At 44.9% G+C, this 72089-nt stretch overlaps 1 protein-coding gene across 2 annotated transcripts; it reads left to right on the forward strand.

The window, feature by feature from the left end:
• Positions 1–14355: 14355 nt before the first annotated feature.
• On the forward strand, positions 14356–32525 carry LOC133918851 (vacuolar protein sorting-associated protein 45 homolog). Of its 2 annotated transcripts, none has more exons than XR_009909852.1 (13): positions 14356–14659; positions 14744–14945; positions 15035–15114; positions 15209–15436; positions 16303–16428; positions 16513–16593; positions 16687–16828; positions 16930–17108; positions 19072–19227; positions 31245–31352; positions 31427–31548; positions 31790–31931; positions 32116–32525. XR_009909852.1 is itself a non-coding variant. In XM_062362932.1 (13 exons), the coding sequence occupies exons 1-13, from the start codon at positions 14570–14572 to the stop codon at positions 32171–32173; spliced, it is 1704 nt and encodes a 567-aa protein (XP_062218916.1). In that variant the 5' UTR covers positions 14356–14569; the 3' UTR covers positions 32174–32525. The 2 variants fall into 2 exon arrangements, 1 of the variants encoding a protein (XP_062218916.1); XM_062362932.1 differs by having other exon boundaries at positions 31800–31931.
• Positions 32526–72089: the final 39564 nt, after the last annotated feature.

The following is a 72089-nucleotide window of genomic DNA, read 5'->3' on the forward strand; positions in this document are numbered from 1 at the left end:
CTAGTTCGTGTAAAACATGTAATTCGGCCTTCTATTGTCTCTTGGTTAGACTCTCTTGTTTAAGTTTGTTTTTCAAGTAAGGTCTTCTTACCTCATGTAATCTGTACCTCTAACCCGATCTAAGCCTTAATAGAAATTTTGCACTGTGGGGATTTTCCCTACAGTTTTGTGTAAAAATAATTCTAGATCTCTTCTACGGTGATCAACATAACTTTTCTGTCTATTTTTTGCTATATGCATTCGATTTCTTATAACCTTAATCTTCTCCTTTGTTTCTTGTACTAAGTCTGACCCAAGAAATTTTTGCTCTCCAACTTCATTCCAACAAATTGGTGTTCGGCATTTTCTTCCATACAATACCTTGTATGGTGCCATCTGAATAGTTGACTAGTAGCTATTATTGTAGGTAAATTCTACCAAAGGTATATGTTTATCCCATGATCCTCCAAAATCTATTACACATGCCCTTAGCATGTCTTCTAAAATTTCATTGACTCTTTATGTTTGTCCATCTATCTACAGGTGGTATATTGTACTCAAGTTTAGTTTTGTTCCTATAGTTTTATGTAGACTTTTCCAAAATTTAGATACAAAACAAGGATCTCTGTCAGAAATAATAGCTAACGGCACACCCTGTAGCGTTACTATTTCCTTGATATATATTTCAGCTAGTCTCTTAAGTGGGTAGCTTTGCTTCATAGGAATAAAGTGTGCTATTTTTATCAATCTATCCACAATTACCCAAATGGAATCATGTTTAGTTGATGTACAAGGAAGTCTGATGATAAATATACCAATTTATTCCCATTTCCAAACTGGTACTTCTAAAGGATGTAAATAACCACCTGGTTTCTAGTGCTCAGCTTTTACGTGTTGACATACATCACATTGAATTTGACAATATCTCTTTTCATGTTATCCCACCAAAATATCCCCTTTAAATCTCTGTACATTTTTCATACTTCAGGGTGAATAGTATAAAGGGTAGAGTGTGCCCATGTTACAATTGTTGGCGCGTCAGCCACTTTGCATGGGATTGCCCTTATCTGAAGCTAGGAGCCATGGTGACTGCTCCATGGCCACTGCCCGCTCAACCCACTCCTCAAGCCTCCCAGGCTACGCACGTCCCCAAACGTGGCCAAGTGCATCACATCACCAACGAAGAGGCTCGAGAGGACGACAGCGTGCTCGTTTGTACGCTACTTGTGAACTCTTATCATGCAGTTGTTCTTTTCGATTTGGGAGCATCTCATTCTTTTATCAAGGGTAGTTATGTTTTGAATCACAATTTGGTCACCAAGACCCTGCCCTCTGCTTATCACATTGATGTACCCGGTACTAAGTTGATAACAAACCGAGTTGGTCCTAAGGCTAAGATCCTAATTGAGGGAGTTCAGTTTTCCGCAAATTTGATCCTGCTAGATACTAAAGGAATGGATATCATATTAGGAATGAATTGGTTGGCCAAGTATGAGGTTCACCTTGATTGTGCCAGGAGAGTCGTTTCTCTCAAGAATCCCAAGGGTGATCGAGTTTCTCTTCATCTTGAGGAGGGTGGCCTCCACTTGTACACTCTGAAGGTTGTCACAACCATGGATATCCCGGATATTCCTGTGGTCTATGAATTTTCTGGTGTCTTCCCAGAAGAATTACTAGGAATGCTACCCGATCGAGTAGTGGAATTCTTTATTGATCTTTTACCTAGTACAGCCCCAATTTTGAAGAAGTCTTATAAGATGCCACTAAATGAGTTGGCAGAGTTGAAGAAGCAGATTCAGGAGTTGCTATCAAAGGGTTTCATTCGTCTGAGTTCCTCACCTTGGGGATGCCCAACGCTCTTTGTGAAGAAGAAGGATGGTACTCTGTGGATGTGTGTTGATTATCGTCCGCTGAATGAGGTCACGGTAAAGAATAAGTATCCGCTTCCTAGAGATTGATATTCTGTTTGATCAATTGATCGGTACCCGTGTTTTCTCAAAGATTGACTTAAGATTGGGCTACCACCAAATAAAAGTCCGACCGGAGGATATTCCAAGGACAGCTTTCTCCACCCGCTACGAACTTTATGAGTTCACCATCATGTCCTTTGGCTTGACAAATGCTTCGGTGTTCTTCATGTATTTGATGAACACGATGTTCATGGAGGAACTCGAAAAGTTTGTCGTGGTTTTCATCAATGACATTCTTATATACTCCAAAACTGAAGAAGAACATTATGAGCATCTCCGGGTTATTCTTGGCCGACTTCAAGATCACCAACTCAATGCCAAGTTCAGCAAGTGTGAGTTTTGGCTCAAGGAAGTCACTTTTCTAGGTCACGTGTTATCTGAGAACGGAGTTGTCATTGACCTGAGCAAAGTGCAAGAAGTTCTCAATTGGGTTCAGCCTAAGAATGTCACCGACATCCAGAGTTTTCTCGAACTTACGGGTTATTACTACCGGTTCATCGAGAACTTCTTCAAGATTGCTAAGCCTATGATTGAGCTATTGAAGCAAGAAAACGTGTTTGAGTGGTCGTGTGAATGTGAGTCGGCTTTCTAGATTTTGAAGAAACTGCTCACGACCTCTCTCGTTCTCGCTCAGCTTGAGGTAGATAAGGGTTTCGATGTCTATTGTGATGCTTGCTAATAACTCAATGCATAATCCTTAGAGTCGGCATATATAGATTAAGTCTTGCGAGTACCTTCGTACTCACGCTGCTTTTTTCAGGTTCTGTTGGTCAAGAAGAGATGGTGTTTGGCTACTTCATGCCTACCGATATTGGTGGCAGGCCTGAGTAGGTAACTACTCTCGACTGGCAAAGCTTTTAGGGTGAAGCCTAAAGGCATGTGGCCCCACTCTTCTTTTATTGTTTACAGTTTTGTTTCCGCTACGTAGTTGATCTAATCTTTTGTGTAAATTATTGTAAATGGTTGAATACTTAAGAACTTGTAATCTAATGTTTTGTTATGATGTTATATGTTGGAAAGGCATGTGTTTCGATCTTGGGTACAAAACACGTGCCAGGACTACCGGTATGATATTCTGGTTAATCATTCAAGTTGTGATTAAGCAAATGATCAACCTAATGATTAATTAAAATACTATTTGGACGGTTCCTCACAAAAGGTTCTACAGTACGATGTACATCTTTAGTAGAAGAACCACCACATGGTGTCGACCGAAAGTAAATTGAGTTGAGAGGAAGGTCAATGACTGGTGCAAACCATGAAAACATGCCACATCAAATGTAGCCACTTTAACTCGTAATTAAAGTGAAGAGAGGGGGTAATTAGATATTCTTGAACCAACTAAAATTACAAGAGAAACAAAGAAAATCACTCACACAATTCACTAACAAATGTGTGTGTGATTATTAGCAATTCAAGTTAAATAAGAACAACTAGAAATGTACTAATTCCTTTACCTTGCAAGAGAAACGCCTCCCATCATAGTTTACTTTGGGTTGTTCCTCGAGCTGTCAAAGACAACCTTGTTAGCATCAATATCAACATAAGTTACTTCATTTATTTGTTCTACGGCAAAAGCTTTGTCTTGTCTGAAAAATTAGAAAAATAATAATATCAATTCGTTAACAAGGTGCAACATTGTAATTCATAAAGAAAGTTTACATATACTTAATTTTTCTAACCCTTGTGAGCTGTACGTAACTCCTAAACAATGATTGCTAAATGCAGTAAAATGGAACAGAAAAGAAAATCATCGTATATGTCCTAATATGTGGCTTGAAGTACCTAATTCTACTAAGAGTAACCAATAAATTATCTTCTACTTAGGTCAAATGGTCATATAGTACTTCAATAATTGATATTCAGAATGAATGCAAATACAAGATATTGTTCCACATATGAAAACTCAGAATAGCCAATCCATCATTTAGTTTACCTTCCACCAGATTATCAACTTAGGGTTAACTGTCCTAGCCTTTTGTTGATCTATTCTAAAAACTATGTGTAGCATGGGTTAACCACATAATAACCAGCAAAAATTACAAATCTTGGTGGGAAATGGCACATTCTGAATTGCAGGCTACATGTGAGCATGTTACATGCTAAGACTGAGCATGTTACATGTGAGGACAAGCATACAAACAGTGCTGGAAAGAGGAAAAAAAAGAGAGGCCGCTATATCTAATACACTTACAAATGGTATTAATATGGCTTCAATTAGCTAAAAAGTCCAGATAATCTTCACTGAGCTAGGGCATCAATAACAAAATAGTTCGATATTATTACTTCTACATGAAAAATTAGAGTATTGATTTGCAAAATCGACTAAGACCATTGTGAGGCTAGAGAAGGGGAAACGGTCCATAAACAATTTGAAAGATATCGGAGACGTCCTAAGAGATGAGTGAATTAGGACACTTAAAACTGACCGGCTTCAAAAACTTTACAAGATAAACCTATATTAAATTTTATCCTAAAGTGCTATAGGTTTATCTAGCGTGTCTACTCTACCGCTCAAAAGAGTTTGCAACCTATAGCCAAACCTAGCAAACTACTCTAGAAAGGTAAACACGCAAAAGGTACATTGTAAGTATATAAATGCGGAAACGTAAAGAAGGTAGAGAAAGCAAACTTAGCACAAAGATTTTTATCATGTGGTATTGATGGTATAAAACTAACCCTAGTCCACGTTGGAGCAGTCACCTACGTTATTGCTCCCGGTCGGCATCCGGTCACAACCCTTGATGTTCCTAGGCCTCAAATAGGTTGAGCCATCAAGCCACAAAGGCAAGACTCATCACAAGCCTCTCTTCCAGTCATTTGTGGTCATCTTCACTTTGGAGCTTGAGCCTTCAAGGTAAGGGTCTCCGTATCCCCGTGCAAGCTTCTCGCTACCACTCCACAAGAAGTCAGAGGGTTGACAAGCTTGAGCCACCAAGGCTAGCTCACAGTGCCGACGAGTCACCAAGACTCTAAAGCACCGGCATATCACTTGGTACAAGGTGCAATCACTCCTTGATCCCTTCTCTATGTAGCAATACCTAGCAACAACTCTCTCTAGGCCTAATAGCACTAACCACTCCATAATCTTGTGCTAATTGCCTTGGATTGCACGTTTACCAATTTGGTGGCTTGGATGTCTCCTTAAGTGTATGTGAGCTTTTCTAGACTTCCACACACTCAAATGACCGAGTGGGGGGTATATATAGCCTCAACCCCACGCACTAACCGTTGCTCCAACGGTTACAATTTTCCTAAATGCCGGATGATTCGACGTGCACCACCTCCGAACACTAGACCTTCCGGTGTGCATCGTCCACCCAGGACTAGTTGTTACTAGCCATTGTTGTGCAAAATCCTCTGGCAAAGCCTCCAATACAAACATCAGACCATCCGGCATGTATAACTTCATCTTCCATTACGCCGAAGTAAATCTCTAGAAAATACTACGATGAAGCCTCTAGCAAGCACAACTTCAAGCGTCGGACCATCTGACATGTGGAACACTTGAACTTTAACTTCTGGAATGCTCTGGCATGCACAACTTCATGCGTCAGACCATACGACATGTGAAACACTTGAACTTCAACTTCTGAAATGCTCTAGCATGCTCAACTTCTTTAATCACCAGATTATCTGGCGTGTACAAATGCTCAGAGACAAAAGCTCCAACATATACAATTCCTCCATCACCGGATCATTCGGCGTGTATATTTTTCTTGGGACTTGTCTAATTTCATCCAATAATCTCAACTTCAGTGGCTTCTCTCTTGTTGCATCCATAAGACCTACTAAAACATATGCTTGACAAACATGTTAATCACATTAACTATATTGTCATTAATTACCAAAATCACATATATACCCTAAAAGGGCCATATTTGCTACAACCTCTCTTTTTTTGTGATTGATGATAACATAACCATAGCATGTGGTAAATAATAAATGATACAAATTTTAAAGAGCATAAGGCCTTACCATTTTGCTTGAATGCATAGTAAGAACAACCAATGAACAAAATTGTAAGGAAAAGATCCATCTTTGTCATACCTTATTCTTACCTTCACTTTGTCCTCATTTTGTTGTGACTGCCATTGAGACAATTTCTCCCATTTCTCTATTGACACTATCTCATTTGGTTGACCCATGCAAGAACTGCTTGCTTAGCGCGCTTCTTGCCTTGATATTATTTGTAATACTTTTATGTGAGCTTCTTGCATCATGCTTCTTCCTTTGTCAACAATCTCGCATCTTACTTTCGTTGTCAAAATTCATCCCATTTATCAACAATCTAAAAAAGGCTATAAACACATATTGAACTCACAGAAAAATGTTATAGCACTAGGGAGAGAATTTCATAAATTATGATTCATTTAAATAGTACCACTTGTGATGTGAAATGGTTAATGGATGCCATTTGAAAAACTATGGATCACAATTTATGAAATTCACATGATATGACGAAACTCCTCCTATATGTGTGTATACATATGATGAGACCCACTTGTGATTATCACTTGTAGGTGTATAACATATGCACAACTAGACAATATGTTAAAATAGGAAGTTTAAGCCATATATGCAATGAGGTACCTTAAATGAACAAATGAATTGACAAAAATACCAATTGACGAATAAGCATTGCATACCTCTAGGGATTTGTAGATTACTCCATGAGACTACAAAGGATACCACTTGAATCACATGTTAGTCTCAAAATCACAATAAGTGTTGAATACTTGTGAAAGACATGCACATGTTATTGATAACAATGGGAAGGGTTTCCTATAGGTTGGATTCATAACATATAAAGGGTATCGCTTGTAAAAATATGCTATAAAAGAACATATAACTAATAAATCATATAGATTGCTCATTGGTTAGAGAGAAATACAAGCAATCTACCATATCAAAAACAATACCAGCCATTGCAATGAAATGAAATATGTATAGGCAATTCTACATAAGGAAAATATACTAGATGCAAAATAAAAATCATGAACAAAAATCTAGCTACTATTACCTCTTTTACGGGAAAATATACTAGATGCGGGATTTGGGTATATGATGATCAAAGTCATCATCAATGCGTCCAATCTTATATACTTGACTTCTTTGCTTAATCTTCACTTCATCTTATGCGTTAAGTCTCCAAATCCCCGAGCTGACCCGTGAACTTAAGGTCTTCTTTAAAACCCAAACCAATTGAGGCCCTTCATGTTGATAATGAATTCCTTGAGCATCCAAATAGGTTGGTTCCACCTCCTGTCCTTTCGCCTAACTATATGTACAACTACTTTGTCATTGTTCTTCTTCTTGAGCTTGTAGTAGTTGCTCTTAGTCTTGATCTTGTAGTTATGTTTGGTGTAGATATTGGAGGTCTTGTTTGAGAGATCCATTGTCTTCTTCTTCTTGGTCTCCTTATTGACTTGTTTACATTGGAAGGACTGTGGTTTCTTGATGATACTTGAAGCATATCATGGTAGACCCCTCCATAAGCTTGTTCGCCATGTTATCACAGTTATTTTGAGGAGGTTGAATATAATTCTTGCCCTTCAATCTTGCGAAGTTCTTCTTAAGCTTCTCCACTTCTTGTTTAAACTCATCATTTTCTTATGCAATGAAATCATTACATGATTCTAAAACAACAATCTCAACATATGTCTCATTACAAAGGGGTGAGATAGATAGATCAATCAAATCATCATAAAAAGTAAAAGCATCCACCTTAGGATTAAAATTAAAGAGAGAAGTATATTGCTTCAATGGGCTTTAGGTCAAGATTCAATGTCCTAAATTTTTGTCTTAAGCTCTTTATACTCCTTGTTTAATAATTCTAATTTGCTCAATATTTATTTATAATTAGAAACAAAGATAACATGAATGTCATTAAGGCCATTCAATTTCTTAAGTATTTTAGCTTGTTTCTTTAAGGCCCTTTATTGCTCATTTATTAATTCAAGAAATTTATCTTGAGAGGGTGAATCCTCATCAGATTCATTATCACTTATATCAATTTTTATATATTTGACCATAAGGTACTTGTGTAATGATGACTTACATGATGACGACTGTCACACCCGGTTTTAAGATCAAAATCAGATGTAAACTATATGTATGTCAGGATCAGTTTAATCATACATATAGCGAATTCATTAGTGTAACAGACATAGTGCTTCTTATTACAATGCTAATTATTACAAAATAACCACACACGGGTCGAAAGAAAAGAACACCATAGCGAAAAAAGAACGGCGCAGCTCCAAGCCAACAAGCAGCCGACCGGGAGTTCCACAAGCCTAGAACTCGACATCATCTTCAGGGAAGTCGTCCTCAGGAAATTCTTCAAAGGTTTCACCTTCTGAAACAGCAAGCGTGAGAATTTCCAATACTCAACAAGTGGGGGGAAATGAATTTGATATGGTGGCTTGAATCAAGGTTTCCTATTCTAGGGTTTCATTTGTATAAAAGCTGATTTTTATCCCTGAACTATGGAAAACAAATTTTATTATTATTTTATTGGGAAAAGATGTACCAAATATTTTCTTTAACCTCCGAGAATTCAACCCAATTCTCAATCCAAGAAAAACAACCACCCAACTAATCATGTGAGGGTCCACGTTGCTCATAACCGTGAGCACGGCTGAATATTCAGTTTGACACTCTACAGAGTTTGCACACTTTACCCACGAGTCGTGATCTTCTCTGTTGCCGGCACCTGATGGTACCTTACACACTTCCGGGGTGTGCGCCAAGAGATCACTACGAGATTTTTCCAAAGAGTCTCCCAGTATGCATTTACCCACTAAGGTTTCACCACCGTACATAAGTGGAGTAACCCTCCACCCCAGAAGCCCCCTCTTGTGCCGGGTAGAATCGGGAAGTAACCCTTCCTTATCTACACATCCGATTGGCTCATACAACACTGGGAGAACATCTAGTTACTAGGCCAAGCCGTACCATATTGGTCTCGTGGTTGCACTGTTGCTATGGATGGTCACTCCACGAACCAGTCCTTAAAATGGTCTGGGCAAGACCTTCAATAACCCCATAAGGGTATATTACCAAACATTTCCAAACAACCAACCATGCTGGGAAAAGTAGCCCTTTCTTGCCCAAAACCCCAATTATCTCTGTTGTTAACTCCCTTAACAATATCAGTTTCCATGATATTCTTCCTATATCAACTTTTAGTTCATAACTCAAGATTCATCACCTACACGCTACATGTTCATCTAAAGCATGGCTAAGCATAAACATGATGATCTTGTATGGATAAAACATCTATATCTAACACTAGTATTTGCTATACTGCCCATCTTTGTAAAACATCATGCATATTGACAAAGACTAGTTTTATGTAAAAACTGGGTTTGCAACATGGTCAAGACACTTGCCTTCGTCGAAGTGTTGCACAGGTCCTTCAAAATCTTCCTCCTGAAAGTTGCCGAACTCCTAGACTGAATCGTCTACATGAGCACACATTCTAACATAAGAACAATACACCAAATAGACCTAAAACTAGGGAAAACCCCTATAAACAGAATCTACACGTCGCTACGAGAATATGAGCGCAAAGATCGCCTAAATCGGAGCTACGAGCAAAAAGTTATGATCATTTGAAATTCCAGGGGTGTTTTTGCAAAATTTTCTTATTATCAGAGAAAATCCGAATTGTTTTTATACTGGAAATTGGATTTATGATGTCATAAAGCGAAACAGATTTATTTCTCGAAACAAAATCGTATGGAAAAGGTCTACGGGACCATGGACCACGGCCTGGAAGGCCGGTCCATGCCTACGGTGCACCGGATTCAAAAGGGGGTTTGCACCAAATACTCTGGGCCGTTGGATCTTGATCGGGCGGCCGAGGTTGAAGGGGACTTGGCCGGCGGCACAGGGACGCGCGGGCGGCAACCGGCGGCGGCGGGGATCGCCGGACCTTCACCGGAATGGCGCAAACGAGCACGGACCTCGGCGGGGAATGGCGCAAAAGATAGAGGAGGTGAAGGGGAGTCTTACGGAGGGCTTCTTGCCGGCGGAGAGGATCCGAAGGTGGTCGGCGGCGAAGAACGGAGGTCGACGACCTCGGAGCTCGGTGCAGCGGCGTTACGGTGACGGGGAGAAGCCAAGGAACGTCGGGAGACTTCACCGAGGGCCCTGCGACATCCAAGAGCAAGAGCCAGGGTCAAAAGAGGGCTCGGACAAGAAGAACAAGGGTGGCGGTGAGCTCTCACCGGCGCCGGAGAAGAAGACCGGTGTCGGGGTCGATTCTGTGCGGGAGAGAAAGAGGAGAAGGGTGGACGGGGTGCTCGAAAGGATGGAGAACTTGGTGGCACGGATTTTATAGAAGGGAAAGGAGAGAGAGAGAGAGAGCTGCATGGCCGGCCGAACCTTCAATGCCGAAGCTACACCGTGCGACCGGAAATGGCATCGGGCGGCTGTTTCAAAAAATTGATGAGGGGGAAAAGGAGGGGAAGAGCATGCGCATGCGACGGTTTGGCGTTCGGGCGGAGAGATGAGCGGGGCGGCTCCAATTGAAACGGCGGCGGCGGCGGCGTTAATTGGGCAGGCGGGCGGACGGAGGTGGGAGAAGGGGAGCCGATCAGGCGGCGGCTCAGCTCGCGGCTCGGTGGGTCCCACACGGCAGCGAGAGCGGGGGCGACAGGCCGGCTGGAGTGGTCGGCTCGGCGGGCGCTCGGCCGACTTGGGCTGGCGCTGGGAGAGAGGCCGGCCCACGCGGGAGGGGAAAGGAGGGAGGGGAGGAAGGTAAAATGGGCCGGAAGAAAGAAATCGGCCCAAGCGCAATTTCTTAATTTCCAAAACTTTTCCATTAGAATTTTCAACATAATTTCAAATGAGGTTTTAAAGCGGTGAAATCTAGCGAAATTTTGCAAACTTTTTCCACCCAATAAAACCTTATTGCATCTATAACGGCATGAATGCAACCAAACAATTTCTCTAGTCCAGGTTAAATTTAGAAATTAATTTCCTATTGAACTAAGTTGCAACACTAGATTAAATTTCTAGAATTTTTTTTTAAATTATTGCAAAAATTTGAATTTTGGGTGTTACAACGACCGTAAGGAAAAACTTCTCTTTTAGGAGTGGATGATGAAGGTCTCATCACTTGAGCTTGAATCTTTCTCTTCACACACCCATATTCCTATGCTTGTAATACTTTGACTCTTCCCCTTATCTCTCACTTATTCTTGATCTTCTTCTTGATATGATCAATTGTGTTGACTAAGTTTTTAATGGACATTGGATGATCAATTTTAGTATTGATCCTCTTGATGTCCTTCTTCAATCTTGAGATTAGCTTGGTGACCTTGGGGTCAATTTCTTCGTCACTTAAGGTGTTTTGCTTATCTTCTTCATCACTTTCTTCATCTTTATCACCATCATCTTTGCTTAAGCTTGACTTTTACTCTTGCCTGCTCATCTTCTCTTTCATATGTGAGTAAGGAGTTTGCTTACTTGTGAGGGTATGTTCTTGGCACTGGATAAGGAGGAAACTTCGACCCTCATGTTCATGATCTTCTCATGGGCAGTGATCTTGCTGAGTATTTGGTTTAGATTTATCTTGCTAATGTCGTTGTTATCATAGACGATGAAGACAATCAACTTGTACTTTAGAAGGAGAGCTTAAAGTACTCTTCTTAACACTTGATCGTCTCTAATTAGCACCAAACCTAGTCTATTGATCTAATTAACAAGAATATTGAAATGTGAGTACATATCATTAACACTTTTTTGGGCAAGTTGTTCAATGCTATTGAGCACAGTGACTAGCATATGATATTTCTCATTACACATATCCTTTGTATCTTCATGTATTTCAATGAGGTTAGTCCAAATATCATGCGTATTGATAAGATAATATACTCGATTGAATGCATTGATGGATAGAGAAGATAAAAGGATACTCTTTGCCAATGCATCTAATTGTCTCTCTTTGTTTGTGAGACGTTTCTTCATCCCCTCCTCGATAACTCTTCAAACATCTAAACCTTTGGCTCGCAGAAAATAAGTCATTAGAATATTACTAATTGTCTCTCTTTGTTTGTGAGACATTTCTTCATCCCCTCCTCGATAACTCTTCAAACATCTAACCTTTGGCTTGCAGAAAATAAGTCATTAGAATATTACACCAGGAGAAGTGAGTGCCGTCAAAATATAGAGCACTACTGATATCCATCCCTACCTCGGATATCACAACTCACTAGGCGGTGAAGCCTAACTGATAAAAAAGAGACCACATCTCAAGTGTCTCTTAGATTGGCGAATCCTTATGAAAGGCGTGAGCCCCAGCTTTGATACCAATTGAAAGAGATCAGAGACATCCTAAGAGGAGGACGAATTAGGACACTTAAAACTGATCGGCTCCAAAAACTTCACAAGATAAACCTACATTAGATTCTATCTCAAAGTGCTCTAGATTTATGTAGTGTGTCTACTCTACCACTCAAAAGGATTTGCAACCTATAGCTAAACCTAACAAACTACTCTATGAAGGTAAACACGCAAAGGTATATTGCAAGTATGTAAATATGGAAATGTAAAGAATGTAGAGAGAGCATACTCGGGATAAAGGACTTTTATCCCGTGGCATTGATGGTATAAACACCACCACTAGTCCACGTTGAAGCAGCCACCTAGGCTATTGCTCCCGATCGGCACCAGACATGACCCTTAGTCCACCTATTACTCAAGTAGATTGAGCTACCAAGCCACAAATGTAAGGCTCACCACGAGCCTCTCTTATGATCACTTACTGTCATCTTTACTTCAGAGCTTGAGCCTGCAAGGTAGAGGTCTTTACGTCCTCGTACAAGTTTTTTGCCGCCGCTCCACACTTAGCCAGAAGGTTGACAAGCTTGAGCCACCAAGGCACACGGTGCCGATAAGTCACCAAACCTCAAAGACGCCGACATACCACTTGGTAAAGGTATGATCACTCATTGATCCCCTCTCTAGGCAGCAACATCTAGTAATAACTCTCTCTAGGTCTAATAGCGCTAATCACTCCCTAATCTTTGTGCTAATTGCCTTATATGATCACTATTAGCACTTTGACGGCTTAGATGTCTCCTCAAGTGTATGTTGAGCTTCTCTAGATTCCAGAACACTCAAATGACCGAGTGGGGGTATATATAGCATCAACCCCGCGTATTAGCTGTTGCTTCAACGATCACATTTTTCTTGAACGTCGGATGATCCGGCGTGCACTACCTCTGAACACCGGACCTTTCGGTGTGCATCGTCCACCCAAGATTAACCGTTACTATACAAAATCCTTCTATATAAACACCGAGCCATCCGACGTGTATAACTTTATCTTCCATTAACCTGAAGGAAATTTTTGGAAAATACTCCTGCGAAGCCTCTAACGTGCACAACTTTAAGCGCTGAACCATCCGACATGTGGAACACTTGAACTTCAACTTCTGAAACGCTCCAGCGTGCACAACCTTTTAATCACCGGGTTATCCATCGTGTACAAATGCTCAAAGACAAAAGCTCCGACATGTACAATTCTTCTATTGACAGATCATCCAACATGTATATTTTTTCTGAGATTTGTCCAATTCAATCCAATCTTTATCCCAACTTTGATGATTTCTCTCTCTTTACATTCATTGAGACTTACTAAAATATATACTTGATAAACATGTTAGTCTCACTGAATCTGTTATTATTAATCACCAAAATCACATATATACTTAAAAAAACCATATTCACTATACAATTTCAATAGTACTTAAAAGAAAAAGAAGAAGATTGTAGCTTAGTGCAGAGTTTGATAACAAGTTTGATATGTGCTCCAACAGGAGATTTTCTAATTGAATTAATATGCTGCGACCTTTTGGTATCATTTGAAAATTTATTAGGTTGTGATTGTCTTGCTAGAGCATATGGAGCGCTTACAGGTTGAATCCTGTTCTTTGGCTTTGAGGGTGAACCTTGATTTGCAATTGCTAGTTAAAGATGATTTGCACCTCTCCTATTATTACTTAAATCTGGAAAAATTATCTTAAGGAGAGGCTAAGGAAGCGCGCAACAACAACAAGTGGCGTTTGCTTCTTCCCTAGATTGTCTCATCACTGGGTTGAGAAAAGTGAGAGAGAAAGAAAAAAATGATCACAGTAAGACTTAGTGATATGGTAACTATGTCACATGATATGTTTATATGAGATCTTCAGTCTACTCATCTACATATGAAAAACCATTTGAAAAGTAGGAGTGATCAAGTTATATGGTTTTTGAATTTGGGAACTAAAAATTTATGTTATTCCATTTGATGAATCATTTTTAAACCACGTAAATAGTTGAGGTAAGAATAATAGACTTTTTCCGTAGGTTTTCAAAATTCGGTGTGACGTTTTTAAAGCTGGTTATGTAATTCTCCCCGTCCGTCGGTCTAACCGGAGCACTGGAGTCTGAATGTATGAATCGGCTACGGTTTCCTTGTTCCCACTCTCCCCCTGTGAATTCTCGGCCGCTCCCTGCTCCTGCTCCAACTCCGACGAGATCTCGGCGCCGGCGACCGAACCCTAACCCCATCCCTCCACACCAGACCCGAAGAAGGACCAGCCGCCGCGTCTGCAGCATCAGCAATGGTGCTGATCCCCCTCGTCCGCGACTACATCGACCGCATGCTCCACGACATCCCAGGGATGAAGGTCCTCGTCCTCGACCCCCAAACCGTACGTGCGCCCACCCCCAAAAAACCCTAGCTCCGGCTCCTCCCCGATTCCGATCTGACCAGATCCGTGCCCGCTCGCATCCAGGTCGGGATGGTCAGCGTGGTGTACAGCCAGTCGGATCTGCTGCGGAAGGAGGTGTTCCTCGTGGAGACGGTCGACAACGCCTCCAGCTCCAGGGAGTCCATGGCGCACCTCAAGGCCGTCTACTTCCTTCGACCCTCCTCCGACAATGTCCAGAAGCTCCGTAGGCACCTCGCCGCGCCGCGCTTCGCCGAGTACCATCTATGTGCGATTTCCTACGGGATATGGTATATCTATGTTGGTGCGGTGGGACTTTATTGATTTTGCTCTTTTCAATGGTTTGTACCCTTGCAGTCTTCTCCAATATACTGAAGATTCCACAGATTCAGGTGCTCGCCGATTCTGATGAGCAGGAGGTTGTGCAGCAAGTTCAGGTCAGTGTGTTGTACGATTGCATATGCTCATTGGAATATAAAGTGCTTCAAATGGAGCCTGATATTGGCGTATGTGTTTATTCTGTTTTTGCAGGAGTTCTATGCTGATTTTTGTGCCATTGACCCCTACCATTTCACTCTCAACATACAAAATAACCATATGTACATGCTTCCAATGGTGGTCGATCCTCCTGGTATGCAGACCTTCTGTGACCGAGCTGTTGATGGCATTGCTTCTGTCTTCTTGGCCCTCAAGCGCCGCCCTGTTATTAGATATCAAAGGACATCAGATGCTGCAAAAAGGATTGCGCAAGAAACTGCGGTGGGTCAACTGTCACTGTGAAACATTGCTATTAAGCTCATATGAAAATAATTATACTGAAACTATAGGAATTTCAACAGTTTCAATATGTTGTTTTCATAAACCAGAACTCTTTAGATTTTGTTACTCAGCACATATTCAGAGTATAACTCACTTAGGGATAGTTTACGTTTGCTGTGCTGCACTTCAGGATCTAGTTATTATTGGAATATTTATTAATTCTAGTAAGGCTTTTCTACTATGGCTCCACAAAAGATGCGTTCAGATAATATAATCAAAACTAGAGAAACATAACTGGTTTGTAAGAGCAATCTTGGCTTTGCTTCTATGAGCTTACTGACCATCATCAGTGCGATTTGTGAATTGATTGTAATGGTTGAGGTATTATCTCAAAGAATTGCTTGGAACTTGGAAGTAGCTATGATATTAACCGTTTGAACAAGCAATGAGAATGCTGTGTAGACATAAAAGGGTATAGTTATCTTCTGTCATCTAAAAGGGTGGAATAGTATAAACATAAGAGCAGTACGTTGGAGTTACATTGTTATTGATTGGGTGCTTTTGGAGTGGCACCATTAATTTCTATACGTTACTTTCATCAAAGTGAGTACGGTAGAAGTGTTTATTTCTTATGCACTTCACAAGCACCTTTTTCACCATCCACTTGTCCTACAAATGGGAGTAGGAAGAATTGCAGTTTGTAGAAGTAGAGGAAGGTCAAAATACCTTTTGTAGCTTAAACCCTCCACATCATAAGGTTCTTCAATTTTTCTGACAAAAAATAAATAAATCATATTGTGACATCTATTCAGAATAACAATTCATATGGAACTTGTTCTGAAGCACTTATAATTTGGAATATGCAGAGATTGATGTATGAGCAGGAAAGTGGCCTCTTTGGTTTTAGACGATCAGAGAACTCTTCCTTGTTGTTGGTGATTGACAGGAGGGATGATCCTGTTACACCTTTACTTAACCAGTGGACATATCAGGTAACCTAAAAAAAGATTATCAATTTTTCCCTGTCTCAAATGTACTTTTCTATTAATTCACAAGCTATTTTATATGGATCACAGGCAATGGTTCATGAGCTTATTGGAATCGAGAACAATAAAGTGGGTCTTAGGATATTTGCTAATGTCCCTAAAGACCAGCAGGTTTATAAATGTTGAATTTCTTCTTATGTGATACGATAAAACTATAGTTAAATATTTTTTGAATGTTGATCCATGTGAAATATGCTTATACAGGAGGTGGTTTTATCATCGGTCCAAGATGATTTTTTTAGAGCTAACATGTTTGAGAATTTTGGGGACCTTGGTATGAACATCAAACGAATGGTAGATGACTTTCAGCATCTTTCAAAGAGCAGCCTGAATCTCCAGAGTATAGGTAAAGAAATAAAGCATGGAAACAAAATGTAATATGCCAATAACATCGAAAAATCTAATGGTGCGGTTTTGTGTTCTCGTCTTACTTGTTAATTCTTTTAGGTGATATGGCAAAATTCGTGACCAACTATCCTGACTATCGAAAGACACATGGAAATGTAACAAAACATGTTGCTTTGGTGAGCGAGATGAGCAGAATTGTGGAGGAAAGGAAGCTTATGCTAGTTTCACAGACAGAACAAGAGCTAGCATGTACAAGTGGACAAGCAGCCGCTTTTGAGGTATGCATTTCATGCACGGAAAGTATTTCATGTGTGACAACTTGTCCTTAAATTTCATGTGAGTGACAACTTGTCCTTAAAATCCTATGTGCATTTTGTCATCACTTAAAGGTGTTCACCTCAGAAATAGTTATCGAAATTTGAGCTTGCGCTATTTATAATCGATACTTCTCTTTTCTTTTTATATAATATATTGTTCAGTTCCTTTGGTTAAAAAGTGTATTCCATGTTCTTAATCACTCTCAGTAGATTATTTTTGACACAATGTATAAACTATAATTTATTTTTGCAAAAATACACTGCAAGTTGGGTGGTTTGTCAAAAACTCACTTATTATATTTTCGCAGTCAAATACCCACAAGCTTAATGCAATTCTGGTTTCCCACCCTTGGACATTTTGTTTTTTGAAAGGTCGACGTAGTGCTGAATTGACAGTCCAACAAGGCTCGATGGAGTGCTCTATGACTATTTCTAGCAAGGCTTGGGATCCGTCCCTTCCAAGCAAAAGAGAACCAAACGGTCCGCTGTTATAATCCTTATATCAACACAGATAAACAACACAGGGAGAATGGCTGGTTGGAGTTGTCTTCTTGGGGATGAGGAAGGGACTATAGATAAAGAGATGGGAACCTAGATTATTTCATTGCTCTTCCTTCATTCCGGTGCACAGCTGTATGCCCCCTTAAATACATGGATGACTGGCCCCTAACATGGATATCGAATGCAACAAATCAATTATGGATGAGGACATATCCAAACGAACCAAATATAAATATATGCATCTAACCAATCTAATTATGAGGATATATCCAAACGAACCAAATATAAATATATGCATCTAACCAATCTAATTATGAGGATATGTGTGCATCCTAATAAAATGTAACCAAAGGTTGGAGGCTTGATCTTGAGTTGCCTATTCTGCCTCGTGCGCTGCTGATCCTTGGGGCTGTACGGTCCGTCAGCCAGCAGTAACGTCCACTAACATGCACATAACATCCATACTTAACCATGATTCTAGACAGAATTGTTCCTTTTCCACTCAAAATTGTCCTAATCAACCCAAAAAGCCACAAGAAAAACCCCTTGCTATGCATAAACCATTGCACTGAGCCCCGCTAGACTGCCTACTCATCATCACGTCGATTAATCAAAGGGCAAAGTTGCCATGGCTGGAAATCTAGAACCACGTAAAACTGTGTGTTTAATTGCCAAGAAAGAGCTGTGGGTGGGTTGGACTAGGTCTTTTTACTTGATGACTAGTTTATTCCCTCATTCTTTTTGTCTTCTATTTTTGTTGGTTCCACAAACTTAGGAAACTGAGATCCTTTCCCAGTGTTTTGAACCAAATCTACTCTTGTAGCAGTCTATGTTACTAGTCTATGTAGATCCAGATACTATGTGAACACCTTGGATGACATAGGGTCTGGTCAGGTATACTTAAGAAAGCCTAATGGAGTTTTGTAGCTTGTGTTGTGTTGGTCTGCTGATGAGTTTATACCTACGTGTGCAAGGTGGCATCGTAGCATGGAGGGTCTGGGTCCACGTCTGTATAGAAACACCAGTTATAATTGTTCTCGCTTTGTGCCTGTTATATCCAAAATTGTTTAGAACTTGCCTTCATGCTTTTATAATTGGGATCTTATGTAACGTAACCTTGGGCTTTTGAAAATTGGTTGTCAGCTTCTTAAGTTCACTGCTTAAGGAGTTGATTTTTTTCTTTAAAAATGAAAATATACTTTATTTTTGCCTTATTTTCTGCCTCAACATGAGTCAAAACTGTACCTCTTCTTAGAACTGTTGACCTGTCAAGTTGACTTGCTCATTAAAATGGAAGCACATTGTGTATGATTCTAAACTCGTTTGTCTCATCATATTTGATGCGAGTCGAATGAATGCAAGTAGGGCATGCTTAGTATTTTGTTTTTTTAATTACAGACGCTAACCTGTTAATTTTCTGCAGGCTGTCACTTCCTTGCTAAACAATGAAAGCGTATCTGATATTGACCACTTACGACTAGTAATGCTCTATGCTTTGCGATATGAAAAAGAGAGTCCAGTTCAGTTGATGCAGCTTTTCAACAAATTGGCTTCTCGTTCTGCCAAATACAAGTCTGGAGTATGTAAATTCGACTAGTTCTTGTGGCAGATCATGCTTTTATTTAAGTTTTGTTCAATTACACATGGTGTTTTTAGTTGCGTTTGCTATTAATTGCCTTTCTAGTTTTCCCCCCTTCCTTTTAGAGGAAGCTGGTTTTTAATCATAAATGTTTCATGTTTACAGTCTTGACATCATTGAACTATGCTTTTTGTTCATAGTTTTAATGTTGGTTTTGCAATCAATAGACATCTCCACTTGTGGACTATGGAGTCTTCTATAGTTTGGCTTCTGAAATGCATGTTCGATACCTTGTCATATTTGAAAGTAATGATTCATTGTTGGATCTGTCTACAGCCACAGATCGAACATTTTGTGAAATTTTAGGGACCCAAGCTCATTTTGAATTGTAATGCCCTTTTAGAATTTTTTTTTTTACATCCAGGGGCAACAAATATATTTAATTAGCAGGATTACAATCGTAGATAAGAAAAGTTCATAGGAACACTGGTGTCTGGTCTGGGCACATTCGCTGTTGCCTACTCAATAAGGCATGTTTTTGCACACAAGTGTGCAGCTACATTTGAACTTCTATGACAAAAGCAACTCTATACTCATCCTGCTAAGCTCCTGTATGTTTGTGACACTTCAGCTCTACCACTGTTGTGGTTCGTCCAAAGATTGACAAAGCTTTGCGAATCCGTTGCCACAATGGCATGCTAGGGCTTCAACTGAGCATCAGTAGCATGTTGGTAGTCTGATGCCACTTTGCATGAGCTGCATGGAACATACCTGCTTCGTCACAACTTGCTGAACCACAATCACCTTGCTTCTTGTTGGCATAGAAGACACTATCTGCATTAATCTTGATGCAGCCCAAGGTTGGATGAAACCATTGATCAATTGGAGTAGTCACTGTATTTGCTGAGTCTGGTTACTCCTTGCGCAGCAGAGGTTGACATTAGCTTTTCCTCAGACAGGTTCTGAGGTACTTGTAGGTGTTAGTGAATGTTCCAAGCTGACCATATCGACCAGATCCTGCACAATGATCACAATGCAACTTGCTTGGCCTCCTTTCTTTTGTGTTGCATGCCTGAATTTCAATAGTCACCCTGCCCAAAGGAATTTTGATGCAAGTTCAGCATCTGGAGGAAACTAGGTTTATCAACATACCAATTATATTTTACTAGGTTTGGCTCGTAACCAAGAGTCTCACTTAGTCATAACTTGATAACCTTTAGGAACAAGCATAATTGTTACGGCGGCGTGGCGAGGCACGGCGACCCACCACCTTAACAACTTTACATTGGTGTGGCGAATACACACATTATAGTTAGGATATTATGAAATTATATTGGCAAATGGCAATGTAAATGTAGATCCAAAGTTATAGTCTAGGATATTAGAAAATCAATAGCAATGTGGCCTAGTGCTATACTACTGTGCTATGCTAAACTGCTAACAGAACACTAAAGTACTAAACAGAAGTTATGGTCTATGAGACCTATAGTATGAGGTGGCCGAAAATAGTAGGAGATCAATGTGGTGGCTAGAGTCCATAATCGAATCCAGTAGTTTAGGAAGTTTTAGGTAAGAGTCTTGAAGAATAAAGGAAGGAGATTGAGTCTTATTCGGCAGGGAAGAATAATTGGAAGGTTTTAGAATTAGGAGATCCTGTCGGTTAGGAGTTGGATTCAGTTTAGGATTCAAATCAAAGTTGTAATCGACTTTGGCCAAATTAGAGATAGAGTCGGTTGCAGCTCTATATAAAGAGCAATAGGCCTGATTGATAATCAAGGCAATCAATCAATCTATTATCTCATCTCTATTCTCAACTTCTCATCCTCTTTCTGTTCGACTGCTTGTTTTAACCGACGCACTGGCGTTCTACAGCGCCAACCACGGGCAGGAAGCTGGCCAAGGAGAGGTCAGCCACCTCCCACAGTTACCCACTCCGATCACTACCTCAGGGTCGTGACAACTTGGTACCAGAGACCATGGAATTCAGTACGGATTAGGAGCAATTCAAGGGGTTGCTCGTTGCTCAAGAACACATGTGGTGCCAGTAATTTCAGGAGAATTTTAGTGAAGTCAAGACCGTGCTGTCCGATCTTACGTGCGTGGTGACAGGACTTGTGGACCGTATGATAGCTTTGGAGAAATCTAAGGGTGGGATTGATGCTCCGATCGTGGGTGATTCCGTTTCATCAGCAGCAGAACACGCTCAATCCAAGCTGGACAACTCGACATGCCTATCCCAATAGTCGTTCCCCAAACTTGGAGGAGACGACATCCTACAGGGCGGCCGTCGGCTCACTGCTCCATCAACCGATCTCACCCCACCCTTGTCTGTTGGCCGCAGACAAGATACGGGCGGTAACAACTCAGGGGTAGTGCCACAATTCTTCAAGTTGGAATTCCCATGATACGATGACACGGACGACCCCCTGCTGTGGCTTACAAGATGTGAACAATTTTTTCACGAACAAAAGACGGTTGAGCAGCATAAGGTCTGGCTAGCTTCATACCACATGGATTGCAATGTGCACCACTTCCACTTGGAATGCAGCTGCGGTGAGCCGCATGAGTCCAAGACCCTCTGTAATACTCGCTTTGGGCCTCATCTGTAGCAACCCGCTGGGTGAGCTTTGCCATCTTCGCCAAACTGGCACGGTGGAGGACTACCAGAGTCGCTTCTTGGCATTGCTAAGTCGAGCTGACCCTATGACGAAACTATATGAGTGTCAGCTGTTCACGTCCGGCCTCATAGAGGAGCTGCGGATGTAGAGCTTCAAGACCTGACAGACCGGTTGGAGGCCATGACCTTGGCTTGTGCATACGAGAAGAAAAGGCGACTTGGCTACCTCGCTACACTTGCTCAGCATCAGCCGTTGCATTGGCGCTAGGACCCGTGATTGCAACACCTATTGATGCCGCGCCTTACCACCAGATTCGTTGTCTGACGCCGTCTCAGATGGCGGAATGCCGACGATAGGGCCTCTGCTTCAATTGCGATACCGAGGAGGGCCAGGCCGAGCCTCATCTCTTTGTATGCGGTGGTCGAGGTCCAGTAGGCTGACACTGTACGCTTGCGCATTATGGTACATGGTTGACCCCTATTGGCACTGGTGGACTCCAAAGCGTTCGAAGTGCACGTTCGGGGCCCCAATCGTGTCTTGGGCATGTCGTGTCGGCCACGGGAGTCGCTATGGAGTAGCAGAAGGTGCAGGCCGTCGTTGACTGGCCTAAGCCACGCTCAGTTTGAGCGGTCAGTGGCTTCCTCGGCCTCGTAGGCTACTATCGACGCTTCATCGCCAGGTATGGCGCCCTTGTGGCTCCCCTCACCCGCCTACTGAAGAAAGAAGGCTTCGCCTGTACCGAGGAGGCTACCTGTGCATTCCATGCCCTCAAGCAGGCCCTGTCCTTGCACCGGTGCTTCAGTTGCCGGACTTCCACAAAATGTTCATCGTCGAGTGCAACGCCTCCGGGATAGGTATGGGCACAGTTCTTCATCAAGGCCATGGACCATTGGCGTTCTTCAGCCGTGCCATGGCGCCTCGGCACACGTGTCTCATGGCCTACGAGCTAGAGCTCATCGGTTTGGCCCAGGCCATCAAGCACTGGTGGCCATACCTATGGGGTCGGCGGTTCATCGTACGGACGGATCACTATAGTCTGAAGTTCGTATTAGATCAACGTTTGTCCATGATTCCACAGCGCAAGTGGATCAATAAGTTGATGGGGTTCGATTTTGAAGTACAATACAAGCCGGAACATTCCAATGTTACCGCAGATGCCCTGTCCTGTAGAGATGCTGAATCGGCCATCGCCTTTGCTCTGCCCACATGTTTGATGTTTTCAGCACATTGCGCCTTGAAGTTGCTTCAGATTCAGCACTACAGCAGCTGGCCGCTGACATTGCTGCTGGCCGCAAGGGATCACTGTAGGCCGTCGGGTCTTTGTCCCTGCTACGTCGCCAATGGTTCCCCACCTTTTGTCTCAAGCACATGACATGGGACATGAGGGAATTCAGCGCACATTACAACTACGGGCGGATTTTCGCATTCCAAGTGACAGATCGTCAGTCTAGGATTATGCTCAGGATTGTGCTGTCTGCCAATAGAACAAGGTTAGCCACTTGCAGTCGGTAGGATTGTTACAGCCCTTGCAAATTCTTTCATAGATTTGGAGTGATATTTCAATAGATTTTGTGGAAGGCCTTCCACAGGTCAACAATAAATCGGTAATTCTTACGGTGGTAGACCGTCTTTCCAACTTTGCCCATTTTATTCCTCTAGGCCATCCCTACGCTACTAGTTCGGTCGCGAGGGCCTTTTTTGATGAGATGGTTCAACTTCATAGCTTCCTTGAGTCATTGTCATGTGGTCTTTACTAGTAATTTGTGGAAGGAATTATTTCGCTTATCGGGGACAAAATTGCACATGAGTTCAGCTTTCCATCCCCAGAGTGATGGTTAGTCCGAGGATGCTAACAAGGCGATTATTATGTATCTTCGTTGTTTAACGGGGGATCTTCCTAAGCAATTGCTGCGTTGGCTACCATGGGCTGAATACTACTACAACACTGCCTATCATTCAGTCTTACGGGATACACCGTTTCGAGTAGTTTATGGCCAACACCCTCCCTCCTTGCGGGCTTATGAAAAGGGCGAGCTTGGGTGTCGGCTGTGGAGCAATCCCTGGCTGAACGGGATGACTTGCTTCAGGATATGTGGGGACGCGTGCTGCATGCTCAGGAACACGTCAAGATTTATTATGGTGTGAAGCACACAAAAGTTGCTTATGGCATAGGTGAGTGGGTGTGGCTGAAATTGCTCAATAGGTCTGTGGCTTCATTGGCTTCTCATACCAAGGGCAAGCTCTCTCCCAGGTTTTGTGGGCCCTTTCAGATAATAGAATGTATCTGTGATGTCGCATATTGAAAGGCCTACAGCCTCACAGGTAGCTCAGGAACTCACCCAAGACACGCGTACACTAGTAGTGGTATTTTTGGTGCTACAATGGTTTGCTGCCTTTTCTGTTTTCTTCTCTATTTATACACTGCTGACAACTATAATATGGCCTGGTTCAAACAGCTAATAACTACAGCAATTACTGCTTTAATTGGCTATTATTCTCCCTAATTTGCTAGCTGGAAATCTCTGGTTCAAATAGCTAATAACTACAGCAATTACTGCTTTAATTGGCTATTATTGTCCCTAATCTGCTAGTTGAAAATCTGCACACATCAAGGCTTATTGCTAACAATCTCCCCCTAATCCTTGTGTGTGGACTTGGAATTGATGTTGACCATTCCAATCCTAGCATGAAGCTCATATAATCTGACTCGCCCAAGTGCCTTCGTTTGAATGTCAGCGAGCTGGTCCTTAGACCAAACTCAACAGGTTCCCTTCGCGGCCCAGATTCCCGTCGTGAAGGGATTCCTGTTTCCTTCAGCGCTCCCAACGGTTTCCCTTCAGGACGGGATTCCCAGGGTCATTCCCTTCAGGACGGGATTCTCTCTCCGTTCCCTTCGCGATTCCCCTCGAAGAGAAGCTGTTGGAGATGAGAAGAAATAAAGGGAATGGGAACGGGGAAGGGAATCGGGAAGGGAACGAAATGAAGGGAATATGGTTGGGGGTAGTCTTAGTGCCGACGAAATCAGCACTAATCCTCTCATCTTCCCAGCACTCCTTGATGAAGTGGTAGCGCACATCAATGTGTTTGCTACGTTCATGGATGACAGGGTTTTGTATCAGCGCTAAGGCTGACTTGTTGTCAATCTTCAGCTCGACGGTGTCAGCGTCCCTCCCCTTGAAGTTGCCGAGCAGTCGAGCCAACCACACCGCCTGTGTGGCTGCGGTAGTGGCAGCAACATACTCCGCCTCACAGGACGAGAGTGCCACCACCTTTTGCTTGAGAGCGTGCCAACTCACAAGCTGCTGCCGTAGAACAAACCGCCGGATGTACTCCTCCTTGTGTCAACATCGTCGGCGAGGTCGCTGTCGGTGTACCCGACAAGCCGTGCCTCCGCTGTCCTCCCGTAGTGGCAACCGAGACTTAAAGTCCCAGCCATATAGCGCAGGATCCTCTTCACTGCCGCCACGTGTTCCTCCGTAGGCCGCTCCATGAAGCGACTCACGTACCCCACGCTGAAAGCGAGGTTCGGCCGCGTGTGGACAAGATAGCGGAGGCTTTCGATGATCCTTTGGTACTGAGTGACGTCCACCTTCGGCGCTGTGCTATCACGGCTCAACTTGAGCCGCTCCTCCATGGGGGTGTGCGCAGGGTTGCAGTCTTGCATCCCCGCCATCTCTAGGATGCGCTTGGCGTAATGCGCCTGGCACAGCGTGATCCCACTGCTACTCTGCTGCACCTCGATGCCAAGGTAGAAGGAGAGCAACCCAAGGTCGTTCATCCTGAACCTCGCCTTCATCTCCTCCTTGAAGCGGTTGATCTCCGCCTCGGTTGATCCAGTGATGATCAAGTCATCCACATAGACCCCGAGGAGCAACAGCGAGTCTCCATGGCCACGCCTGTACATCGCCGCCTCATGCGGGCTCTGCTCGAACCCGAGAGCTCGCAATGTCGTGTGCAACTTCTCGTTCCAAGCCCTCGACGCTTGCTGCAGTCCGTAGACGCCTTCCGCAGGCGCAACACCTTCTTTTCTGCTCCGGCGACGACGAAGCCCGGCAGCTGCGCGACGTACACCACCTCCCCCAAATCGCTGTTGAGGAAAGCTGACTTCACATCCATGTGATGCACCGGCCAGCCATTTTGCGCAGCAACAGCTAGCAGCAACCAAACGGACTCAAGACGAGCAACGGGTGCGAATACCTCATCGAAGTCAATGCCCGGTTGTTGCACATAGCCCTTGGCGACGAGGCGAGCCTTGTGCTTGATCACTGCTCCTGCCTCGTTCTTCTTGAGCTTGAAGACCCACTTCAGCCCAATAGGTCGATGCCCATGAGGAAGCTCCACCAGCGACCATGTCCCGTTGTACTCGATGGAGTCCATCTCCTCGCGCATGGCCGCCTGCCATGCTGGATTGTGCCCTGTTTCAGCGAAGGAGCGCGTCTCTCCCTCCTCGCTGACCAGTAGCAGCTCCTCGCTGACCAGTAGCAGCTCCTCGCCATCGACGACACGATTGGCAAGGCCTGGTGCCTCTCCCCCTCCAAGCACGTCGTCGATGCGATGGTAACGGAGAGGGGAGGAGTCGTGGTAAGCATCCAGCTTGTCGGAGTCGTTTGGCGGAGGAGCGACGAACTCCAGGAGCGAGGCTGGCGCTGGATCCGTCCCTGCGTATGTGGGGGCTGCCTCTGCGGGGAAGACGGGTGTGGGCGACGAGATCGACCCTGTGGGCACCGGCGTAGCAGGATAAGCGCCTTCTGCGCTGCCTGCGAACGGAGCCAATGCGCTTGGGTGGATGTAGTTGACCACTGCCTCCACATGGAAGTCAGGTGGCTGTTTCACCGTCTTGCAGCACCGCCTCCCAGTCCCATCCGACGTCCTTGTAAAAAATGTCGCGGGAGATGTGGACGTGCCGGGACCGGGGCTCGAGCATGCGGTACGCCTTGGAGCCATCCTCATAGCCGATGAAGACCATCGAGGTGCTGCGGTCGTCGAGCTTCCGCAGGCTTGGTCGTGTATCCTTTACATAACCAAGACACCCGAATGTACGCAAGTAGCTTACTACCGGCTTGCGCCCGTGCCACGCCTCAAATGACGTCTCGCCGTCAAGACTCTTCGTCGGCGCCCAGTTGAGGAGGTAGACAACCGTGGTCACAACCTCCCCCCAAAATTCAGCGGGCATCTTCCGTTGTTTCCGGAGGGCGCGTGCGGTGGCGAGGATGGTCTGGTTCCTCTTCTCCACCACGCCGTTTTGCTGCGGCGTGTACGGCACAGAGAAGTGCCGCTGCACGCTGTGGTCCTCGCAGTGGCGCGCGAATTCAACGGAGGTGAACTCGCTGCCATTGTCCGTGCGTAGAACGCGAAGCTTGTGCCTGCTCTTCACCTCCGCAGCAGCCTGGAACTTCGTGATGGCCGCTGCAGCATCACTTTTTGCTGTGAGAAGCGCCAGCCACATGTAGTGGCTGGCGTCATCTACCAACAACAAAAAATAGCGGCGCCCGCCTGGCGTTGCCGGTGTGATGGGGCCGCAGAGGTCGCTGTGGACGAGGTCTAGGATGCCCTCTACACGGTACTTCGCCTTGGCTGGGAACAGGGCTCGGCGATGCTTCGTCATGACGCAGATGTCGCAGAGCTGCTCCATGTGTTCTAGCCGTGAAAGACCACGCACCATGTCCTGGCGGCCAAGCTGGTGCAGCGCGTCGAAGCTGATGTGGCCGTAGCAGGCGTGCCAGTGCCACGAGTCATCGTTGTGTTGCACCGCGAGACAGATGGGGCGCGCGATGTTGAGGCGTAGGATGTAGAGCTGGTTCCGCCCGCGGTTCACCTTGGCGATGAGATGGCGCCGGCGATCCCAGATGCGCAGCACGCCATCCTCGATCAGCACCTTCGAGTCACTCATCGAGTTGGCCGACGCTGATGATGCTGTTCTTCAAGCGTGGGATGAAGGAGACGTCGAAGAGCACCTTGTGCTCGCCGTTCTTCTCGGTGAACAGCACCATGTTGCAGCTGTGGATCTCGACGAGCGATCCGTCGCCGAACCGTACGGTTCCCTATACCGCGCGATCAAGCTAGGCAAAGATGTCGCTGCGGCCCGTCATGTGGCTGGTGGCGCCGGTGTCGAGGTACCAGCCCTCCTGGAGTTCACCGGCGTCCGCCTCGTCGAGGAACGCCTGTGCTCGTGGTTCGTCGAGGTGGACTGTTGTCGACGCCGGCGTGGTGTCGTCGTTCAGAACGTAGACATGCGCCATCAGTAGCGCAGGCTCGTAGTCGTCCTGCTGCACGAGGTGCGCCTGACCTCGCTTGGGCTGGTGGCAGTCACGATCCCAGTGACCGGTACGCCCGCAATTGCGGCAGGTGTCGCGGTCGTCGTTGCGGGCAGCGTTCTTGCCATCAGCCGCACTCTTGTGCGAGCCACGGGAGCGGCGATTCTTATCGTCGCCTTTTGCAGACCGCGACCCTCCTCGCTAACTCGCCTTTCCTTCTGGCGCGCAAGCCACTACTCCTCCGTGAGCAGCAACTTGCCATCGAATGTCGATGGCATCACCTGGTCCGAGTCGAGGCGGTCCTTCGCCGCCTTGAGCCGTCCCGTGACCTCGATCGTCAGTGTTGAGATGTCAAGGAGCGTCTCGATGGAGAGAGCGATCTGCGCGAACTTGGGCGTGACAACCCGTAGGTACTTGGCCACGACCTTGGCGTCATCGATCGGATCATTGAGTACCTCCAGCTGGTGGACGATCCCAGTGAGGCGCATGGCGAAGTCGTCGATTGACTCGCTGTCGCAGAAGGAGATCGCCTCGTAGTCCTTCCTCACCTTCTAGGCAGTCACCTTGCGAGAGTGCTCGGAGCCGACGCGCATCGTCTTGATGGCGTTCCAGGCCTCTTTCGCCGTCTTCTTCGCAAGGGACTGCGCGAAAGATAGCCTCTATTGCCAACCTGTCGTCGACCCTATCCACGCCGCCCTTGTCCACGGCCTCCCAGAGGCCGCGGGCTTCAAGCATCACCTCCATTATCACCGATCACTCGGCGTAGTTGTGCTTGGTGAGCAGCGGGTACGCGCCTCCGACATCTCACCACGCGCTGTACCACAGGCGTAGGAGCTGCAGAAGGGCCATCTTCACCCGCCATGACACCCTACTTATACCAATTGAAAGGCCTACAGCCTCACAGGTAGCCCAAGAACTTACCCAAGATACGTACACTAGCAGTGGTATTTTTAGTGCTGCAATGGCTTGCTATCTTTTTTGTTTTTTTTTCTATTTATACACTGCTGACCACTACAATATGGCTGGTTCAAACAGCTAATAACTACAGCAATTACTGTTTTAATTGGTTATTATTCTCTCCAATTTGCTAGCTGAAAATCCCTGGTTCAAACAGCTAATAACTACAGCAATTACTGCTTTAATTAGCTATTATTCTCCTTAATCTGTTAGCTGAAAATCTGCACACATCAAGGCTTATTGCTAACACATATCACCTTCGTCTTCCCGCTGGCACCAACATTCATTATGTCTTTTCATGTTGGGGTTCTGAAAATTTTTTATGGTCAACCTCCTGCTGAAGTGCCTCAATTGCCGATGTTGTTGAATGGTCACGCCTTGCCTAAACCAGCTCAAGTGGTGCGCAACAGATTTGCTCGGGGAACTTGGCAGGTGTTGGTGCGTTGGGATGGTATGTCTGCTGCTGATGCAACAGAAGCAATATCCAGCTTTTCAGCTCGAGGATGATCTGTTTCCGAAGGAGGGGAGAGATGTTATGGTTGGTAAGACCTATAGTAGGAGGCGGCCGAAGATAGCAGGAGATCAATGTTGCGGTTAGAGTCAGAATCGAATCCAGTAGTTTAGGAAGTTTTAGATAAGAGTCTTGAAGAATAAAGGAAGGAGATTGAGTCGGCAGGGAAGAATAATTGGTAGGTTTTAGAATTGGAGATCCAGTCGGTTAGGAGTTGGATTCAATTTAGGATTCAAATCAAAGTTGTAATTGGCTATGGATGAATTAGAGATTAGAGATAGAATCGGCTACAACTCTATTCTCCTAATTGTCTCATCTCTATTCTCTACTTCCCATCCTCTTTCTGTTCGACTACTTGTTTCAATCGACGCTGAGGCATCCTGCAGCGCCAACCACGGGCAAGAAGCCAGCCAAGGAGAGGCCACCTCCCATAGTTACCCACTCCGGTCACTACCTCAGGGTCGTGACAGAAGTATAGTGATACTGCTGCTATGCTTCTCTCTAATGCAAGGTGAGCTCGAAAGGCAACCTACTTAGTTGAGCTGAGCACTATTCAGTAGTCTCTAGAGCAAGGTGAGTTGAGCAGTGAGCACCTAGTTGAGAAGAGAGAAGAGATCAGGAAACAACTTAGTTGAGCTCGAGGGCTTGGTGGCTGTGCAGGGGCGGAGGAGATCCGGATGGGACGAGGCGGGCGAAGGAGATCCAGACGGGAGGAGGTGGGTGGAGGGCCAAGGGGGCAGACGATAGAGGTGACGGGTGGGCGGCCGGATCAGCAGCAGGGGCGGACGAGAGATGGCGAGGGGGAGGAGATCCGGATGAGAGACGGCAAGGCGGAGGAGATCCCGTCAGAAGGTGACGGCAGGCGGCGCAGGCTGCAGGGATGACTGATGAGATCTCATTGGGCAGCGGGTGGATAGTGCAGGGGCGACGATGGACGGCGCAGGTGTGGTGGCTCGCGTCATGGTGTTGGTGTGGCGAGAGCCAAAAAACCACCACGCCGATATGGCGTCGCTATACCGACGCCATGACAATTATGGGAACATTGATACTTGTAATGAGCTATATGGCTGGTTTTCGCTGGATATTATCGGAAATGCTCGCAAATCAGCTCATATGAACTGTGGAAGGTTTAGGCTAACAACGATTGAAGAATTTGGATAGAGAAAAAAAAGGTTGACTGGAAACCCACTGGAATCTGGCTGGTTATGCCCTGTTTCTGTCATGCCGGTCAAGGGCCGTTCTACAAAGAACTGGTTACCGAAACCCGTTCTTGACTGACTTATCAACTGACACAGGACACAACTAAAGCGCAGTGTGTCCATGATAAGATGTCATGATAGTTTTTTATGTGTTTGTAAACTTCATTTTACGATGCTAACTCCACTTTACAACAGTTCTTTAGAATTTTAGATAAATATGGTTTCTCAGTTTCTGGAAAATAGAATTTCCGTAGGCCAGACTCTGCAATATCTCTGACTTGAATTAAACCAGGTGTGCTAATTGGGCTTGAATGTTAGAATTCGTCCTTATATTCCTGTTAAAGGAACAGTGGAACACCTGTTACTGGGGTAGTTGGGTCTCGTTCAGTTGATTACCTCTTTGCTTTATATTGGAGATAAAATATGGGACTAGTTATTTTTACTAGTGTTTCACGAGTATTACCATATTTGTATGCAGCTTGTTCAATTCCTCCTTAAGCAGGCTGGTGTTGATAAGAGAACAGGCGACTTGTACGGGAATCGTGACCTATTAAATATTGCTCGCAACATGGCTCGTGGGCTTAAGGTTTGTACAAAAGTTTGTCTACGCAATTTTCTTACATGAACCATAGCTTCTTCTGATGCTTTTGTCGGTTGCAGGGAGTTGAGAATGTGTACACCCAACACCAGCCTCTTCTCTTCCAAACTATGGAAGGAATTGTGAAAGGGCGATTACGAGATGCTGACTATCCACTTGTTGGCAATCACTTCCAGCAGGGCAGGTTAGTCTGACAGCGGTTATGTTGTGTGCAATTAATACAAAAAACTTCTATTGGTGGTATGGACGAGAAACCCCTCATTGAGCACGTCCTGATAAACAAAGCTAAATCATTTCCACGGGCCTTTCATGTCAATACCTTTTAGTTTCTGTTTAGCTGGCAATTTTTTTTTCTTCTAAACAATGGTTATTTATTTTGAAATGTGATGTGCTAATTTTTACTGAAGTGATTGCTGATACTGTAGCTTTCCACAGGCCTCAAGATGTGGTCATATTCATTATTGGAGGGACAACTTACGAGGAAGCAAGATCAGTAGCCCTTTATAATGCAGCAAATCCCGGAGTTCGTTTTTTCCTTGGAGGTTCAGTGGTTCTAAATTCAAAGAGGTATGCACTATGTACCAACGTTTCGTTTGAAATTCTTGGTGTCTCAGATACCTCTATTTGGAGGTTCAGTGTTCTAAATTCGAAGAGGTTATGGAAACCGTTCCTGGTTTTCGGCACATTTTCTGGTCGGGTTTTAGTTTTGGAATTTCAAATTTCAATAGTTTCAAAACTTGATGTGCTGCAGATTTCTTGAAGATTTGGGAGAGGCACAAAGAATATTGAAGTCAAGCACTATAGTATGAGCAGAAAAGTGCCATCTCCTGTTTGAAGCGTTCTAGTGTATGATAATTGACAAGTGTTGACTCCACTTTTGCATAGAATCAAATTTGTGTGGTAATTTTTGTAATATAGCTTTAGGTGCATAGTGCAACACCAAACGAAATAAGCAGATCTGTAGGTGGTCCAGCTTCTGTACATTTCATTGTTATTCTTTTTCTTTCTTTTTACGCAGTTGAAGCAATGATCTGGATTCTGTTGAAACGCGTTCTTTGTTCGTCTTGATATTCTACAATGTTGATAGAGATAGTACAAACTCAAAGACTGTAAAAAATACTCCGTACATTTTTCAGGTTCGGTTCGGCCTATCTTTTGAAATGTGTGAGTTGTGCTGTACACACAGTTGAGTTAGACATTTCTGAGATGCCAAAGAGATTGCCTCGATCGGAAGGGGATCCTGTGTAGCAAATTCATCTTTAATTTGCAGTCCAGATTGCTACGTTTCTTTCGTCTTAGACCGAAACCATATTTTCTCTATCTCCATTATCTTCTAGGAGTAAAAGCTGTAATGATCGTGTCAGGTAAGTATTGCAGGTACAATTATGACTCAACGCCTTCGTTCTTTGTGCCATGTAGCTGACGGCTTATACATAAGTTTCAAGTGCATACCCTACCAAAAGAGTTCTTGCAGTATTCTTGCTCACTTGGTATGTTTTGAACAATGCTTGTTGCCTTTGCCCACATGTTTTGGTGCCATAAAGTGGCATGCTTGTTTATTTATTGCAAGCTCATTTCAGTAATTATTTTAATATTATCTTCCTTGAAATATTATGTTCTTACTGTATCTAAGATCTTCTCAAAAAGTGGGGGCAACAACATGCAGTTTATCTTCAAGAGGTAAGTAGTCAAACGTTTTAAGATTCTTATGCTTCCTACAAAGAGCAAATTTGGTTAAGGTATATGTAAGGATGAGTGTAATAATTGTTCTCTCTTTATTACACAGGTCAGATGAGGTTATTTATAACTATACCTTAACCACTCTATCATCGTTATATTTATGCCCCTTACGTGGCTTCTAGCACTAGAGAATATCCTAGGATATTTCTAGGGCATTAAAGCCATTGTATACCTATGGTGTTTTGTTCTACCTAACCCTGACAAATGTCCTAAAAGGGACCATATTGAGCCCTTGGGGCTACCAACAAGCTCCTTTCGGTTGTCTTCTGGTTAGGTTCTGGTTAACTCGTAGGTCCCTTCTTGGACCCACCTTCGCTCCCTTGTTTAAGATCCTTACGCCACCTTTCTTCGTCCTCAGGACTTTGTTGTACCCTTCGTCTTCAGGGCTTCATTGTACCCATCATCCTCTAGGCTTCGTTGTATCCTTCATACTCTGGGCTTTGTTGCACCTCTTCATCTTCAGGCTTCGCCTCTGGGCTTCATTCTTTGGACTCTGTTACATCTTGTGCCCTTCGGTCCTCATGCCCGAGCTTCACCCTTTGGGCTTCGCCGTCGTTGTCTATCCTTAGGCTTAACTTCTGCAGAGCATAAAGGAATACATCTTTGTCTTAACATTAGCTTCACTACCTTGCCTTTTGGATTGATTGTTATGGATGAAGTCAACGAATAGGGGCCAACATGGTACCATTCCCCAATAGTGGCCCCTTCGCGCTTTTGGTCCTAACTTTGGGGGGCCAAAGCCTCATCTTTAGACACCGGGGTGGTACCCTTCTCTCGGTCCCCCCCATTCCCCTTTGGCTGGTCGAAGTAAATTCCCCCTAAAATGGCAAAATTAACTTGTGTTTAAGAAGAGAAGACATGCGTATATATTGAACAAGGGCATACCCCTCCGCTATCATACGGTGAGAACAAAATACATCATTCGCATGATAATACTAGCTATTCGATTACCAGTTAAAAGTGTTCAAAATATAGCCTTCGTGTGACCTATTCAAAATATCTATACGTGTTGCAAATGATAAACTCTCATCCTTCTCTTGCAAGGCGTCCTACTTCAGGCTTGGCACGAACCAAGTGCCTGGTGCCCACTCCAACACTGCTGGAATAGCCTGAACGATGGCCAGAACATTCGTTGCACTATCCCACTACCACACATGGTACTGGCCGCACCGTGATGGTCGAGCCAGCTGAGGAAGTAGATACAGCCGTTGTGAAGGCTTGCGAGGTCTTTGTCTCCTGAGATGACGTACTATGTGTCGTCCCAGCTCTGCAATATGATTTTGTCATGGAGCTCTAAGGTTTGATGCCAGCCTACATGACCAGTGAGGGTCCAGTACCCATCATTAAACATGTTTTGGTCTGTGAAGCTATAAGGTGCTCACGGAGGTGGGACCCAACGGGTTATCAGGTGGTGGAACCCACAACTTGTCGCTTCGGAGGAGGAGTACATGGCCCCCTACTTGAATGATTTGCATAGCTTCCCCCCTTCAGGTCATATGCTCACCCAGAAGTCCTTGTCGGCTCTGAGACTCAGCCTTTTGTGCTGCCAATCCACCGCCATGATGCGTCCTTGAAGCGCTCCCTCATCCTGAGGTAGCGATCTTGGTACGCGTAGATGATGATGATGGCTTCCCGTTCGGCTCACAGCTTCATGCTTACGAAGAAACCCTTCAAGAACTGTTATCGAGCCCACTTCGGGAGTTGTGGTAGTGCAAAGGGTTCTCCCATCAATGGGTTCATGATCCTTGCGGAGTCATGGTGGTAGTCAAACCCTACAAGGTAGCTTCCCTCAAAAGTGCAAGCCCTCGTTCTACGCCCCGCAAATGCTAGGACATGCATGTTAAGGACTCCTCCGCCAGCAAGTAGAAAGAGCCTCGCCTGACTCATGGACCTCATTGCTCTGGAGCACCTACGGAGCAAACTACGAATGCTCTTCACGACAGATGTTTGTGCGCCATCGGGTGCACACTGCCCTGAAGGTCACGAGGTCCCTTGGCTCGTCGAAACGATTGACAATAACTCGAAGGGTAGGCCACAGGAGTTGTGCCCAGTCCATGACTACCATCAACAAGATTTGGCTGGTTTGGACGTCGTTGTCGAAGGGTGGAAGGGAAAACCGAGTGAGCGTGAATGTTATGGTGGAATTACGATAGTGAGTTCCATATTTATATGTGAGAGATTAGGCCAGTTTCAGTAAGGGAACAATCGCACATCGCTTGGAGTTAAGTGGTGATAGTAGTGATTCTTGAAGGAATCCCAGTCGTCATAGTACTTTCGCCACTCACAATTATGGCACCGTACGGTTGCATTGTGGCTTCCTAGACACCATGTGGGTTCACACTTCTTCATCATGCATCCTCCCCATGTCCCATATTTTTGTTTTTTTACTGTGTGGACATGACATGGACATTACGGGGCCCATGCGGCAAGGCACGTGCCACTTTGCCATCCATCCTACATGCCGTGAGGTGTTCCAGGTTTTTCGTTGGTATGGTTTAGGTGCAGGGTGTATATATATGGATGACCCCCCTCCTTGCGGTAATTCCTTCCTTGCTTCTGGTGCCAGTTCTTTTCTCTTGTTACACTCCTCTTGCCTTTGCCCACTTTTTTGGGCTACTCTTGATCCTTTGGGTGGTTGACCTTTTGCTATGGTCTAGGTGCTGTTTATCCTGTTCGGTGAGATGACGAAGTGCACACTCCAATGCACCAGTGACAAGGTTCCTTTCACCTCAAACTTTGGCCCAGACAGTGCACTGAAGAGCATATCAAGTGCCTAGCGGAGAAGGGTTGGATTCTCAAAGCCAGAGAGGCACGTGTGCCTTTTCCTGAGTAGTCGACCCCTTAGCCATGCGAGGACAAGGTAGTCATCTTCCTTGAATTCTTTTATGCTGGCCTTCATTCCCATTGATTTCTATGCTGGCCGGTGTGCTATACCGATACAAGCTGCATATTCAGCAGCTGATGCCAAATGCCATCGTCTGCCTCTCAGCTTTTGCGTGGTCTTGGCTATCTCAAGGTCAGAAAACCCAGTGCCGTGGCCTTCGCATATCTACACTACACACATTGTTAGCCAAAGAAGGTGCTGGTGAACGGGGAGGAGTGTGCCAATTCATATGGCAGCATCTCTTTTGTTTACCTCATGGGGGTCACGGTGCCTGCGAAGGCCCAATGGAACCGATGGAGCAACGTCTGGATCGAGTTCTAATTCTACCATCGGATTCCTGAAGGGTAGAAGATGTCCTCCTTTGCCAAAGAGATTCTATTTCGAAGATGGCCGATGGTAGACATCAAAGACATTGTTCAGACGAGGATTCAGACCATTTCACTGATTTCCCAACATCTCACCATCCGCGACCTCATCGAGGAGTACTACACGCCTGGAGCTAGTCCGCTCTCTTTCGGCTAGAAATTTGATAAATCGCCATCGGAGTCCTCGAGTGTGCTCCAAGATTTTGAGATTTGTCTCGAAGGAGCATTGGGTAAGCTCGGATCAATACCGCTTTTGGTGAATTATTTGAAGTGTTCGTTCTCTTGTTCAGGGCTCACCAAGGAGGTTGAGACGAAAGCAGAGGTCCTGCTCGGGCCATACACACGCTCCAAGCATGAGGAGTTGATGATAAGGGTGAAGGAGGCATGACTCAATAGTGTTATGGACCACCTAGTTTTGGCCTACAGGCCCCATCATCTGCCTCCAGAGGACACACGAAGGCAGAAGGCGACAGAGGCGGTAGCCGCCGATGTTCTTGCTTCTACAACTACTTCAATTGTTCCCCACCATTGCGCTGGAGCTTCGATTAGGCCTAAATGCAAGAAACAATAGACTATGACAACCGTCGAAGTCCGTGGTGAAAACCATGGCGCTCTGGCAAAGCCCGATGACGGCGGCGATGCAACAGCTACTTCATTTGCCACCAAGACCTCAGCAAACCCTCCCATTGCTGCGATGCCCCTCACTGCTCTACCTCCCTTAGGTGGAGGTGAAAATGTGGCTCGGTGTATCTACAACATTTTTGACTCGGGCTTGGAGGATGATGAGGCTGACGTTGCCGAAGGTTCACCCCTTACAGTTGGATCTGAAGGCTCTTCTAATGTAGACCTCGAGGGCTCTCCTACTACAAACCTCGAGGGTTCTCTTGACAACTATCCCCATACGCACTCGGAGTCAGATGGGGAGGATGCTTCAGGTAACTCTCTCATATTTCTATAATTTTCCTGGTGTTGTTGACCTTATGCTTTTCTCTACATCCGAAAGCACATTGCCGCAAGTATCTTCTCCACTACAGCTCGGTCGAGGGAAAGGCAAATCACTGATGGGGACTCTTAACCCCCTTTAGCCGAGTTGTAGCACCTCAACGTCCGAAGGTTTCGACTGTAACGACTTTTTCGTGAGGGCTTCCTCCACGCATGCTCTCCTCAATTTCGGGGATGCAATCCCGAAAACGCCGGCTGAATCCATGTCCACGAACTTTGACCCTGCTGTCTTGCTGGACCATATCTTCATGACACAAAAAAGGTTAGGCTTCGTGCATCTCTTGTTTTATACTGCTTCATGGTACTAACGTACACGTATGTTCTGTATAAAAGGCGATGGTTCTGACACGGGGTACTCGAATGGTCATCGCCAACTTAAGAACATAGCTTGACAAGGCTATAACAAGTGCCTGCAAGCCGAGGAAGGGGCGAAGGACATTCGAGCCCGCATCGATGAGGAGCATAGGCTGTGGCTTGCTTCAGAGGGTGCCCTCGAGGAGGATAAAAAACGGTCATTCGCTTCTGACGATGCCCTCGAAGGGAAAAGGAAATGGAGGCACACTTCTAAAGCTGCTCTTGAGACAGAGAAAGAGAGACTACACAACTTGGATGCCTCCCTCGAAGAAGTGAAGATAGTTTGAGAACGCGAAGATGAGGAGTTGGCTGCTCTTACCTAGGATGCTCATTCCGCCTCAGCTGTGTTGTCCAAGTTGCTACGTGTACTAAGTGTGGTTGATGCCCCTACCCTTCTGGCTGAAGCCAATCTTCGGGGTGCCTTCAGTTGGATTGACCGTGCCACTGCCTTTCTGAAGGCTGGTGAGGTCACCTCCATAGACTTTAGTGATAGGGCATCCATCAAGGGCACCCTTACCGCTTTGAAGGTTGTTGTCTGTTCTCACTCTAAAGCTCTCGACGCACCAAGTTATGAATTTCCAATGGTATATGCGGTGAAGGTTGCAAGTTGAGGGGTAAAGACGATGCTCATGTCTTCTTCGAGAAGTACTGGTGAACCTGTGGTCGAGCCAAAGCCTTTGCCTATGTCCAAAATGTTGGAGCTAGTCCTCGTCCTTGGTGGTGGCCACGCCTGAAGTGTCACATGGTGGAGACATGATGGAGGGAGGCCAATGCGGAGGAGTCAGCACTGGCGAAGCCTAGGTGTGAATTTTTGACCCTAGCTCCTCCAATGTGTTACTTAGGTCTTAGGGTAGGTCGTAGGCCAAGGATTGCGCTGTGATTTTGTAATGGCTCCTGTTCTCATTAGGTTTCATGTAAGGCATGCTTTTGGTAATGGAGCAGGCTTTTGTTGGTCCTACACCTTATTTTGCTTCTTTGATCTCTTAGCGTTTCAAACGCACCGCCAGCTGGGACCCTCTTCCCATTTGCAGGCAGAAGAACATCCTATCATCAGGCCCCAGCCCGAAGAGGACTGTGCTGGATGCTATGCCTTTGTAGATGGAGTACGAAGGCCTTTATATGCTTTGCTTTACTTGGCAAAGATTTTTACGTTGGCATCCTGACATGGACTTCAAAGATTATTACCATGAGTGAAGGGCTATCTAGGATGCTTGTAACATTGAGGTTTGAGAGTTTTGTGAAACTTTTGATGATTCAATTTCAGAAGCTCAGTGGAAATGTGGGTGGGGGGGGGGGTGCTCAGCCTTTCTAGAAGGCAGAGCTCCTTGTAGAGGAGGGGCCTACTGAGGAAGACAGGTCAACTGCATCCGGTGCTTTAGCTGTGGCTTCGTCACCTGAGTCCCTTTTTAGGCCCCCAGCCTCAAGCTGTTTTCACGATCTGCCCTTTGTAGTCTTAAGGATTGGCTGATTTGGGATTTAGACCCATACACATGCAATGGTCCTTCGTTTATGGGTGAGTCCTTAGAGACCTTTGGAGCCCGTGAACTCGGCCAACTTTAGGAGGAGTCAAGCCCATACTTGGGCGACAACCCTCTGTTAATATGGGTGAGTTCTTGGACATCAGCCCTTCAGAGCCTTGGGCTCGACTAGATTTAGGAGGAGTCAAGCCCATACGTGGGTGATGACACTCTGTTAATATGGGTGAGTCCTTGGACATTAGCTCTTCGGAGCCCTTGGGCTCAGTCGGCAATAGTAGGAGTCAAGCCCATACATGGGTGATGACCCTCTATTAATATGGGCGAGTCCTCAGACATCATCCCTTTGAAGCCCTTGGGCTCAGCCAATAGGAGGAGTCGAGCCCATACGTGGGTGATGACCCTCTATTAATATGGGTGAGTCCTCAGACATCAGCCCTTTGAAGCCCTTGGGCTCGGCCGGCTTTAGGAGGGTTGAGTCCATACGTGGGTGACGACCCTCTGTTAATATGGGAAATTCCTTGGACATCAACTCTTCAGAGCCTTTGGACTCGGTCAGCTTTAGGAGGAGTCGAGCCCATGTGGGTGGTGACCCTCTGTTCATATGGTTGAGTCCTCAGACATCAGGCCTTTGGAGCCCTTAGGTTCAGCCGGCTTTAGGAGCAGTCGAGCCCATACATGGGTGACAACCCTGAATGTACTTGATGTCGCCTAGGGGGGCGGGGTGAATAGGCGTTTCTGAAATTTAAAACTCAGCAACGGATTAACAGAGTCCGGATAATCCGGTGAAGTTCGGATACTCTAGTGTCCGGAGTATTCGGTCTTATCTGGACTATCCGGCTTATACTGGATTGCGAAATTGAAATGAATCTAAGCAAGTCTACTAGAGTCTAAGTGTTACCACAGGTTCTAATAGATGTATGAGGACTTTATCAACAACACCCTGCAGTAAAATACTCACAAGCAATAGGATTTGGGAAAATCCCCTAAAATGACAAGAATAAGTAAAATTTGCAAGAAAGTAAATGAGACAAATGATTTATCCCGAAGTTCAGCTACCTTACTAAGAAGCGACTACGTCTCTGTTGAGGAGCTCACAAAGAGCTAGGTCTCTTTCAACCCTATCCTCTCCTAGCGACCATAAAGATTAAGCTAGGTTTTCTTACTCAAGTCAACGGGTGATTACAAACCTCTCGTGGCACTCCACAATCCTTGGGTGCTCTACGGGCGATGCCTTGCCGTCTAGGAGCACGAGGCTCCAAGAGAAAAAGGTCACAAATGAACGCTTGACGATGAAATCAATGCTCAAAGATTGGATTTTGGTTCAACAACTCAAATCTCTCTTCCAAACCCTATCTCTCAATTCTTGCAACAATCTAAGCACTAGAGAGGTTTGGAGAGGCTCTTGAATGCTTTGGGAGGCTTTGTAAGTAGTAGCTCAGTAGCAACAGCAAGCATTCAATGCAAAAAGGTGGGGGAGTATTTATAGATATCCCTCAAAAACTAGTCGTTACTGTTTTAGTTGACCTAACCTGGAGTATCTAGTGAACACCGGAGACTCCGAACAGTATTTCAAAATGGGTTCAGAACAGTGTCAGAACTAGCCATTACAGTTCTGTTGAATTGACCCAGAGTATCCGGTGTACAACGGAGACTCCGGGTGGCACTTAGAAGCCACACAGAACAGACCCGGAGACTTGCCGGACTCTACGACCTCTCTAGATACCAGAGTATCCGGTGAACCCCAGAGACTTCAATATTTTTAAAATTAATTTGAATCGAGACTCTCTAGCGGAGTCTTACTCGAAGACTCCGACCAAAAACATCAGGCACCGGAGTATCTGGTGAACACTGAAGACTCCGGACATTTTAAAATTAAATCGAAATCAAAACTCCCTGGCGGAGTCTCACTCGGAGAATCCGACCAAAAACACTAAGTACTGGAGTATCCGATGTACACCAGAGACTCCAGACTCAGAACACTTTAGCCTATTTCCCGATGTCCGTGGGTGAATGTGTCTCTCAATATTTGGTTCTAAGAGGTCACTTTGAGCACTAAGACACCATCAAAACTATCAATCGCATCCCTCTTGATAGTACGGCTTTCCTAAACTCAACTTCAAAGATAAAATCAAATTAAATTCTATTGAGTACTACAAACCGCTTATCTTTTATTTTTGAGGGACGCCAACTTCGTATAACTTCACTAATAGAACTAAAACCTGTTCATAGGTTCGGCAAACTCATTAATCCCTTAATTGTTTTATCATCAATTAGCCAAAACCCACTTAGGGGGTCTAGATGCACTTTCAATCTCCTCCTTTTTAGTGATTGATGATAACATGATTAAATCTTACAAAAGATAATTGAATTTAAAGATTTTGAATTATAGAATAGATGGTGAGCTCCCCTAAATGTGTGCATTGATTACGAATTTGATTTGAAATCAAATGCACATATTTACAAGGAAATTTTGCGAGAGCTCCCCCTATATACTAGGATCCGTGGGGTGCAAGTTTGTGTGAACATGAATATCCATGATGCATATGGCAAGATATATCACTCAATCTAAGGAAGAGAGAAACAAACATTACAAAACAAACTTAAAATGCATCACACTAACATAAATTGTCTTACAAATTTAAAGTTACCAAAGGCACACCATACAGTTCATCACAATTATTACATATGTCTGAACGTCCAACGGAGACGAAACGAAAAGATTACAATGCTGAAATAGGTGGAGACAGAATTGGCTGACCTGGAGTATCCGTCCTACCCCGGATACTCCGGTAAGGAGTAGAAGTAGCAGACGCAGAAATGCTGAAATCTCTCCCCCTTTGGTATCAAACACCAAAAAGAGAAGAGAAGCATGATGAAAAGCTACTCATTGCTTGTCTCATAAATCTCATCTCCATCATCGTCGTCCCCGCTGCCATCATTGTCATCATCATTGGAGGAACTCGCTCCATAGACTTATCAATGTGTTGGGCTTGTGAGCTCTCCGTAGCAGCTTGGGCTTCATCATACCATGCCCAAGGGTTCTCAAACTCAACTTGCGCACTCTCTTCTTCTTCGAAAGCGATTGGAGAACAAGGCGGCTCAAGACTTATAGATGCATACATAGCCTTTTGCCTCTTCTCCATCTTCTTTAATCTTGCATTTTGCTCCTTGATTTGTGTCGCATTGTGAGTGCAAACATTGAAAATAGCCTTGAGAGCACTTTTGATGAAAGAAGATCCACGTGAGGGAGCACGTCTTGAAGTGGTCTTCCTAACACTCGGGGGAACACGAGGTGGAGAAAGTGACAGAGAAGGAGCCTTAATGCTCAACGGCCTCATCCGATAAGGTTCATGTTTGATCTCTTTAACAAAAGTTTTCGTGGTTACTCTCACAATCAAGAATATGATGTAGGGAGCATATCCACAACTCTTGAAGGGAGATTTAGATGTGAAAATGAATTCTTCCCAAAGAAAATATGCAACACTAAACGGTGCATGATCATTTGACATCACGGCAAGAAGATTTCTTGAAATGCTTTGCACCGAAGTGGCATATCCACTCTTGGGCGCCAAAGTAAGGTGAAATAAAGAGTTCAAACACTTGTAAAATGGCCTCATCCCCGTAAGCTTGCCAAGTTCCACCTTTCCATGATTCAAATACATGAAGGCCAATTCTTCCAAGGAGAGTTGATGCTCATTATGAATTTGATCCTTCTGAGTGTCACGAGCATCAAACTTGAAGTGATGAGCAAAAGCTCGAAGGCTCACTTTGTACTTTTCTCCCTCTGTCATCCAATACATAGATGGTTCTCCGCACGATCAAACCAAACGGTGGCATAAAACTGAGCCACCACCTCTTCATTCCAATCATACTTGAGGGCCATAATGTTTTTCACCCTCTTATGTTCACAAGCCGCGATCACCTCATTGAAGATTGGATCGTCCTTTAGTCCCAGTCAATCTATTGCATATGAGTGATTGGCTTCTTCTTTGTAAGAATTACCATCTCATAAAAGTCCGATTGAAAGTCATTCCAGAAATGATAACCTGTCACATTCTTCTCATATTCATATGGGTTAACATGTCTCTCAGAATTCACCTTTGAAGCATTCTTCATATAGTTGACCATTTGTTTTGGTGTCTCAAAAGGTGGGGTTTTCTTCATAGGCTTATGAAGCTTCAAAGGGCCTATCACCACATTTTCTTCTGCTCCTCCTCTTATTCTTCCTCAAAATCATTATCGGGAGAGCCCGAACTGGTGCCCATAGCAATGCCCTTACCTCTCTTTTCTTTTGTTGGCAAGGTTCCTCTACCTCTACCTGCTGTAACTGGGGCTGTTCCCCTTCCTTTTCCTGATTCCCTTCCTCTTCCTACTTGACTCTTGGTTCTCCCTTGAGCCACATTTGCTCTTGGTAGCCCTTCATCAACTATTCCTTCATCAAGCCGAATACCACGCCCAGTTGCTTGGGGTGATTTGACCTTCTTCACAACCTTGCAGACACGCTCACCACTTCCATGTCCACTGCCACTATCATCCGGTTGTGGCAGAGCATGTTGACCTTGAGCTTGATGATCGCTCTTTTGCTTTTTCTTTCTTTCAAAAGCGTGACCTTGCACAAATCTATCTTCTCCCATATTAAAGTTCCTGAGATTCACAAGAGAGACAGACTTTGAGATTGAGAGAAGATTGCATGAGGATTAGCATAGATGATTATAGGGCTACTGGAAAAATTTGACAGGGCTGGAGTATCCGGTCTACCCCGAATACTCCGGGTAGCCCGACCCGAGGCAAAACTTTAGGGTTTGAGGGATTTAGCCAAGACAATGCAAATCCCTTAGAGCCATGAGTTCTAGGAAGGATAAGCAAATTGACCAAAGGGAATCGACTCTAGATGAAAGCATTGAGAGATCGGGTGATTCTTTATGAGATTACCTTTTTAGGGCAAAGGAACCACGGAGATTCGATCTACAGTAAGGTCCGGAGATTCCGACCTTGGGTTGGTGGTGAATCGATGAGGAGCACCAAAAATCCTTGCCCAAACATAGAAATAGCCGGAGGGAGTTCTTTGTGGAGAGAGGGGTTGATAGGATGAGTTTATGGTAGAAAAAGAGTAACTACTGGGGTAGGGTAGGGTTAAAAACTTGGGAGGCTCGAAGACTTCGGTCAGGTCCGGAGACTCCAAAGCTGACAGATCCCGGATACTCCGGCCTAGACCGAAGAGTCTGGGTTCTATCAACTTGACAGAACTCAGCATACTCAGAAACAGTATCAGGTACCAGATACTCTAGCCTGGTCCGAACATTCCGGTACCTGGAACTTAGACGGAATTGGAAGTTTGTGCTGAGATTCGAAGGGAAGTTTTGGGAGATGGATAGTTGGACATATAAGACATTTTTGCCACTTGTGATCAGCTAACAAACATCATTTCATAAATATGATCATAAGTAGCAAATTATGATTGTAAGATCAAAGAATCAAATATTTTTAAAAATAGCACACAAAATGCATTTTTTGCAAACTTCTAGCTATCAAAGCTATAAGACTACAACCATCAAATGTATGCAACAGTTCAAGCTGCGTTGCGAGAATCTAGGATATTTAACTCACTTCTCAACTCGCAAAACCTTTGCTCATCTAGTGGCTTTGTGAGGATATCGGCTAGTTATTTTTCGGTTCTCACATGGCGAATGTCGATATCCCCTTTGGTTGAGTGGTCTCTCAAGAAATGGTGTCTAATGTCTACGTGTTTGGTTCTTGAGTGTTGCATGGGATTGTTGGCTATTTTGATGCCACTCTCATTGTCACACAAAAGTTGGACTTTGGTCATATTGTAGCCATAATCTCTCAAGGTTTGCCTCATCCAAAGGAGTTGAGCACAACAAGCTCCCACGGCAACATACTCGGCTTCGGCAGTGGATAAGGATACGGAATTTTGTTTCTTAGATGACCAAGACACCAATGACCTACTCAAGAATTGGCAAGTCCCCGAGGTGCTCTTCCTATCCACTTTGCAACCGGCATAATCGGAATCCGAATAGCTGATAAGGTCGAAGGATGACCCTTTAGGATACCATAAGCCAAGGTAAGGTGTATGAACCAAATATCTAAGAATTCTCTTAACGGCCACTAAATGGCACTCTTTTGGAGTGGCTTGAAATCTTGCACACACTAAGCATAATATCGGGCCTAGATGCATAAAGGTAAAGTAAAGAACCAATCATGGAGCGATATACCTTTTGATCCATGCCCTTGCCATTTTCATTGAGATCGAGATGACCATTTGCTTGCATGGGTGTCTTGATGGGTTTGACATTCTCCATATCAAATTTCTCGAGCATATCCTTGATATATTTGGTTTGACAAATGAAAGTCCCTTCCTTGAGTTGTTTGATTTGAAATCCAAGAAAGAATTTCAACTCTCCCATCATTGACATCTCAAACCTCATTGTCATGATCCTACTAAATTCTTCACAAAAGAGTTGATTAGTAGAACCAAATAAAATGTCATCGATATATATTTGACAAATGAATAAATCATTATCAACATTTTTAGTAAAGAGTGTAGAATCGGCTTTGCCTATTTCAAAGCCCTTTTTAACAAGAAAATCCCTAAGGCATTCATACAATGCTCTAGGTGTTTGCTTTAGCCCATAGAGCGCCTTATGGAGTTTATAAACACGAGAAGGATACTTAGGATCTTCAAATCCGGGTGGTTGCTTCACATATACCAATTCGGAGATTGGTCCATTTAAGAAAGCGCTTTTCACATCTATTTGATATAGCTTGAAATCATGGTGAATAGCATAGGCTAATAATATACGAATAGACTCAAGCCTAGCTATGGGACCATAAGTCTCACCAAAATCCAAACCTTCTATTTGTGTGAAGCTTTGAGCAACTAACCTCGCTTTGTTTCTTGTCACGATCCCGTTCTCATCTTGTTTGTTGCGGAAGCCATTTGGTGCCAATTACGTTTTGATTTGGTCTTTCCACCAACGTCCAAATTTCATTCCTCTTGAAGTTATTCAACTCTTCTTGTATGGCCGTCACCTAATCCGGATTTCCAAGAGCATCTTCTACCTTCAAAGGTTCCAAAGAGGAAACAAAAGAGTAATATTCACAAAAATTTGCAATTCTAGAGCGAGTAGTTACCCCCTTTTGTATATCAACAAGTATGTTGTCCACCAGGTGATCTCTTTGGATGCTTTGATGAACACGTGGGTGTGACACTTGGGATTGGGGTTGAATGTCTTCCACTTCATCATCATATAAGAATTTATTGGATTCATAATGAGCTTGATCTTTGTCTTGAAGTTGATTTTCACCTTGATCTTGAATTGATGTTGATGGTTCCGCTAGAGTTGATGAAGATGGTTGAGTTTGATCATTTTGAGCCACTTGTTGCTCTTGCGGTTCTTGAGGCTTGATTTCACCAATTGCCATCTTCTTGATTACTTCGGTTGAATTTCTTCATCACCTAGAACATTAGGATCAACTTGCTTCACTTGGGAGTCGTTAGATTCAACAAATATCACGTCCCGTGCAATTTCAACTACTTTAGGAGCAAATTTATGCCTTTATTTTAGGTCACCCAACGTGATCCACCGGAGGAATAATCCTGCAAAACAAGTTGATCCACCCGAGGAATAAGCCTACAAAACAAGTTTATGCCTTTATTTTAGGTACCCAAATTTGTTTGGGTCCTTTAGCATTATTTACAAGCACCTTTGGTACCCACACATATTTCATAATTCTATCTTGTGTGTGGAGACCAACATATAGAGCAACCACTTTACCATGGTGGTTTCTCTTAAGCATATAAGAAGCATAAAAACTAGATTGAGAAGCATAGCCCTTTGGTTGCTTGACTTGTATGATGGAGTTATTTTGCTTGCCTCCCTTGACAAACTTGAGGCACTCCACTCCATTCATCATCACACGCTCATTTGGCTTGCTTATGTATTGATCAAATCCATGCCCTCTCTTTTGCTTGTTGTTTTTGGCTTGAATGGTCTTGTATAGTGCATCTTTGGATTTGTAGGTCTTGATGCACCCATACTTAACTAGAACGTTAAGCCTTTCATTCTCTTTTTGTAAAATTCGCAAAGATTCAACATTAGTAGCACAAGCATTTATATCAACATTAAAACAACGAGAGCAACCATTGCTAGTGGAAGCATTAGAGAGCAATTTTGCATCATTAGAGTTGGGTGAGCTATTTTTGAGGGTATCAATTTGCACTTCAAGAGTTTTATGATTTTCACTCATGCATGACAATTTCTCTTGAAGTGTGAAATTGCTACTCTCAAGACTAGCAATTGAGGAGTTGGCCAAATCAAGATCTTTGGACAACTTCTCTTCTTTCTCCTTCTCTTTAGCAAGGAGCCTCTCGAGTTCAAGGTTTCTCTCTTTTTCAAGGATGAGCAAGTCCTCTTGTCTCTCAAGGGTTCCCTCAAGACTCTCTATTGTTTCCATTAATTCTTTTAGCTTATACATGGCATTTTTATTTAAACCTTTAAGCAAGGACTCATAATCACCGTCACTATCATTATCACTATCTAGGAGCATGGATTGTGATTTTACTTCATTTGCTTCTTCTTCCATTAGCTCATGTGCAAGAATCCTCCCGAGCACATCACTCGGTGTGAGCCTCTTGTAATATCTTGTTTCTTGGAGGAGTGTCACCAAGGTGGGATTTCTAGGTGCAAAAGCTCTAAGTAGTCTCTTTACCACCTTGTGATCGCCAATATCTTCATTCTCAAGCCCTCCTAGCTTGTTCACAAGCACCATCATTCTATCATACATACCTTGAGGAGTCTCATCATCTTCCATGACGAACCTTTCCAACTTGCCTTCAAGCAATTCAATCTTAGACTCTCTCACGATTATGGTACCTTCATGAGTAACTTGGAGAGTGTCCCATATTTTCTTGGCCACGTCAAGCCCATCAACCTTATTGAATTCCTCGGGGCTCAAGGCACCAAGCAATACAATTGCGGCTTGTGCATTGCGATGAAGATTTTCCTCTTGTTTGGGAGTGAGCTCTTGGTCTTCATCGGACAACTCAAAACCTGTGCAAACAATCTTCCAAACACTTGGATGAAGAGATATTAGATGCAATTTCATTTTGTGCCTCCAAGCGGCATAATGTTTGCCATAAAAATATATTGCGCGCCCGAAAGGCATGGAGATATAAGAATTGAAAGGTATTTCATTTCCCTTACCATTACCACTACCTTTGCCGTTCTTCGACGGATCATCTATGGGAGACTTCGGGCTCCCGTCATCTTTTGGACCTTTCACCTCGGATATCGACATCGAGAAACCTCCAAGCGGTGAAGCTTTGTAGGAGGGTTGGCTCTGATACCAATTGAATGTACTTGATGTCGCATAGGGGGGGGGGGGGGTGAATAGGTGTTTCTGAAATTTTAAACTCAGCAGCGGATTAACAGAGTCTGGATACTCCGGTGAAGTTCGGATACTATAGTGTCCGGAGTATCCGGTCTTATCCGGATTATCCGGCTTATATAAGATTACAAAATCGAAATGAATCTAAGCAAGTCTACTAGAGTGTAAGTGTTACCACAAGTTCTAATAGATGTATGAGGACCTTATCAACAACACCCTGCAGTAGAATACTCACAGGCAATTGGACTTGGGAAAATCCCCTAAAATGACAATAATAAGTAAAACTTGCAAGAAAGTAAATGAGACAAAAGATTTATCCCGAAGTTCGGCCACCTTACTAAGAAGCGCTTACGTCTCCGTTGAGGAGCTCACAAAGAGTCGGGTCTCTTTCAGCCCTCTCCTCTCCTAGCGACCACAAAGATCAAGCTAGGTTTTCTTACTCAAGTCAACAGGTGATTACAAACTTCCCGTGGCACTCCACAATCCTTGGATGCTCTACAGGCGACGCCTTGCCGTCTAGGAACACGAGGCTCCAAGAGAAAAAGATCACAAATGAATGCTTGACGCAATGCTCAAAGATTGGATTTTGGTTCAACAACTCAAATCTCTCTTCCAAACCCTATCTCTCAATTCTTGCAACAATCTAAGCACTAGAGAGGTTTGGAGGGGCTCTTGAATGCTTTGGGAGGCTTTGTCAAGGAGTAGCTCAGCAGCAACAACAAGCATTCAATGCAAAGAGATTGGGAATATTTATAGCTATCCCTAAAAACTAGCCGTTATTGTTCTGGTTGACCTAACCCAAAGTATCCGGTGAACATCGGAGACTCCAGACAGCATTTCAAAACGGGCTTAGAACAGTGTCAGAACTAGCCGTACAGTTCTGTTGAACTGACCCGGAGTATCCGGTGTACAACGGAGACTCCGGGTGGCACTTAGAAGCCACACAGAACAGACCCAGAGACTTGCTGGACTTTCCGGCCTCTCCAGATACTGGAGTATTCGGTGAACCCCAGAGACTCCGATATTTTTAATATTAATTTGAACCGAGACTCTATGGCAGAGTCTCACTCGGAAACTCCAGCCAAAAACATCAGGCACCGAAGACTCCAGACATTTTAAAATTAAATCGAAACCGAGACTCTCTGGAGGAGTCTCACTCGGAGACTCCGGTCAAAAACACTAAGTACCGGAGTATCTGGTGTACACCGGAGACTCCAGACTCAGAACACTTTAGCCTATTTCCCGGTGTTCGTGGGTGATTGTGTCTCTCATCATTTGGTTCTAAGAGGTCACTTTGAGCACTGAGACACCATCAAAACTATCAGTTGCATCCCTCTTGATAGTACGGCTTTCCTAAACTCAATTTCAAAGATAAAATCAAATTAAATCCTATTGAGTACTACAAACCGCTTCTCTTTTCTTTTTGAGGGACGCCAACGTCGTATAACTTCACCAATTGAACTAAAACCTATTCATAGCTTCAGTAAACTCATTAGTCCCTTAATCGTTTTATCATCAATTAGCTAAAACCCACTTAAGGGACCTAGATGCACTTTCAATCCCTCTATTCATATTGGCGAGTCCTAGGATATCAGCCCTAAGGGAGCCCTAAGATTGCTACCCTCTTTTGTTACATGTGAGCCCTTAAGTATCAACCCTCCAGCCCTTGGGCAGATGTCTGCCATAGGTGAGTCCTTGGACTATCACCCTTTATCACATGAAGCAAAAATGCATGTTCTTCTTCAGGGAATTAATTTTTATTCCGCTAGGGATTACATAAGGAGGCTGCCTTGTTAAAAACCTTACACCCCAGATTAGGGCTTCCCTTGTAAGGAAAAGAGTACATCTCCGAAGATAGATACTTATATATTCTTGCAGAAAAGTAAATGCCCTAGCTAATCCTACCCGTTTTATCGAAAATACGAGTATTGGTCTTTAGACCCAGTACTTTTGGAGTGAATCCACATTCCACGTCTGAGTCAATGTTTCACCTTCTAGAATGGCTAGGCGATATTAGCCTGGCCTTTAGGATTCCGTCACAACGAATGGGTCGTCCCATTTAGACTGGAGCTTCCTCATTGTCTCGTAGTTTAGCTTGCAACAAAGTACGATATCTCCGGGCTTGTAAGTTGTGCTGGTGTAACAGCCCAATTTCTCAAAATCAATAAAGCCAAAAAAACTTTTCCCAAAAAAAAAAGGTTTTGCAAAATTAAATAAAATCCCTAAGTGTGTATATGTGCTTTATCCATGTATATACATATATGTAAATATGTGTGTTATGTGTATAAATACATATATACATTGAGGGCTATTTTTCTATAAAAAGAATATTTTTAGATATATATGTGTATATATTGATTGCTTGATGGATTGTTGATTTTGTGAGCTATATATATGTGTAGTATATACCTTGTATGTATATATATACATGAGTATATACATGAGAAAAATAATTTTGAAAAAAGCTTTTAAGAATGAAAAGGCCGAAGCCATCTCTCTCTTTCTCTCCCTCTCTCGGTTTCAGCCCGATCTAGCCTGCCATCATCTCCCTCTCCTCTCTTCTTTTCTCCGGACCACAGCCCAACCCACCAATCCGGCCTGCCCAGCCGTCCCTTACCTCCAGCTCCCTCTTCCCACTCTCTCATGCACCGCCGTGCGCGCTGATGCCGCCGTGTCAAAGCCAGAGAGCAAACATCCAGCCGCCCAATGCAATCACCAGAGCATCCATAAGCTCAAGCCAGGATCAATTTTGATAGAGCCCGAGCCAATCACGCGCTGTGCACTTGAGTTCATCCACCGGCCACCCTTAATCCCAACCAAATTCGCGAGTTAGAGATAGAGATAGACTTTGGATCAAAACAAGGAAGTTTCCAGAGCCTATGTGTATGCTTTTGCCCATGACATAGAGTCCTGAGTGTGTTTGAACCGTGGGAATCGAGTTTGGATAGCCACCACTGCCTGTCTTTTAAATCCGACTCGAATTCGAGATAAGGAAGCTGCCCACCTATATATATGTGACCCTAGAGCCTCCCTAGATCATCCCAAAGATTTTTCCCAACTTTTCACCGAGAGATCGACGTCTAGAGCCCTCGCCGACGAGTTCCGAAGCTCCAAGCCGATGCCCAACGTCAGTAGCCTTAACCACGCACCACCGACGACCACCCATAGCCCTGTCGTGTTCGCAAGGTTTCGGAGTCCGAGTTCAGCCTCTCACCGGAATAGTAGAAGGTTGGCGACGTGTTTCTAGCCGGATTCCGATGGGTCGCTGCCGCTTGGGAAGTCACCGCCGCCATTGTCTACGCTCGGGAGAGGAAGAAGCAAGGTGAGCTATTTGATCGATAGCCAATGACTGAGATTAGAAGATCCTCATACCCCTTCGGTAGCCAATCATGAAGCGCCACATGTCTCACATAATTCAAGTCAGCCTTCTAGCCACGTCATTCGCGAAGTTAGCCAGCCGGGTCAGCAATTTTGCTTACGTGTTATGCCACGTCAGTCCTAGTGCCCAGTCAACATTTTCTTTTCTTTTAATTGTTTTAATTGTTCTGATGACGTCATAATAGTTAAATATTGTGCAATAAATAGTTTTCAGTATTAAATAATTCTAAAAAATATAACCAATAGGAAAATAATTTCTGAAAATGTTTTATAGGTTTATTTAATTCTGTTTAATGGTTTTAAATAGTTTTATAATTCAAATAAATGCTTGAAAATTTCAAAAAATCCTAGAAAATCATAGATGGCTTTGGAAAATCCTAGAAAGTTCCTAGCAACATAAATTCATTTATAGATAATCTTTTCAGTCCTTTTCTAATCTTTGGAACAACATAACTTGTAAATCGTAGCTCCGTTTTAACCTGTTCTTTCGCCGAATTGTCCGAAATAGTGTAATCTTGTGATGATGATGGTTGTTGTGTGATGTTTGATTCTTTTTGGATCTTGGTGTTTATGTGTTGTTGTTTTTTTGCGTATGTTGTGAGTAGATGCCAACATTTCGGAGGAACTAGAAGGACTGCAGGATCAAGATATTGATGACCCAACTGAAGGCAAGTTGTGTTCCTGATCATTTTTATCCCAGTTCTACAAATGTTTTGTTTTATAAACATGCATGCTAACAAATTGTTCGGAATCCCAAGAGTTAGGTTTTACCCTAGTTTTCCCTTATCATCATTGTCGCCTTTGTATGGTTTTGGGTTATAGATGGGTAGATGATGCTTAGCCTTGCTTTGGGATGGTAAACATGATTAATGCTTTACGAACTTGATAACGATCCTATGCAACAATGATAAAATATGATGGTATAACTTTTGTAGCAACATGGTATAGGCATTTGAGCATGTGGTATGATGGGATGTATGGTTTGGAAAGTGTTAGTCTTGCTCCAATCTAAGGACCGGTTCATGGTGTGACCTTTCTGTGTTTATAGTACAACCACAAGTCTAGAATGGGACTGGCCTAGCCAAGTAATTTGCTTACTTTCAGCATAGTATAGACCAAGCAAAAGAGCTGTGAATGGACGATGTCTTAGGATCCGAAAGGCGCAAGAGGGGGCTTCCGTTGTTGAGGTGAAATCATGCGGCAGAGAAACCTTAGCAAGTAGACATGTGCTGAGAGGGGGCATTGTAAAGGCTTTGTAGTGGATTCCTAGCGTACACCTCGATACTATGTAAGAGTTATCCGTTGGCCAATGGATGCTCAGGAAAACAGGATAATACGTCTTGTGGGTAAAGTACAACATCTGTAGAGTTAAAACTGAATATTTAGTCGTGCTTACGATCATGAGCGGCACTGGAAACCTACCATGATTATAACTGGATGTTTTGATTAGTCAGATCAACTGTGATGGTGGGAATCATAGTTGTGGGTGGTCAATCATAGTGGTGGGAACTATGATTGAGGGTTCAACTTTAGTGGATGGAACTTTGGTTGAGGTGTTGGTTAGTAGGTTAAGTCAAGATGGATGGAGATCTTGAGATGGTCGATTATTCATTTAATTATATTTTCTTTTCAAATGTTTTTACTGAAATGTTGATTTATGAAAGTGAGTCATATTTGCCTTATCTTTGTCAAGCCTTTATATGCATACTATTCCTTCACAATTTGCTGAGTACGACAAGTACTCACTCTTGCTATCCTCAAACACTCAGTTGAAGAAGGTATCGGGGAGTACGCTGAAGATGGATCGTTCTAAGATGCTTTCTACGTCGATGATGCCTGTGGGAGAGTCGTAAAGGATTAGAGTTTCCGTAGTTCATTTAGTTTGGCTGCAGTTTATTTGTTTCTTCAATCCTTTAAGGTCACTTTTGTAAGACGGTTAATTCGATTAAGTATGAATATTGTAATGATTTTTATCAATGAAGTCACTATATGTTGGGATTGATTCCTGGGCTCAGCACATAGATGAGATTGATTTGTTTTTTGAACCAATCTCGACAGAGGTGGTATCAGAGCCATATCAACCTTGAACGCAGCCTTAGATAGCTGGTCAACCCTAAAAAGAGGAATTTTGGGAAAATTAAAAGCTATGGTTAAGGACCCCTTACCCTACTCTCTTCTAGTAAGGTTTGTTTACCATCCTCTTGTGCTCAAACCTACAGATGGAGTCGGATCTCAACGAAGTTTGCCATTCGAATGGATTGCGCCAAGGGATCTTGCCAAGAATGCTATGGACCTTACTTACTAACATGGGACACCAAAAGAAGCCAATGTATGAAGGCACAAGGCAAGCTAACTGCACAAAGTGGTCTGTCACTGTCTTCGTCTATGGATGTCGCACACACAAGGGAGAGTTTAGAGTTGCACGCACCTACACCACTGAGACAATGGTGCCCAGCTTCGAAGAAGGCATACAAGACGTCACCTGTCAAGCCCTCTACCGCGTGTGCCTGGACTATGGAGCAACAACTAAGGACTCGCTGTACCGCTACATCCCCATTCTTGATGACTGGAGCCCGGATACTAGAGTTCGATGCTATTGCAATGAAGAGAATACCACACTCTAGACTCAAGTTCGACTCACCATCGCCCTGAATCATATCTTTGAAAGCACCATGCTAAAATTGAAGGAGGTTCGCCATCGTCTGGAAGAAGCTGAAGAAGGAAACATGACACTTCGACACCGCTAGTGTGAATTTACTCCTACACAAGTGTGTCCCCCAAGCAAGAGAGCTCGTTCTGAACCTGTCTCCAGCTCAGGATCAGAGTACCCAGATAGTGACTTGAATGGAGAACCTGTAACCCCACCATGTCTACCAGATAAGGAGCCCCCTGTTAGAATAATAGAGATCGATCGGTAGTGTCGTTTACGTCATTCCTGAGTTTTTGGTTCTTATGGATCTTATTGCTTGTGAGTGTCAGGTGTGAGTTGCAGGATCGCCTTTAGGCATCTTGTCTACATGCACATCTTAGAATTAGTGTTTGATGATAGTAAGTAATAAATATAATAAGAGTTTTTTTTAAAAAAAAAATCAGTCTCTACAACATAGACTTCTTCTTAGAATCTAGTGCTTTCCTCTTATCAATGCCCTACTCTTCCAGATGGTCAACACCAGGAGCACCCTCGGAAGCAGTGGAAACCACGCAGAAACCTTGCCCGCACCACCACCTCCGATGACTATGGAGCAGCTTATGGCTATGAAAACCCAGATTTTGCAAGCGATGGCCCAGGCAATAACCAACATGCAACAAACTACTCAGAATCAGCCGCCACCACAGCCTCACCACCACAATCAGTCCATGTTGGGGGAATTCATGCGGACTAAGCCACCTACATTCTCCCACACCACTGAGCTGCGCGATGCAGATGATTGGCTTAAGATAATTGAGAAGAAATTGTTGATCTCCCAATGCAATGGTTGTGAGAAGGTTTTGTATGCTGCACATCAACTTGCCATCCTACCGCTGACTAGTGGGATGCTTTCTGCAATGCCCATGAGGATTAGGAGTCAGCCACTTGAACAGAGTTCAAGGAAGCTTTTCGTCGCTATCATGTGCCGGCAAGCACTATTTCCATGATGAAGGAGTTTCGCAACCTGAAACAAGGGTCAATGTCAGTGAATGAGTACGTCAACAAGTTTACTCAACTCTCAAGGTATGCACCAGAGGATGTCGACACTGACAAGAAGAAACAGAAGCGTTTCTTGGACGGATTGGTTATTGGAATGCAAGCTCAATTAAGCACCCATGACTATTCAGATTTTTAGCATTTGGTAAACAAGGCACTGGTATTGGAAGACAAACGCCATATGCTCGGTGAAGATCACAAGAGAAGAATGGTCTCACAAGGACAACACTCATGCAGTAACTCTCGCCCACACACCATGTTGCCCCTGGGATAGCAGTAGTTATTCACTTCGTTTAGACCTCAAGTAGTAGCACCTCATCAAGGGAGTCAGCAACCTCGCTCCAACACTAGCTACAGCACACCAACCCTGGCCAAGAACTATAATCCAGGCTCCAACTGGACATGCATGCTTCAACTGTCATGATATTGGACACTATACCAATCAGTGTCCTAAGAGGAGGCAAAACCAATCACTGGTTCCATTCAACTTGAATACACCAATGAAGACACCTGCTCCAACTCAAAACCGCAATAAGTACTAGACACGTGCACCACCTAACAGAGTCTAGCAAAACCATGTGAAGGGACACGTGAACCATGTCTCCGTAGAAGAAGCTCAGGATGCACCTGATGTTGTACTTGGTATGTTTTTTGTCAACTCAGCCCCTGCATCCGTTTTGTTTGACTCTAAAGCCTCGCATTCGTTCATTACATCCAAGTATGTGGCCAAGCATAGTTTGCCAGTAACAACCTTGAAACATAAGATGCTAATTAGCTCACCTAGTGGAGAAATGAGAGCTAGTCTCCTCTGCCCTAAGTTAAATCTTAAATTAATGGGGGTAGACTTCCCAACCAATCTCATCGTCCTAGAATCAGATGTGACTGATGTGATCCTGAGAATGGATTGGTTAGCAAAGTTAAAAGGAGTGATAGAGTGTGCTAGAAGGGTAGTCACCTTGGAAAATGGAGAAGGCGTCAAGGTAGAGTTCATGTAGACACATCATCACCAGAGCAATGCAAGATGAACCATCTTGAAGGATCAACAGTTGACCACATATAGATAGTCTGTGAGTTTCCAGATGAATTGCCAGGTATACCATCAGACCGAGACATTGAGTTTGTAATTGATCTTGTGCCTGGAACTACGCCTATAGCTAAGAGACCTATAGGATGCCCACTAACGACCTAGCCGAACTAAAGAAGCAAATACAAGAGTTCTTAGAAAAGGGTTATGTTCGCCCTAGTACCTTGCCTTGGGGAGCACCTATGCCCTTTGTGCAAGAGAAAGATGGAAGTCAAATGATGTGCATAGACTACCGAGCACTCAAGGAGGTCACCATAAAGAATAAGTATCCTTTACCAAGAATCAAAGATCTGTTCGACCAACTTACTGGAGCTCGAGTGTTTTTGAAGATAGGCTTAAGATTGGGATACCAACAGCTAAAGATTCGGAAGTCAGATATACCCAAGACAACATTCATCACCCGATACGGGTTGTATGAGCTTACAGTCATGTCATTCGGTTTAACTAATGCCCCGACTTACTTTATGTACCTCATGAATAAAGTTTTCATGGAGTATCTAGATAAGTTCGTGAAAGTCTTCATTGATGACATACTGGTTTATTCTAAGAGTGAAGAAAAACATGAGGGGCACCTAAGAAAAGTTCTAGAAAAACTTAGAGAACATCAACTGTATGCTAAGCTTAGCAAGTGTGAGTTTTGGTTAACAGAGGTGCTATTTCTTGGACACATTCTATCTGCCGGAGGAGTTGCAATAGATCCAAGTAAGGTGAAAGACGTGTTGAAGTGGAAATCACCTACCGGCGTTACAAAAGTGAGAAGTTTTCTTGGTTTCAGCAGGCTATTACCATTGTTTCATAGAAGGATTATCGAAGATAGCCAAGCCACTCACATAGTTGCTAAAGAAGGAAAAGAAGTATGAATGGACAAGCGCTTGTGAAGCGAGTTTTAATGAGCTTAAGAAGAAGTTAACTACAGCCCCAGTACTAGTGTTACCGGATATCCAAAAGAATTTTGATATATACTGCGATGCATCTCAATAAGGGTCTTGGATGTGTTTTGATGCAAGAAGGACAAGTGGTGGAGTATGCTTTGAGATAGTTGAGGACTCATGAGAAGAATTATCCAACTCATGACCTGGAGTTAGCAGCAGTGGTACATGCTTTGAAGATATGGAGACATTATTTTCTTGGGGAAAGATGTGAGATATATACGGATCATAAGAGATTGAAGTATATATTCACCCGAACGAATCTTAGCTTGAGGCAACGAAGATGGCTAGAATTGATAAAGAATTACGATGTAGGAATCCATTATCACCGGGAAAAGAAAACATGGTCATAGACGCGTTAAGTCGTAAAGTATACAATACTAGGCTATGTAGCAAGAAGCTCAACTGACTTTGTGTGAAGAATTCCGACGACTTAACCTAAGTTTTGTCGCAGATTTAGAGGCAGTAACCATGGAAGTGGAACCTACTTTGGATGAGAATATCCGGAAAGGACATGCAAAAGATGAAAATATTAAGAAGATCAAAGAGAATATTAATGCAGGCAAAACCCCAAAGTTCTCAGAAAACAAGAAAGACATGGTATGGTTTGGCAAGTGCATCTGTGTACCAGACCAGAAGGAGCTTAAGGAGATAATCTTAAGAGAAGCTCATGAGTCAACTTATTCTATTCACCCAGGCAGTACCAAGATGTATCAAGATTTGAAGGATCACTATTGGTGGCATGGTATGAAGCGAGAAATAGCCGAGTACGTGCCAGTGTGTGATGTATATCAGCGTGTGAAAGCAGAACATCAGAAACCAGCAGGATTGCTACAGCCTCTAAAGATACCAGAATGGAAGTGGGAAGAAATTGGGATGGATTTGGTAGTCGGTTTATCTCGTACCGAATGAGGCTATGATTCAATATGGGTCATTGTGGATCATCTCACGAAGATAGCTCATTTCATTCCGGTTAAAACAACCTATAAAGGAGATAAGTTAGCAAAGCTATACATGTCCAGGATCATGTGTTTACATGGGGTTCCGAAGAGAACAGTATCGGATCGAGGGACCCAGTTTACATCAAGGTTTTGGCAGAAACTTTATGAATCATTGAACACAAAGTTGAGTTTTAGCTCGGCATATCACCCACAAACGGATGGACAGATAGAAAGAATAAATCAGATACTTGAGGATATGTTGCGAGCATGTGCTCTTCAGAATCGCAACAGTTGGGATAAGAACTTGGCATATGCAGAGTTTTCGTACAACAATAGTTATCAGTCCAGTTTACAGATGACCCCGTTCGGGGCATTATATGGAAGGAAGTGTAGAACGCCTCTATATTGGAGTGAAACTGGAGAAGGTCAAGTGTTTGGACCAAAAATACTCAAGGAAGCTGAGGAACAAGTTAGGGCAATACGAGAAAAGTTAAAGACAGCCCAATCCAGATAGAAGAGTTATGAGGATAATCGACGCCGAGGTTAACCTTCAAGGTTGGATATTATGCGTATCTCAAGGTCTCGCCTTCGAGAAGACTTCGTCATTTCAAAGTTAGAGGCAAGTTAGCACCCAGGTACATTGGACTATTTAGAGTGAGTGCTAGACATGGAGAAGTGGCTTACCAGCTGGAGTTGCCACCTAAGCTGGAAGATGTGCACAATGTGTTTCATATATCACAGTTGAAGAAGTGCTTGCAAGTGCCAGAGGAACATTTACCTTTGGAAGAAGTGGAACCACAAGAGGATTTGACTTATTCAGAATACCCGGTCAAAATTCTGGAAACAGCAGAGCGAGTAACTCGAAGAAAGGTTATACGTATGTGCAAAGTTTAGTGAAATTACCATGCTGAGGATGAAGCAACCTGGGAACAAGAGAAAGAGCTAAATGCAGAGTTTCCTCACCTGTTTGCAAATCTGCCCGAATCTCGGGGACAAGATTCCTTTAAGGGGGTAGGTTTTGTAACAGCCCAATTTGTCAAAACCAATAAAGCCAAAAAAACTTTTCCCAAAAGGAATAAAAGGGTTTTGCAAAATTAAATAAAATTCCTAAGTGTGTGTATATGTGCTTTATCCATGTATATACATATATGCAAATATGTGTGTTATGTGTATAAATACATATATACATTGAGGGCTATTTTTCTATAAAAAGAATATTTTTAGATATATATGTGTATGTATTGATTGTTGATTATGTGAGCTATATATATGTGTAGTATATACCTTGTATGTATATATACACGAGTAAAATAATTTTGAAAAAAAACTATTAAGAATGAAAAGGTCGAAGCCATCTCTCTTTCTTTCCCTCTCTCAGTTTCAGTCTAGTCCAGCCCGCCATCATCTCCCTCTCCTCTCTTCTTTTCTCTAGACCGGAGCCTAGCCCGTCAATCCGGCGTACCCGACCGTCCCCTACCTCCAGCTCCCTCTTCCCGCTCTCTCACGTGTCACCATGCATGCTGATGCCGCCCTGTCAAAGCCAAAGAGCAAACACCCAGCCGCCCAATGCGATCACCAGAGCATCCAGAAGCTCAAGCCAGGATCAATTTTGATAGAGCTCGAACAATCACGCACTGTGCACTTGAGTTCATCCACCGACCGCCGTAAATCCCAACCAAATTCGCAAGTTACAGATAGAGATAGACTTTGGATCAAAACAAGGACGTTTCCAGAGCCTATGTGTGTGCTTTTGACCGTGAGATAGAGTCCTGAGTGTGTTTGAACTGCAGGAATCGAGTTCGGATAGCCGCCGCCGCCTCTCTGTCAAATCCTACTCAAATTCGAGATAAGGAGGCCACCCGCCTATATATATGTGACCCTAGTGCCTCCCTAGATCATCCCAAAGCTTTTGCCCAAATTTTCACCGAGAGATCGACACCGAGAGCCCTCACTGATGAATTCCGAAGCTCCAAGCCGCTACCCACTGTCGCTAGCCTCAACCGCGCATCGCCGACGACCACCCATAGCCCTATCTGTCATGTTCGCTCGGTTTTGTAGTCTAAGTTCCGCCGCTCACTGGAATAGCAGAAGGCCGGCGACATGTTTCTGGCCGGATTCCGACGGGTCACCACCGCCTAAGAAGTCGCTGCCGCCGTTGTCTACGCTCGGGAGAGGAAGAAGCAAGGTGAGCTGTCCGATCGATAGCCAATGACTGAGATTAGAATATTCTCATACCCCTTTGGTAGCCAATCATGAAGCGCGATGTGTCTCATATAATCCCAGTCAGCCTTCTGGCCACGTCATTTGCCAAGTCAGCCAGCCGCATCAGCAATTTTGCTTACGTGTCATGCCACATCAGTCCTAGTGCCCAGTCAACATTTTCTTTTCTTTTAATTGTTTTATTTGTTCTGATGACGTCATAATAGTTAGTATTACGCAATGAATAGTTTTCAGTATAAAAATAATTCTGAAAACATAGAACCAATAGGAAATTAATTTTTGAAAATGTTTTATAGGTTTATTTAACTCTATTTAATGGTTTTAGATAGTTTTATAATTCAAATAAATGCTAGAAAATTTCAGAAAAATCCCATAAAATCATAGATGGCTTTGGAAAATCCTAGAAAAATTCCTATCAACATAAATTCATTTTTAGATAATCTTTTTAGTCCTGTTCTAATCTTTGGAAAATCATAACTTGTAACCGTAGCTCTATTTTAATCCATTCTTTCGCTGAATTATCCAGAGTAGTGTAATCTTGTGATGATGATGTTTGGTTTTTTTATCTTGGTATTTATGTGTTGTTGTTTTTCTGCATATGTTACGAGTAGACGCCAACATTTTGAAGGAACTAGAAGGTCTCAAGATCAAGATTTTGATGACCCGACTGAGTTCTGTGAAGGCAAGTTGTGTTCTTAATCATTTTTATCCCAATTTTACAAATTTTTTGTTTTGTAAACATGCATGCTAATAAATTGTTGGGAATCCCAAGAGTTAGGTTTTACCTTAGTTTTTTCTTATCTTTCTTGTCGCCTTAGTATGGTTTTGGGTTATGGATGGGTAGATTTTGCTTAGCCTTGCTTTGGGATGGTAAACATGATTTTCCTTATCTTTATGAACTTGATAACGGTCTTATGCAACAATGACAAAATATGATGGTATAACTTTTGTAGCAACATGGTATAGGGATTTGAGCATGTGGTATGATAGGATGTATGATTTGGAAAGTTGTAGTCTTGCTCAAATCTAAGGATCGATTCATGGGGTGACCTTCTGTGTTTATAGTACAACCACAAGCCTGGAATGGGACGGGCCTAGCTAAGTAATTTGCTTACTCTTAGCATTGTGTAGACCAGGTAGAAGAGCGGTGAATGGACGTTGTCTTGGGATCCAAAATGCGCAAGATGGGTCTTCCATTGTTGAGGTGAAATCACGTGGCAGTGAAACCTTAGCGGGTAGACATGTGCTGAGAGGGGGCATTGTAAAGGCTTTGTAGTGGATTCCTAGCGCACACCTCGGTAGTGTGTAAGAGTTATTTTTCGGCCAACGGATGCTCAGCAAAACGGGATGATACGTCTTGTTGGTAAAGTACAATCTCTGTAGAGTTAAAACTGAATATTCAATCGTGCTCACGGTCATGAGCGGCACTGAAAACCTAGCATGATTATAACTGGATATTTTGGTTAGTCCGATCAACTGTGATGGTGGGAATCATAGTTGAGGGTGGTCAATCATAGTGGTGAGAACTATGATTGAGGGTTCAACCTTAGTGGATGGAACTTTGATTGAGGTGTTGGTTAGTGGGTTGAGTCAAGATGGATGGAGATCTTGAGGTCGTTGGTTATTCACTTAATTATATTTGATTTTCAAATATTTTTACTTAAATGTTGATTTATGCAAGTGAGCCATATAGCCTTATCCTTGTCAAGCCTTCATATGCAAACTATTTCTTCACAACTTGCTATGTACGACAAGTGCTCAGTCTTGCTATCCTTAAACACTCAGTTGGAGAAGGTATTGAGGAGTACGTCTTGCTATCCTTAAACACTCAGTTGGAGAAGGTATCGAGCAGTACACTGAAGGTGGATCGTTCTAAGATACTTTCTACGTCGATGATGCTTGTGGGAGAGTCGTAAAGGATTAGAGTTTTCGTAGTTCATTTAGTTTTGCTGTAGTTTATTTGGTTCTTCGACCCTTGAAGGTCATTTTTGTAAGAGAATTAATTCGATTAAGTATGGATATTGTAATGACTATCATCAATTAAGTCACTATGTATTGGGATTGATTCTTGGGCTCAACACATAGATGAGATTAGTTTGTTTCTTGAACCGGTCTCAACAGCTGGTGACCTTCTTGTCAAACCAGCACCTCGTCTCCTTTTGGTTGTGAGGATCGGTGACGTCCTAAGAGGGGGGGGGGGAATTAGGACACTTAAAACTAATGACTCCAAAAACTTTACAAGGTAAACCTATCTCAAATTTTATCTAATTGTGCTCTAGGTTTATCTAATGTGACTACTCTAATGCTCACAAGGATTGCAACATATTCTAACATGTTTTACATGTGTTGTTTTTGGGACGTTTGAGCCTTTGAGTTTTAATCGGAGTATAGGTACGACGACCCGAGGTTGGAGGAGGCCTCGTCCTTACCTTGGATAGTGCCTCCGGGGAGGGATCAAGTGCGTCTGGTGCATCAGGGGATACTCCGTTCATTTGTTATGCCCCGCGATTCCGATGGGCGTGTTGACCCGCAGGTGGCTGCCGACGTTTTGGTTAAGGTCAAGCCGGAGGATCCCCCGGTGTCCGCTCTGGATGTATGCTTTACCACCGCAAGAGATGACTGGTGTGCGGCCTGAACGGCCCATGAGGTTGCCGGCTCATGCTTCTTACGGTGCTTCGTCCTTCCTCGGGGTTCTGACGGAAGGGTGCCTTCGAAAATTCTCGAGTCTACCTTGGGTGAGGTGAAGGTAGAGGAGACACAGGCCGCGGAGGCCTCGTCGGCGGGGCAAGGGGAGGAGCTGGACTTCTCAGCCTTTGACTCGTATCACTTCCTAGCGGATTTTTCATCTTCTCGGGGTCAAGTCTCTGTTTCGGGCAGCAGCCCCTTTGGTAGAGGTGGCTCGCGTCGGCCTCTCATGCACAGTTGTCATGGACGACTCTCCAGGTCCCATGGTGTGTCCGGGAGGCGTGGCGGTCGGGCACCCTCGTCTTCCTGTAGTGGTACAGGGGTGCGTAGTAGGCTAGCCAGTTTGCTGGGCATAGATTCGATGTACAGCGGTTAACTGTATAAAAAGACTTTTGTATGTTCTTTTCCTCTCCCTTTTTGATGATTGATTGTGCCGACGTTTCGCCTGTGCCCCTTGTCCCAGCCCCTTCGTATCCTGTGGTTGTTTGGCGGCCATGGGGTGTGAGACTTTGAGGGGCATCGGAAGGGTCAGGTGATAGATTCAGTTTGTTGGGGTTTTATCCCCTCACCATGCCTAGGGCAGCCTGGCCTTAGAAATGACGGGGGGTGTTATGCCTCTCCGGTATGAAGGCGCTACCTTCAAGATACTGAAGCGGTCTTTGCCTATCCGACATTTTAGGTTTGCTAGGCCCAAATGACGGACGGAATGCCTGTCCAGCACGGAGGCTTATGCCTTCAAGATGCTGGAGCGGTCTTTGCCTATGCGCCACGTAGGTTAGCTAGACCTTAAAGATGGCAGACGGAGTGCCTATCCAGCACGGAGGCTTATGCCTTCAAGATGTTGGAGCAGACTTTGCCTATTTGCCACGTAGGTTAGCGAGACCTTAAAGATGGTGGACGGAATGCCTGTCCAGCATGGAGGCTTATGCCTTCAAGATGCTGAAGTGATCTTTGTCTATCCGCCACATGGGTTGGCGAGACCTTAAAGATGGCGGACGGAATGCCTGTCCAGCATGGAGGCTTATGCCTCCAAGATGTTGGTTTTTTTTGGGAAGGTCGGGGTTCTTTATACATAATACTTTCCGAGGGTCTCTGCGTTCCAACCGTGTTCGAGGGGGGTGCCCATTGGATTGGCCAGTTGGTAGGAGCCGGGCTTATTAGACTCATGGACCAGGTATGGGCCTTCCCATTTGTTGCGTAGCTTTCCCGGGGCTAGGGCGCGTCGAAGCATGAGTTCGTCGGGTTTGAAGTTTTGCGGCGCAACCCTTGGATCGTACCAAGCCTTAGTTTTCTGAATGTAGTGATCTAGGTTCTGAATGGCGTGGACCACGTGCCCTCAGTAAGGTCGAGGGAGAGCTCCCTTTCTCCGTCAGTTTGTGAGAGTTGTACCCTAAGTGAGCAGGCCGTGACCTCGGTGGAGGTCATGGCTTCGTCTCCATATAGGAGGCGGAAGGGTGTGAACCCGGTGGTCCGCGTGACAGTGGTGCGGAGGGACCATAAAACCTTAGGTAATTCGTCGACCCATAGGCCTGGAGCTAAGCCGACGAGGTTCCGATTTAGACCGGAGAGGATGTTGCCGTTGGCCCTTTCGACAGCTCCATTGGATTGAGGGTGTCGAACTACTGCGAAGCATAATTCGATGCCAAAGTTGTCAGTGAATTGTCTAAAAGGCCCGGAGTCAAATTACGTGCCATTGTCCACCGTGAGCTGTCGTGGGATGCCGAAGTGGCTGATTATGTTCTTCCAAAAGAATTTTTGGACATTTTTTGATGTGATCGCAGTGAGCAGTTCAGCCTCGACCCATTTGGGAAAATATTCTAATGCGACCACTTCATACTGGAGGTTTACTTTGGTGCGGGGAATTGGACCGATGAGGTCCATACCCCAACGAGCCAGGGGCCAGATATGGGCAATTAGTTGCAAAGGAGTCGGAGGTCGGAAGCTTCGTCGTCCCATCCATTGGCATCTTTGGTAGGTGCGGACGAGTTCTTTCATGTCGGACATGATCGTAGGCTAATGGAGCCCTTGGCGGAGTGTCTTACCGGCTGGAGCCTGAGGTGCCAGATGACTACCGCACATGCCTTCGTGTATTTCTTTGAGGAGGGTGGCTCCTTCTTGTTTAGTGATGCACCGAAGGAGGGGGTGTAGACACCTGTCTTGTAAAGGGTGTTGTTTACGAGGGGGTAGCCCCTGGTGCGATGTTGGATGCGGCGGAGTGCAATTGGGTCATCCGATTCTGCTGTTCCTCTTAGGAACAATAGGAGGGAGGCCCTCCAGTTCGCAGTTTGGATGGGGAGGATGGCGACGGCTGTTTCGTCAAGGGTTCTAGAGGAAGGTTCCTATTGGTGGGTTTTTGCCCGTGGCTGTAGTTTTTGCTAAGTGTCTGCCTGATTGTTGTCCGCCTGTGGTATGCTTCATATGGATACGCCGCAGAAGTGTGCCTCGGCATTGCGAATGGCCTTGAGTTTCATTACCATGTCGATGGCAGACTTGGAAGTCCTTGTTGATGTGACCGGTGACAATCTGAGAGTCGGTTTAGATGATGACTCTGGCTGCTCCTAAGGCTCGGGCCTTTCGGAGACCTAGGAGGACGGCCTCGTATTCGGCTATGTTGTTGGTCGTCTTGAAATCTAGGCGAGCAGCGTATTGGACCTGCTGGCCTGTGGGGGAGATGAGGACCGCGCAAGCACCGGCGCCTGTGGAGTAGTATGCTCCGTTGGTGTAGATGGTCCAGATGTCTTGGGTGGGCATGGTGTTGGTTTCGGTTGTTGCCGGGGTCCATTCGGCGATGAAGTCTGCCAAGATTTGGAATTTGATGGCGGTGCGGGCTACAAACCTTACGACGAAGGGGGCTAACTCTACCGCCCACTTGCCGGTGAGTCTCGTTGCCTCCCGGTTGCGAAACAAGTCACCCAGTGGGTACGAGGTTGGGACAGTGATGTCGTAGGCAAGGAAGTAGTGCCGGAGCTTGCGTGGGGCTATCAACAGGGTGTAGGCCATTTTTTCGAGCTCAGTGTAACGTGTCTTGGCCTCGGCTAAGGCCTCTGAGACATAGTATACAACCCTTTGAGTAGGGCAACCGCCACTTTTTTCCTCTCGTACTAGGGCGGCGCTGACAGCGGATGCGGAGACGGATAGGTACAAGAGCAGTCCTTCTCCGGGGAGGAGCATCGCAAGGGTTTCGAGGTGGGAAATGTGCGCTTTTAGGGCCTCGAATGCTGCCTGGTAGTCCGGTGTCCAGCTAAACGGCTCGGAGCCCTTTAGCGTTTTAAAGAAAGGGAGGTTGTGCTCAGTGGATTTCACGAGGAAGCGACTGAGGGCTGCGAGGCGACCGGCCAGGTGCTGTACTTCTTTAGGATTGGTGGGAGGCGACATTTCCGCGATAGCACAAATCTTGTCTGGGTTGGCCCCGATGCCTCTTCGAGAGATAAGATATCCTAGCATTTTTTCACCTCTAGCGCCAAATATGCATTTTTCTGGGTTTAGCCGCACTCCATTGGCTCGAAGGCTGTTGAATGTTTCTTGTAGGTCGGCAACGTAGGTGGCTTCTAGTTGGCTTTTTACCATGATATCGTCAATGTAGGCCTCGACGTTGCGGCCCAACTGGTGTTGCAGCACCTTATGTACTAGGCGGGAGAACGTGGCCCTGGCGTTTTGAAGACCAAAGGGAATCCGGACATAGCAGTATACTCCCTAGAGAGTAATAAAGCTGGTCTTGTTTTCATCTTCCATTGCCATCCACACTTGGTGGTATCCAGAGTAGGCGTCGAGCAAGCTTAGCATTTCGCAGCCGGTGGTAGAATCCACCAGCTGGTCGATGCAGGGGAGAGGGTACGGATCCCAGTGGCATACTTTGTTTAATGACGTGAAATCGATGCACATACGCCATTTTCCGCTATGTTTTTTGACCAGGATGGTGTTGGAAAGCCAATTGGAGTGGATCACCTCCCGGATAACACCGGCTTTCAGTAGCTTCTGGACTTCTTCTTTTGCTGCTTCTGCCCGCTCCGGGGGGAGCCTGTGGAGCCCCTAGCGTACAGGCCTTGCCTTTGGGTCGACCTGGAGCGAGTGCTTGATGATGCTGTGATCAACTCCTAGGAGGTCCTGTGAGGACCATGCGAAGATGTCGAGGTTACTCCGTAAGACAGCCAGAAGTTGGGTTTCTTGCCCGGAGGTGAGGTCTGCCCCTATTTTGAAGGTCCGGTCGGGTTGGTCCTGGTGTATGGGGACTAGCTTTATGTCCCCTTCTAGCTGTGTCCTTGGGGGACAGCGGTGCCTGGGGTGTGCCGACGGAGGATCAATCGAGCCCTCCCATGTCATAGTGTGGATATGGCGACTGGGGAGCGAAGCGGGGTGTCCATATTCCATGCATCTAGCCAGGTCTTGGTCGCCGTGGATGGTTATTAGCCCCTGGGGTCCGAGTATTTTCAGGCAGAGGTAATTGTGATGGGGTACAACTCCGAATCTGTTCAGGGTCAGTCGTCCTAGGATGACATTGTAGGCGTATGGTACGTCCACGACGTCAAAGGTGATAACCTCGGATCATGATATAGAGCCCTCACCGAAGATGACCGGGAGTTCTATCTGTCCTAGGGAGTTGAGGGGGTTTCCATTGAATCCCTGGAGGGGTCCGCTGCTTGGTGAGCGCCGGCTTTGCGGAATTCAGAGCTGGTCGAAGGCATGCATGAATAGGATGTCCGCCAAACTGCCTCCGTCGATCAGTATTCTTTGGACCTCAACTTCGACGATATTGGTTGAGAGGACCAGGGCATCAGAGTGGGGAAATTTTACCCCTAAGGAGTCATCGGTTGTGAATGTTACAGGGGCGTCGGCCCAGTTGGGGGCCTGTCGGTGGATGCTAGTTGCTCCGATGTGGTGCACCCCGCGGGTGTAGTCTCGCCGCTGTCATTTCGATGTGCCTTCGGAGCTCCCTCCACCGGTAATGGCGAGGACGATCTGTTTGCCCCGCTCTCCTTCGTCATCGTGCGGTTCTAGCGATGACTGGGGTGGTGAAGGTAGGGCTAGCTGTGGAGGATTTTGTAGGGCCAGGTGGTCTACCTGTTAGTTGGCTGAGGTGATGAGGGTTTGGCAGTTATCGATATTGTGACGAAGGAGCGCGAGGCGCTTGCCTCGTCCCTCGCCGTGTAGAGTGCACCAGGATTCTTCTTCGGAACGCGGGTTTGGGGCATGGCTTCGCTCCAGGAGGCCTCCGGAGCGTCCTTGGTTGCGTCCCCTGGGGTGGCTTTGGTTTGGAGCCCCGCGGCTTGGGCTGATATTGTTGACGTTTTGGCATTGCTGCTGCCACCCTCTTTGGGACCCAGCGGTACTTTGGGACCCGGCGGTAAGGGCCTCCTCGAAGCTCCTTTTTGTCGGGGGAGCCGAGGTGTGTGACGATCCGGCCTACGAGTGTGGTCCCTCGGAGCCCTTTAGCGTTTTAAAGAAAGGGAGGTTGTGCTCAGTGGATTTCGCGAGGAAGCGACTGAGGGCTGCGAGGCGGCCGACGGAGCTTTTTTTCTTCCTCTGCCCACGCATATTCCTCAAACTTGCTCATGAGGATTTCTACCGTGTGTATTGGTCGCCGGTTTAGTCGGACATACAGGGGCCTTCGGCCAGGCCTTGGGTTGCGACATCGATGATCGAAGAATTCGATATGCCCATAATCTGGGCTTTGGTCTGGGAGAACCTTCGGAACTAGTCCCGGAGGGTTTCATCTGGCCCCTGCCTGATAGTGAATAGGTTGCCAGAGGTTACTGGTTCGATGAAGGTGCCTTGGAAGTTGCTGCAGAAAAGGTCTCGGAGTTGGGACCAGGTGTGAATGGTGCCGGGGTCCAGCGCCCATAACCAGCATATGGCCAACCCTTCTAGGGCGAGGGGGAAGAATTTAGCCATGGTGGTCGGTCTGCCCCCACTGGCCTCTATAGCTAGGGCGTAGGATCGGGCAAACTCGTCGGGGTATGAATTGCCTTTAAACTTAGGCAACTTAGGGTCCGAAAACCCTCTGGGAAGGGTATGGCCTGCAGGTCGGCCCACAGGGGAGAGTCGTGGTCCTGCAAGGGGTCCTCATGATGCTGGCCCTGGGGCTCCGGGTATCGAACGGGTCACGTCCTTGCACCGAGGGGCTCGCCTGTTCGTAGAGCTTGGGTCAAAAACGTGCCGGCCGTCCTGGGAGCGGCGGTGAAGGTGTGGGTAGCCTCCTGCTCGGCCCGTAGGGCCATCTGTAGCTCCTCCATCTGTGCCAAGAGTGCCGCCAAGCGTGATTGCTGCTTGGGCGGAGCGGTGTTTCCAGTGGCAGCGCCGGTCGCAGCCCCTAGGGGCGTAGCGGGGGCCTCACCTTGTCGGTGCTGGGTCCCTAGGGTAGAGAATCATTCGGTGCCACTCACTACTGTAGTTATGGTTGGGTCAGTGGTGGCCGTACGGTTCCCGTTCCCCCAGGCTGGGGGGCCATTGTCAGTGCCGGCAGCGTATAGCCGTCTGGACTGCCACGTAGGCTTGATTGGGGGAACAGTCTCTGCCGATGCAGCCTTGGTGGTCTTTTTCTTGGGTGGCATCCTACCTCTCTTAGCACTTCTGTGTTCAAATCCCCACGGATGGTACCACTGTTAGTCTTGCTCCAGCAAATACGGCGTGAATTTCTTCTAAGGAGGAGACTCAAGCTTGGAGATGAAGTTTGAGAGGAAGGAACACCATGAGTATATTGATGTAGGAAAATGGATTGATCTGGGGGGAGAATCACATGTTTGCTGTGATTCGTGCTCTGTGTCCGTCCCCTTGCCCAGAGGACCATGGCCTCCTATTTATAGGGTTATGCGTAGTTTGGCGTACAAGTTGTCATAATGTACAAATATCTGGAATCAGGCCAAATTACTGAGCCTTATCCCGGAAGACTACCTTCTATCATGTCGGGAGATAAATATTCACCATGGTAATTATCATGGTGCCTGCCCCCTGAAGGGGGCGAGCCAGTCGCCAATTGCGGCCCAGCGCCACACCACCAGGGGTGTTAGGATAGGTACCATCATGATGGGGTGTTAGAGCGGCGTCCACTTCCTCGCAGGCAAAGTACGACTGGTTCTTGCTTTTTGGTAGATCTTTCTTGAGGACTGATGCGTCACCCAGTAACCTCTAGGAAGCCAGCCCGGGCAGCGGGAGACTGAAGCCTCGGGGACCGGGCCTTCGAAAGGCGGAGCTCCGGAAGGCCGGGGCTTCGGAAGGGGGAGGCTTTGGGAGGCCGAAGCCTCGGAGATGGAACCTTCGGGAGGCTGAGCTCTGGAACGCCGGGGCTTCGAAAGGCGGGAACAGGCTCAACCTTTGGGAGGCCAAGCTTATAAAGCCAAGGGGCCGTCGGGGGTCTTTAACAACGACCCTCAACATTATGCTAATGCATTGTTCCTACGTTGAATTATTGATGATCCCCACCCTTGTAACCGGGGTATAACAATGTTGATGTCTAACTTAAAAGATATCCGAGATGCTTAGCAATGTATAGGTCATTAGTAGAAGTCGAGAGGTGGTATGCCCATCGTGCGCGAGCTATAGGACCTAAATATTTTCACAATGAGAATGACGTTGGGTTGAATGAGTTGGTGAGAATGAGATGTGATGTGGATGGTGCTAGGGGCAAGTCGATAGAGGAACTCAGATACCATAAAGCGCTTGTATTAATTAAGCACCGACTGTTGTTTGCTATTGGCTTAAGCACATTCTGTACTTCCACATATTCAATAGATGTACGAATGAGCCGATTATGATAGGCATTTCTAATGCTTGACTTGCGACCCTATGACGCGTAAGAGAAAAATGATGAGAAGAAGCAATGTGGCAGGGAGACAGAGGTGTCACACCCGGTTTTGTAAAGGGACAAAACCAGATGTAAACCACATGTATGCCAGGATCAAGTTTCATACATGCAACGGCTTTATCAGTGTATCACACAATGTCATCATTACAACACTTAACTTAAACAAAATAGAAAGACCTCAAAGTCTTTAACTAAAACACAATAGCAAAACACAACAAAGCTCCCATCTTCCACAGGCAATTGATCGGGGGTCCACCTGCCTAGCAATCTTCATCTTCGTTGGTGAAGTAGTCTAGTTCTTCATTATGTGAGCAGCGTTTGATGTATATTTCGATGAAAATAGCAAGTATGAGTACATATCGTACTGTATAAGTGTGGAAAATAAATGACATAGAAACTTAAATAAAGAAACAAGCTGTAATAGGTTAAATTTACATAAATCCTAACTATGCCAACGAAGAGTTATTAAAGCATTCTATTTAACAATGTGATTCACCACTAAACTTCCAACTCTTAGAAACATTTCCGTACGCTTCTCAACTACTGGAAAACCACTTCAGATTCCCAAACCATCCAACTTGATACCCTCCACAAATAACCAAGAACTATCCAACCAAACCAAATAATCATATGAGGATCCAAGTCTCTCATGACCATGAGCACAACTGATATATCAGATTTTACATTCTGCAGAGGTTGTCTAGGTTTCCCCATGAATCGTGAATTCCTTGTTGCCGTGCTGACCAAGCACTTAACACACACCTATGGTGTATC

Source organism: Phragmites australis, chromosome 5 (assembly GCF_958298935.1).
Source record: "Phragmites australis chromosome 5, lpPhrAust1.1, whole genome shotgun sequence".
In the NCBI taxonomy this organism is placed as follows: Eukaryota; Viridiplantae; Streptophyta; class Magnoliopsida; order Poales; family Poaceae; genus Phragmites; species Phragmites australis.

Coding starts and splice junctions, on each gene's coding strand:
- LOC133918851 (XM_062362932.1), top strand. CDS start 14,570: ATGGTGCTGATCCCCCTCGTCCGCGACTACATCGACCGCATGCTCCAC. Junction 14,660..14,743: donor TCGTCCTCGACCCCCAAACC/GTACGTGCGCCC, acceptor GCTCGCATCCAG/GTCGGGATGGTCAGCGTGGT. Junction 31,353..31,426: donor ACATGGCTCGTGGGCTTAAG/GTTTGTACAAAA, acceptor TGTCGGTTGCAG/GGAGTTGAGAATGTGTACAC.